We start from the raw sequence: 72,089 nt of genomic DNA on the forward strand, positions 1-72,089 counted from the left end.
GAAATTCATGAAAATCTGCAGTTGGAAATCCATGAAGATCTGCAGTTGGAAATTCATGAAGATCTGCAGTTGGAAATTCATGAAGATCTGCAGTTGGAAAAGCATGAAGATCTACATTTGGAAATCCATGAAGACCTGCATTTGGAGATCCATGAAAATCTGCAGTTGGAGATCCATGAAGATCTGCAATTGGAGATCCATGAAGATCTACAGTTGGAAATCCATGAAGATCTGCATTTGGAGACCCATGAAGATCTGCAGTTGGAGATCCATGAAGATCTGCAATTGGAGATCCAGGAAGATCTACAGTTAGAAATTCATGGCGATCTGCAGTTGGAGATCCATGAAGATTTACAGTTAGAAATGGAGGAGTGCAGAGTCATTCAGCTGGAAGAGCCTGAGGGGCTTAGAGAGTACAATGGACACCCTCTTACTTCCACAAACATACGGGCTAGCCTTGATTTTCACCAAGATGGCGCCGATTGATATGCCACGTATACCACCGAGTTTGTCTCACTGCGACTAAGCGCTATATGAGGCACGCAGCCATTTTTCCTTCACTTTGTTATTTCCCAGCTTGTTTCTTCACCTCACTTAAATGTTATTTTCTCTTTGAGCTTTCTCATTCCACACCTGCTCTTCATTTGCACAGGCCTACGGAAAAGAGGGAATGGTTTTAGAATTGCTATAGTAATATCTGCTTCCTTCAGGAGCAAAATATGATGTCAATACCCTCTTCCTTCGGCAGGGATCAGTGGTTAAACCAGTTGCACAATCACACATGCACAGGTAAAAATTGCAAGTTGTCTCCCCAGATTGGTCCAGCCATTTTCGATTCTGTAATGATCAGGTGTACACACATACCCAGAATTGCCTTAAACACAGCTAGAACAACCCACCCTTCGCAATATGGTGATTTTCATTTGGGGGTCGGAGGGGTGTTTGTGCTTGTGACCTGATCCTGGGTACCCCCAGAAATATGCAAAATCTGGTCTAGTGGAGATCGGATGTACACACGCATACATACAAAATTGCATTATTTCATACAGTAGGATTCCCCTGACATTCTAAGACAAAAGAAGGTAGAGTGACAGTCTTATCTTCTATCTTTCTGTCTCACTGTGAAAACACTAGATCACCTCAAAGCACATTTTAAAAGGTGCTGATAGAAGTAAGGGAAGCAATGGGCAGCAAGGGTTTAAAACACAATTTGTCATCGTCTGTACAGAACAGGTAAATTCCAAGAAGAGAACAACCAAAATATATACAGAATAACTGGACCGAAAGGCACTTGCCCTTCTCCACGATTTTGACAAAGGAGAGATTTTATCAAAGAATAAATATGTGGGAGGGAAGCTTTGCTGTCAAACTCCCAACAAAGAGAAGGAGAGTGCTGCAGCCCACACATCCGTTGTCGGTGACTGTGATTTTCACTTGTGGACTCAACCACACTTGCCTTTCTTGCAAAGTATAATGCTTTCTCTTATCCATTATTTAATCCATCTATTACATCACACACTTTCGCCTCTCTTGTCATTTACACAAACTACATAGACAAGGTGGAAAGCCTCATGGGAAATGTGAGAGGTGGAGAAATGTGGCTTAGAAATGAATATTTGGAAGGGAAGACAAAAGGATCTTTACAAGAACAAACTTCATCCTGCCTGTTATACACTTATACACTTACGGTGAACTTGTACTATGAAATAACTATTATAAAATATTTCCCTTTTACCCCATAAGCCATTACCGTAACAGAATATATATATACTAGTGGGGTCACCCGTGGGAATCCCACGGGCATGGACGTGTGTGACATTTGGACATCTTGATTTAGATGCTGCGCATTAAATTTTACAAAATGGTGACTGGCAATTCATCAGATCCAGAAATGGTGTAATGAACACAATTGATTTATTTCACATGATATGTGACTCTCACTCCTCTCCACCTGACACTCTCCTCTCTCCACCCTCATGCCTCTCCAATCCCACTCCTCCTCACACTCCCCTCCAATACCTCCTCACACTCCCCTCCAATACCTCCTCACACTCCTCTCCAATACTTCCTCACACTCCTCTCCAATACTTCCTCACACTCCTCTCCAATACTTCCTCACACTCCTCTCCAATCCCTCACACTCCTCTCCAATCGCTCCTCACTCTGCCCTCCAATCGCTCCTCTCCAATCACTCCTCACTCTCCGCTCCAATCGGCCCTCAATCTCCAACACCTAGCTCCTCGCTCTCCAACCCCTCACACCTCACTCTCCAACTCCTTGCTCCTCACTCTCCAACCCCTCGCTCCTCACTCTCCAACCCCTAGCTCCTCGCTCTCCAACCCCTAGCTCCTCGTTCTCCAACCCCTCACTCTTCGCTCTCCAACCCCTCGCTCCTCGCTCTCCAACCCCTCGCTCCTTGCTCTCCAACCCCTCGCTCCTCGCTCTCCAACCCCTCGCTCCTCGCTCTCCAACCCCTCGCTCTCCAACCCCTCGCTCCTCACTCTCCAACCCCTAGGTCCTCGCTCTCCAACCCCTCGCTCCTCGCTCTCCAACCCCTCGCTCCTCGCTCTCCAACCCCTCGCTCCTCGCTCTCCAACCCCTCGCTCCTCGCTCTCCAACCCCTCGCTCCTTGCTCTCCCACCCCTCGCTCTCCAACCCCTCGCTCCTCACTCTCCATCTCCTAGCCCCTCACTCTCCAACCCCTCGCCCCTCACTCTCCAACCCCTCGCTCCTCACTCCAACTCCTCGCTCCTCGCTCCTCTCCCGTCTCATTCATTTTGGAAATGGAAGTTTTCACGCAATGCATGAATTGTCACGACCCTCAAGAGGAAGTGTCTCGTAATCATCAAATGGCAAATGGCAAGATTGTGAAAATTAAAGATTTCAAATAAACCTATTTAAAGTGTATGCGCACATAACTAATAAAAAAAAAATGAAGAAATATCTCTCGGTAATTTCCTGAAACATATTTTACTTTTGGATAATAATGTTGAATGAAATAAGAACGAAGAAATATGCGTCGTTTTTGTGACGACTGTCATCAAAAGTAATATATCTTAACAGAAAAGAAAAAGCGAATTTTAAATGTACATCGACATTTTCCCCGACTGTTATTTTAGGCGATGTATTTTCGTGTATCATCTTGGTGCGATTTAAAAATATATATCTCTGCATTTTCCCGTGTGTGCGTGAATGTCCTCAATTATTTCTGCACCGAGTCTAAAACCATCGATAAAAATTAAATCAGATGGTGAATTCGAGATAAAATCGTGAGGGTGACTCAATGAATGGGCTTTATTTTACAGGCGTTTGAGAATTCATTTCGTTCTATAAACGGAAACATTCATGGGATTATCTTCCCGTTTTTTTTCAACCGAGTCTAAAACTATGTTAGCGACTGTTAAAAATGAAATGATATACCGAATTTGAGGTGAAATAAACCTGTGTGAGAGAGAGACAGCACGGGCCTAACTAAACAGGCCTCAAAGCTATTGGAGTTAATAAAATGGTGGATATTTGTTTACATGAAGCCTCTCCAAGAATGGGTGGAGCTACTCTGTAAACGGAGTAAGCCACACCCCCAGACAGACAGACAGACAGAATCAACGTAGCATATATATATATATATATATATATATATATATATATATGTGGGGCAACAAGATGGCTTGAGAGGCCCTGTAGAGAACCAATCGACGCATGGTCGCTCATGAGGTAAGAAGAGATGAGAGGCGGAGGCTGTTCACAGCAGCAGAATTGGTGCAGTTGGTGGGTTGCGTTGGTGAGACAAGTGCATTTGGAACAGTTGAGGGGAATGTGGCAAGAGCAGCAGCTTAGAACGGGCAGAGAGTTAGGTCAAGAGAGTTTGGGATGAGCAGCTGAAGGGAGTAGGACCGAGAGGGTGAGACAGCGTTCAACCATGCTGGACAAACGTGCAGACCGAAGAGACTACGAAGCCGGAAGTGCGTGGCCTGGCAAGCCTTCTCTTCCTGCCAAAACTCTGCCATAGCTCTCCCCCAACCCTTGAACCACAGTGCCGACCACAAAGCATTGAGTGGTGGAAATGTTTCTCTTTTGTGTCATGTGGATCGAGCCCTGTATGAATATCTGTTATATGACAGAGATAAGATGATGCAATAAGTCGTCCACCCAATGGGGTTTTCCCCACCAATTGGGTTGCATGTTGTGTTGAGGTGTATATCCATGATAAGAAAGCTTTATAATGGCGTTTTTCAAAAAAAACCCTTATATTCATATTTATATTCATATATTCTTTATTATGGTCCACGTAAAAATATGGAAATTTTCCTCCCACTGGCAATTCAAAGACAAATTAATTCAAAGAAATTTAAAGACAAAGAGGTCAATTCAATGCAATGCAATTCAAAGAAATGGGTGAGAGGTGCATCCCACTCTTTCCACACTTGGGTTAAACATGTGAATTGAATTTGGTACAAAAGAGTAGAAAGTGACAACGAGAGGTAAGTGGAACACAAAGGTGAATGCCTGAATGATTTTAAAAACAAAAACAACGATGAAGTGTGTGTGATGGATCTTTCATTATTCTGTGGATCTTCAACATGGCGTGCTCTCATACAAGGTACAAATTGATGGAAGATCTGTTCGTATCACACGCTGGGCAATCTTCATGGGTCTTTCCAGTTTCTTCACATTTTCTTTTGACAAATTAACAAATGTACAAATTAAATTTAAACAAAGAATACTTTGTACCAAGAACTGATAAAAAATAATCAAAATGCTATTATCGACATGAAACTCTTTCAGTTTCCTTAAAAAGTACAATCCTTGGTGTGCTTTACCGGCCAACACTTGGGAATTCCTGCTCCACTTCAATTTATTATCAAACTATATTAATACTAATAAAATCCCACCTCCCCAAGGAGTTTTTTCCTCTTTGAACAAACACAGCAAGGCTGGGCCCATTTCGCAATTAAAAGCTGAGCTGAATTATAGTAGTCAATCTTCTATGGCCGCGAGTAAAAGCTGAATTATCGTAGTAAATTCATTCAAAGAACTTGGGCAATGCCGGGTGCATTCGGCTAGTATTTGATAATCTATCTATAATTCCAGTAATCTCTGTGTGTATGTTTGTATGTTTGTATGTTTGTATGTATGTTTGTCTGTGACCGCTGTTTCTCGACAACCACGGGTCCGATATACTTGCAACTTGCCAGGTATATTGCTGGGGACCCGAGGATGTGCCTTTTCAAGGTTTGAAATTAATCGGACAAGTAGTTACCGAGCTATGGCGATTTCTTTACCAAACACCGCAAGCCGTTCGCTTTGGACCAAACCATTGCATGTAAATAGAGGGGGGGGGGTTCTGTGGTCGTTGCGTTTTTTTTTTTTTGGCAAGGAACGGGCACCCACGTACGGGCACGTCCTAGCTTATATATAGTACGGGCATGCCCTAGTAAGGATAATCGAGGGATGCTCAAAACGCACCTCTTCTCATATGGGACGGTTTATCTGGATGCAACTTTAACACAGGGACTGAAAATTCGTTTCTCGGCTTCTACTGGACAAAATCGGCTGCAAATTTCAGAAGTGAATGCTTTGTACGGCGAGATAATACGTTCCAAACTTCAGCAACATTCGTTTCCTCATCATTGAGTTTTATTAACAAAAACCCTCGAATCAACGTTGGTGTCCGTCCGTCCGTCCACCCGAAATGTGTTGGCGCTTATCTCAAAGGCTATACATTGAAACGAGCTGAAAACAAATTCCACCTAAGTGCCACAGTTTTTGCTTCGTTCAGAGGGGCGAACCCCAAAAAGTTGGACATAGGAAAATTTTGACTCCGGTAGTAATCAATATAGAATGGAAGTTGTGTGCCGAGAGAATGAAAAAGGCACAAAAAGAATAGCGGCAAAAATTCTTTGTTCAGTATTGGATTGATACCGTATTTTATGACGAGCAATGGGAGAGATGGTTTACAGTATCAGGCAGGACCCCCATACAAACCGTGGGAAATAGGTTGGTTTTTCATTAGTGTAATTTAATTGATGTATGTGCTGTCTCCATGTATTTTTTTTTCATCCGTCGTCGTCATGGCCACTTTCAGTGGCCATAGAAAATGAGACATTTTTGGAAGAAATGCCAGGGGCATAAAAAAGGCCCTGTTGTGTGGTATGTGCCATGTGACAAACTATAGAAAAGAACGGACATTCCATAGCTTCTGGAAAATAGCAAACAATATAAAAGGAGGGACATTTCATAGCTTGTGGAAAATGCCAAACAATAGAAAATAAGTGACATTCAATATAAAAGGAGGGACATGTCATAGCTTGTGGAAAATTCCAAACAATTGAAATAAGTGACATTCAATATAAAAGGAGGGACATGTCATAGCTTGTGGAAAATTCCAAACAATAAAAATAAGTGACATTCAAACAATGTCGTGTGCATGCTGGGCTGCCCTTGTGTTTTAAGGAGGAACCAAGTAATGCTCTAGAAAAGTTAAGATAAAGCGGTGCCCCACATATTGTTATGTTTGTGGGGGGTAGATGATGGAATCCCATAGTAAAGGCAGGATTGAACAATTATAGCATGGACCGTGGACGCGTAGGAGATATATCGATGTATTTAAGTAAGGAAACTAGAGCTGAAGATTGTTTATGTGTCTTCACACGGGGGGTGAAGCTGTGTTAACTAGATAGGGATTATGGATTATGGTTAGTTTTTTATCCCAGTATGTCATTGCCTCCTGTGGCTTCTCTCTACGTTTTTACAACTACAACCAGTCCAGCCATTAAAATCTACGTATAAACAACAATAGCTGTTCCCTGCAAACCAGCCAGAGCCGTAAACCCCATCCCACTAACCTAATAAGGAAAAAGGCCACACCCCCAGAGTTCTACGAGGGACGTGGAAGAGCAAAGCCGCGTGTGTGTGTGTGTGTGTGTGTGTGTGTGCGTGTGTGTGTGTGTGTGTGAATGAAAGAGGGATAGAATTGTAAGGAACAGAAATGAAAAAACGAGATGTGTGTGTGTGTGTGTGTGTGTGTGTGTGTGTGTGTGTGTAACTATATATACACACACATATATCTATCTTGCATAGTTCATGAATAACATTCAATATATTCTTACGTGTCAGGTTATGGACTTGGTTGTCATCTTACTTCTGCCAAAAGTCACAATACAGGAATCTTGTTGACAGCGACAGTACCAAAAGTACAATGTTGAAACATTGATTGTCAAACTTTCAGATGGTGGATGAAACTTAACACCTGAGCAGAAACAAAACCTCACCTTGATCTCTTATAGGTGTGAACAATAGAGTTTATGCACACAACCAGAAGAACCTACTATATATATATATATATATATATATATATATATATATATATATATATATATATATATATATATATATATATATATATCCACGCAACATTTAAAGAAAGAAAAAAAAAACCCGATGTAAAGCATTGGCAAAGTTTGAGTTGAAGCAAACTCCACCCCCGATTTGTTGCCTGCATATACAAGTTCCAACCACCTGTGAATAATGAACAACACGATTCTTGAGAGCTGGTCTACCCACTGGAATATCTAAATAGCTCCACAGCTTGTTCTTTTCATGTTACAGTAATCCAATCCAAAAATGCATCTTGCCTTGCTCTGCTCTCATGTGCAACTTCACTTTGCAGTCACACCAGTTAGTAGGAACGCAGAAAAAGCTGTTCCAACAGCAAGAAAATGCAAGTTCAAACATAAACACCTGGACCGACGAGGTTTGTGGTTTTACAGTTGAAATAGCATAGTATGTGGCAAAAAAAAACATTCATGTAAGAATTGGAAATTGATCATCTGGACAGGAAGCAATGTTGTCTTAAAAATTAATTAATAAACGGTGCTCTTTGCTGGGATCTGTCCTTTCGGATTGAAAATGAAAAAGTTGCTCCGCCAACTCGCACCTGGCTCCGCGCCGTGTACGTGACTGGCCCCGCATCGTGCGCGCGACTGGCCCCGCTCCCTGCGTCGTGCTCGCGACTGGCCCCTCTCCCCACATCGTGCTTGCGACTGGCCCCGCGTCACGCTTGCAACTGGCCCCGCGCCCTGCATCGCGCTCGCGACTGGCCCCGCATCGTGCGTGCGACTGGCCCCGCGTCATTCGCGCGACTGGACCCGCGCCCAGCATCGCGCTCACGACTGGCCCAGCATAGCACGTCGCGCTCGCGACTGGTCCCGCGCCCCGCATCGTGGGCGCGACTGACCCCGCGTCATGCGCGCGACTGGGCCCGCATCGTGGGCGCGACTGGCCCCACGTCGTGCGCGCGACTGGACCCGCGCCCCGCATCGCGCTCGCAACTGGCCCAGCGTAGCACGTCGAGCTCGCGACTGGTCCCGCACCCTGCGTCGTGGGCGCGACTGGCCCCGCGTCGTGTGCGTGACTGGGCCCTCGTTGTGCGCGCGACTGGGCCAGCATCGTGCGCGCGACTGGCCCCGCGTCGCCCGCGCGACTGGCCCCATGTCACGCACACGACTGGTCCCGCGTCATGTGCGCGACTGACCCCGCGTCGTGCGCGCGACTGGCCCCGCGTCGTGCGTGCGACTGGGCCCGCGTCGTGCTCACAACTGGCCCCGCGCCCCGCGTCATGTTCGCGACTGGCCTCATGCCCCGCATCGTGCTCGCGGCTGGCCCTGCGTCGTGCGCGCGACTGGGCGTGCGTCGTGCGCACGACTGGGCCCGCATCGTGCTCGCGACTGGCCCCGCGTCGTGCTCGCGACTGGCCTCATGCCCCGCGTCGTGCTCGCGGCTGGCCCCGCGTCGTGCGCGCGACTGGGCCCGCGCCGTGCGCGTGACTGGGCCCGCGTCGTGCGCGTGACTGGGCCCGCGTCGTGCGCACGACTGGGCCAGCATCGTGCTCGCGACTGGCCCCACGTCGTGCTCGCGACTGGCCCCGCGTCGTTCCCGCGACTGGCCCCACACCCCGCGTCGTGCTTGCGGCTGGCCCTGCGTCGTGCGCGCGACTGGGCGTGCGTCGTGCGCGCGACTGGGCCCGAGACGTGCGCGCGACTGGGCCCGCGCCATGCGCGTGACTGGGCCCGCGTCCTGTGCACGACTGGGCCCGCATCGTGCTCGCGACTGGCCCCGCGTCGTGCTCGCGACTGGCCTCATGCCCCGCGTCATGCTCGCGGCTGGCCCCGCATCGTGCGCGCGACTGGGCCCGCGCCGTGCGCGTGACTGGGCCCGCGTCGTGTGCGTGACTGGGCCCGCGTCGTGCGCACGACTGGGCCAGCATCGTGCTCGCGACTGGCCCCACGTCGTGCTCGCGACTGGCCCCGCGTCCCGCGTCGTGCTCGCGGCTGGTCCCACGTCGTGCTCGCGACTGGCCCCGCGTGGTGCGCGCGACTGGGCCCGCATCGTGTGCGCGGCTGGTCCCACGCCGTGCGCGCGACTGGGCCCACGCCGTGTGTGTGACTGGGCCTGCGCCATGTGCGCGACTGGGCCCACGTCGTGAGTGCGACTGGGCCCACGTCGTGCGCACGGCTGGTCCCACGCCATGCGTGCGACTGGGCCCACGCCGTGCGCACGACTGGCCCCGCGTCGTGCCCGCGACTGGCCCCGCGTCATGCTCGTGACTGCCCCTGTGTCATGCTTGCGACTGGCCCCGCGCCCCACGTTGTGCTCGCGACTGGTCTCACGCCCACATCGTGCTCGCGGCTGGTCCCTTGTCGTGCTCGCGACTGGCCCCGCGTTGTGCTCGCGACTGGCTCCGCACCCCGATTGCGACTGGCCCCGCGCCCCGAGTCGTGCTTGCGACTGTCCCCGCGTTGTGCTCGCGACAGGCCCCGCGTCGTGCTCGCGACTGGCCCCGCGTCGTGCGCGCGACTGGGCCCGCGCCATGCGCGTGACTGGGCCCACGTCCTGTGCACGACTGGGCCCGCATCGTGCTCGCGACTGGCCCCGCGTCGTGCTCGCGACTGGCCTCATGCCCCGCGTCGTGCTCGCGGCTGGCCCCGCGTCGTGCGCGCGACTGGGCCCGCGCCGTGCGCGTGACTGGGCCCGCGTCGTGTGCGTGACTGGGCCCGCGTCGTGCGCACGACTGGGCCAGCATCGTGCTCGCGACTGGCCCCACGTCGTGCTCGCGACTGGCCCCGCGTCGTTCCCGCGACTGGCCCCACACCCCGCGTCGTGCTCGCGGCTGGTCCCACGTCGTGCTCGCGACTGGCCCCGCGTGGTGCGCGTGACTGGGCCCGCATCGTGTGCGCGGCTGGTCCCACGCCGTGCGCGCGACTGGGCCCACACCGTGTGTGTGACTGGGCCTGCGCCATGTGCGCGACTGGGCCCACGTCGTGAGTGCGACTGGGCCCACGTCGTGCGCACGGCTGGTCCCACGCCATGCGTGCGACTGGGCCCACGCCGTGCGTGTGACTGGGCCCGCGCCGTGCGCACGACTGGCCCCGCGTCATGCCCGTGACTGGCCCCGCGTCGTGCTCGCGACTGCCCCTGTGTCATGCTTGCGACTGGCCCCGCGCCCCACGTTGTGCTCGCGACTGGCCTCACGCCCACATCGTGCTCGCGGCTGGTCCCTTGTCGTGCTCGCGACTGGCCCCGCGTTGTGCTCGCGACTGGCTCCGCACCCCGATTGCGACTGGCCCCGCGCCCCGAGTCGTGCTTGCGACTGTCCCCGTGTTGTGCTCGCGACAGGCCCCGCGTCGTGCTCGCGACTGGCCCCGCGTCATGTTCGCGACTGGCCCCGCGTCGTGCTCGCGACTGGCCTGCGTCATGTTCGCGACTGGCCCCGCGTCGTGCTCGCGACTGGCCCCGTGCCCCGCGTCATGTTTGCGACTGGCCTCATGCCCCGCATCGTGCTCGTGGCTGACCCCGCGTCGTGCGCGCAACTGGGCCCACGTCATGCGCGCGACTGGGCCCGAGTCGTGCACGCGACTGGGCCCGCGCCATGCACGTGACTGGGCCCGCGTCGTGCGTGCGACTGGGCCTGCACCCCGATCGCGACTGGCCCCGCGCCCCGCTCGTGACTGGCCCGGCGCCCCGCGTCATGCTCGCGACTGTCCCCGCGTCGTGCTCGCGACTGGCCCCGAGTCGTGCTCGCGACTGGCCCCGCGTCGTGCTCGAGACTGGCCCCACGTCGTGCTCGCGACTGGCCCCGCGTCGTGCTCGCGACTGGCCCCGCGTCGTGCTCGCGACTGGCCCCGCGTCGTGCTCGCGACTGTACCCGCGTCGTGCTCGCGACTGGCCCCGCGTCATGTTCGCGACTGGCCCCGCGTCGTGCTCTCGACTGGCCCCGCGTTGTGCTCGTGACTGGCCCCGCGTCGTGCTCGCGGCTGGTCCCACGTTGTGCTCGCGACTGGCCCCGCGTCGTGCGCATGGCTGGGCCCGCGCCGTGCGTGTGACTGGGCCCGCGCCGTGCATGCGACTGGGCCCGCGCCGTGCGCACGGCTGGGCCCGCGCCGTGCGCGCAACTGGGCCCGTGCCCTGCTCGCGACTGGGCCCGCGTCGTGCGCGCGACTGGAACCGCGTCGTGCGCGCGACTGGGCCCGTGTCGTGCTCGCAACTGGCCCCGCGCCCCACGTCGTGCTCGTGACTGGCCTCACGCCCCGCATCGTGCTCGCGGCTGGTCCCATGTCATGCTCGCGACTGGCCCCGCGTCGTGCTCGCAACTGGCCCCGCACCCCGATCGCGACTGGCCCCGCGCCCCGCTCGCGACTGGCCCCGCGCCCTGCGTCATGCTCGCAACTGTCCCCACGTCGTGCCCGCGACTGGCCCCTCATCGTGCTCGTGACTGGTCCCACGTCGTGCTCGCGACTGGCCCCACATCATGCTCGCGACTGGCCCCGCGCCCCGCTCGCGACTGGCCCCGCACCCCACTCGCGACTGGCCCGCACCCAAGGTCATGCTTGCGACTGGCCCCGCGTCGTGCTCGCGACTGGCCCCGCGTCGTGCTCGCGACTGGCCCCGCGTCGTGCTCGTGACTGGCCCCGCGTCGTGCTCGCGACTGGCCCCGCGTCGTGCTCGCGACAGGCCCCGCGTCGTGCTCGCGACCGGCCCTGCGTCGTGCTCGTGACCGGCCCCGTGTCGTGCTCGCGACCGGCCCCGTGTCGTGCTCGCGACCGGCCCCGTGTCGTGCTCGCGACCGGCCCCGTGTCGTGCTCGCGACCGGCTCCGCGTCGGGCTGGCGACCGGCCCCGCGTCGTGTTCGCGGCCGGCCCCGCGTCGTGTTCGCGGCCGGCCCCGCGTCGTGCTCGTGGCTGGCCCGGCGTCATGCTCACGGCCGGCCCCGCGTCGTGCTGGCGACCAGCCCTGCGTCGTGCTCGCGGCCGGCCCCGTGTCGTGCTCGTGGCCGGCCCCGCGTCGTGCTCGCGGCCGGACCCACGTCGTGCTCGCGACCGGCCCCGCGTCGTGCTAGCGACCGGCCCCGGGTCGTGCTCGCGAATGGCCCCGCGTCGTGCTCGCGAATGGCCCCGCGTCGTGCTCACGAATGGCCCCGCGTCGTGCTCGCGAATGGCCCCGCGTCGTGCTCGCGAATGGCCCCGTGTCGTGCTCGCGACTGGCCCCGCATCGTGCTCGCGACTGGCCATGCGTCGTGCTCGCGAATGGCCCCGCGTCGTGCTCGTGAATGGCCCCGCGTCGTGCTCGCGACTGGCCCCGTGTCGTGCTCGCGACTGGCCCCGCGTCGTGCTCGCGACTGGCTCTGTGTCGTGCTCGCAACTGTCCCCGCTTCGTGCTCGTGACTGGCCCCGCTTCATGCTCGCGACTGGCCCCGCGTCGTGCTCGCGACTGGCCCCGCGTCGTGCTCGCGACTGTCCCCGCGTCGTGCTCGCGACTGTCCCCGCGTCGTGCTCGTGACTGTCCCCACGTCGTGCTCGCGACTGGCCCCGCGTCGTGCTCGCGACTGGCACCGCATTGCATCATGCTCGCGACTGGCCCCATATCGTGCTTGCGACTGGCACCACATTGCATCATGCTCGCGACTGGCCCCGCATCGTGCTCGCTACTGGCACCGCATTGCATCATGCTCGCGACTGGCCCCGCATCGTGCTCGCGAATGGCCCCGCGTCGTGCTTGCGAATGGCCCCGCGTCGTGCTCGTGACTGCCCACGCATCATGCTCACAACTGGCCACGCGTCGTGCTCACGACTGGCCCCGCGTTGTGCTCACGACTGGCCCCGCGTCGTGCTCGCGACTGGCCCCGCTTCGTGCTCGGGACTGGCCCCGCGTCGTGCTAGCGAATGGCCCCGCGTCATGCTCGCGACTGTCCCCACGTCGTGCTCGTGACTGTCCCCGCGTCGTGCTCGCGGCCATCCCCGCGTCGTGCTCGCGGCTGGCCCTGCATCGTGCTCGCAGCCGGCCCCGCGTCATGCTCGCGACTGTCCCCGCGTCGTGCTCGCGACCGGCCCCGCGTCGTGCTCGCGTCCGGACCCGCGTCGTGGTCACGACCGGCCCCGCGTCTGCTCGCGACTGGCCCCGCGTCGTGCTCGCGAATGGCCCCGCGTCGTGTTCGCGAATGTCCCCACGTCGTGTTCGCGAATGGCCCCGCATCGTGCTCGCGAATGGCCCCGCGTCATGCTCGCGAATGGCCCCGCATCGCGAATGGCCCCGCGTCGTGCTCACGAATGGCCCCGCGTCGTGCTCGCGACTGGCCCCGCGTCGTGCTCGCGACTGGCCCCACGTCGTGCTCGCGACTGGCCCCGCTTCGTGCTCGCGACTGGCCCCGCTTCGTGCTCGCGACTGGCCCCGCGTCGTGCTCGCGACTGGCCCCGCGTCGTGCTCGCGACTGGCACCGCATTGCATCATGCTCGTGACTGGCACCGCGTCAAGCTCGCAACTGGCCCCGCGTCGTGCTCGCGACTGGCCCCGCGTCGTGCTCGCGGAGAACGCGTTCAACCGAATCGAAGTGGTCACACCCCGATGCACATCTCATAGTGAATGGGATATTGATGCTTATGAATTCTACTCTATTAAACATGCAGCCAGAGGCATCGATTTCAAGTATTTAATTACAGCCATAATTAGGTATTCCGTGAGCGCTCTAATAACTGCATGCTAATCGTGCCGCACCCATTAACGTGAAAGTGCATGATAGATGTCCATAAGTGTTGCAATATACAACGGACCCGTTTCCAAAACATTAATTTCAATCAACTCTGCAAATCTGCTTCGTGCGCTCGCTCGGCGAGGTCAGAAAAACAAAGGCATTTTGGAGTAAAACAAACACCGAAAAACTTGCGCTTTTCGAGTCGAGTGCTTTAAATTGAGTGGGAATTGGTGTTGAGTGAGAGCAGGTGTGAAAGCACGCACAGACGGCAGGAATGCCGGAATTCCTACCAAACGGGGATCTATCGTGCCAACTGGGGTAGGTCAATCGTTGATTGCACCATCAGAATATATTTGAACAAATCGCTGGGATTTGGGTCAATCGCTGAGCTTTGAGTCAATCGCTGGGATTTGAGTCAATTACTGGGATTTGAATCAATCACTGGGTTTGAGTCAATCACTGGGTTTGAGTCAATCACTGGGATTTGAGTCAATCACTGAGCTTTGAGTCAATCACTGGGATTTGAGTCAATCACTGAGCTTTGAGTCAATCACTGGGTTTGAGTCAATCACTGGGTTTGAGTCAATCACTGGGATTTGAGTCAATCACTGAGCTTTGAGTCAATCACTGGGATTTGAGTCAATTGCTGGGATTTGAGTCAATCGCTGAGCTTTGAGCCAATCACTGGGATTTGAGTTATTCGCTGGGATTTGAGTCAATCGTTGAACTTTGAGTCAATCGCTGGGATTTGAGTCAATCGCTGAGCTTTGAGCCAATCGTTGGGATTTGAGTCAATCATTGGGATTTGAGTCAATCGTTGGGATTTGAGTCAATCGTTGAGCTTTGAGTCAATCTTTGAGCTTTGGGTCAATCGCTGCATGTGAGTCAATTGCTGGGATTTTAGTTATTCGCTGGGATTTGAGTCAATCATTGGGATTTGAGTCAATCATTGGGATTTGAGTCAATCGTTGAGCTCTCAGTCAATCACTGGGATTTGAGACAATCGCTGAGCTTTGAGTCAATCACTAGGATTTGAATCAATCGCTGGGATTTGAGTCAATTGCTGAGCTTTGAGCCAATCACTGGGTTTGAATCAATCGTTGGGATATGAGTCAATCGTTGGGATTTGAGTCAATCGTTGAGCTCTCAGTCAATCACTGGGATTTGAGTTATTCGCTGGGATTTGAGTCAATCGTTGAACTTTGAGTCAATCGTTGATCTTTGAGCCAATCGTTGGGATTTGAGTCAATCGTTGGGATTTGAGCCAATCACTGGGTTCGAGATAAACCTTCGTTGGGATTTGAGTCAATCGTTGGGATTTGAGTCAATCTTTGAGCTTTCAGTCAGTCGCTGGGATTTGAGTTATTCGTTGGGATTTGAGTCAATTGTTGGGCTTTGAGTCAATCGCTGGTATTTGAGTCAATCATTGAGCTTTGAGTCAATCACTGGGATCTGAGTCAATCACTGGGATTTGAGTCAATTGCTGGGATTTCAGTCAATCACTGGGATTTCAGTCAATCGTTGGGATTTGAGTCTATCGTTGAGCTTTGAGTCAATCACTGGGTCCTTGTCAATCGCTGCAATTTGAGTCAACTGCTGGAATTTGAGTCAATCACTGGGTCTGAGTCAATTGCTGGAATTTAAGTCAATTGCTGGAATTTGAATCAATTGCTGGAAATTGAGTCAATCACTGGGTCTGAGTCAATTGCTGGAATTTGAATCAACTGCTGGGTTTGAGTCGATTGCTGGAATTTGAATCAACTGCTGGGTTTGAGTCGATTGCTGGGATTTGAGTCGATTGCTGGGATTTGAGTCAATCGCTGGGATTTGAGTCAATCACTGGTATTTGAGTCAATCACTGGCATTTGAGGCAATCGCTGGGATTTGAGTCAATCATTGAGCTTTGAATCAATTGCTGGGATTTGAGTCAATCGTTGAACTTTGAGTCAATCGTTGATCTTTGAGCCAATCGTTGGGATTTGAGTCAATCGTTGGGATTTGAGCCAATCACTGGGTTTGAGTGAATCGCTGGGATTTGAGTTATTCACTGGGATTTGAGTCAATTGTTGAGCTTTGAGTCATTCGCTGGGAATTGAGTCAATCATTGAGCTTTGAGTCAATCGTTGAGCTTTGTGTCAATCGCTGAGCTTTGAGCTAATCACTGGGTTCGAGATAAACCTTCGTTGGGATTTGAGTCAATCGTTGGGATTTGAGTCAATCGTTGAGCTCTCAGTCAGTCGCTGGGATTTGAGTTATTCGTTGGGATTTGAGTCAATTGTTGGGCTTTGAGTCAATCGCTGGTATTTGATTCAATCATTGAGCTTTGAGTCAATCACTGGGATCTGAGTCAATCACTGGGATTTGAGTCAATTGCTGGGATTTCAGTCAATCACTGGGATTTCAGTCAATCGTTGGGATTTGAGTCTATCGTTGAGCTTTGAGTCAATCACTGGGTCTGAGTCAATCGCTGCAATTTGAGTCAACTGCTGGAATTTGAGTCAATCACTGGGTCTGAGTCAATTGCTGGAATTTAAGTCAATTGCTGGAATTTGAATCAATTGCTGGAAATTGAGTCAATCGCTGGGTCTGAGTCAATTGCTGGAATTTGAATCAACTGCTGGGTTTGAGTCGATTGCTGGAGTTTGAATCAACTGCTGGGTTTGAGTCGATTGCTGGGATTTGAGTCGATTGCTGGGATTTGAGTCAATCGCTGGGATTTGAGTCAATCGCTGGGATTTGAGTCAATCACTGGGATTTGAGTCAATCACTGGCATTTGAGGCAATCGCTGGGATTTGAGTCAATCATTGAGCTTTGAATCAATCGCTGGGATTTTAGTCAATCGTTGAGCTTTGAGTCAATCACTGGGTTTGGGTCAATCGCTGGAATTTGAGTCAATTATTTAGCTATCAGTTAATAAATGGGTTTGAGTTCATCTGTGGAATTTGAGTCAATAGGTGTATTTGAGTCTATCGCTGGCATTTGGGTCAATCGATGGGATTTGAGTCGGAGTTTGATTCGCGGACCAGACGCAAAACTGTAGGATTGGTGCTCCAACATTGCGTTGCGGCATGACAATCCATTGGATGAACGTTAAGCCGGCTGGGTGTCCCATCCGTTAGTGTTACCTGGTGGAAGATAACGACCCCATGGTGTCATTCGCCAATAGTTGGCGAGTTATCACCGTCATCCTGAACAAACTCCAACTTCCTCCACCCTGACCAAGGTGGTGGTCAATTACCAAGTTTCGTGTGGAGTGCTCGCTAGTTAGCTGCTTGGTTAACTGAACGCAACCTGAGTTTACTCGAACGTCAGCACTGGTCAGGCTGTTCGTGAAACACTTGGTCCAAAAACTTTCCCCTATAGTGACCCCACACGCAGGTGGGAATAATTGGGGCCATTAAATAAGTAAGTACTGGTGGTAGTCTTTTCAGTATTTATTGATTCATAAAGAATAAAATAGAAAAACTGTCTTAGAGTGTGGCAAATGAATATACAATATTATAGAGGTGCATTTCTGTTGTCATGGGGTTCATAATGGGGTGGGTCATCGACTCTTGTATCTAAAAAAAGTGAATTGAGTCATTGGAAGATGAGGGAGGATTTATGAGAGAAAGAATTAGGTATTGGAGTGGAGAGAGAAGGGGGAAAGTTTGGAAGGAGTTTGTGGTAAAGGAGAGTCAGAGAAAAAGGTGGGAATAGGAAGGAGGGCTTGGGTGGTCAAAATTCCACAATATTTGCGTGTTTAATAAATACTTGAATATAACACCTGTCGGACGCTGGCACAGACACAGGTACGGACGTTAGCACACTGAGACCGAGCTCCTTTTAGACATTAGACATGGCCCTTCGACTTTTCAGACATTTCCCAAGTTTTCTAAAACGAGTTAATTATATCGACATCGATTTAAAAAATAACTTTTTCCCACTTTAACTATTGAATTAAAAACCGCGCATTTAATTTCTCCACTTCAAATGCTGGACTTTCAATGTAATATTTCTCGGTACGAGATACTCAATAGTATAATTAATCAAATGGAAGACCAAATAACCCATTGGAGTCAACAAAAGGAATCCGAATTAGCGAAGAGCAAAGATGGAGTCATCATGAGGAACCTGCAAAGAACCTTTGGTGGAATGTTTCAGCTACTACTCCACCCTCAAACCGATCCAGGTGCAGCCAAGTGAACCTTACAGAAAATTTCCTCCAAGAATTAACTTTTCCTTTGATAGACATTTGAAGAAAGAGAGAAATAAATAAAAAGCACGAATTAGAATGAATAAAGAGAAATGTGAAAAAGTAGAAAGAAGTGTGAAAGAAAGGAAAGAACCCGGATCGACAGATTTCAGTAGTTACTCCCCAGCCTCAAATGCAGCAGTTGGTACAAGTTACAGCAACAGGTACAAGTTACAGCAACAACATTTTCAATATATCAGTACTAACACTATATTAATTAGTAAGGATTTTTTTTTCTTAGTAACTACATATCTGGGTGTTGCTTGGATTATTGTATCTCGTTGTGAGAATTATTACCTTGTGCTTGTGAAGCGAAAACAGGGTTAGGCATTCGGGTGCGTACATGTGCCGTACGTGTCTGCATTTTAAAAATTCATTCTCTCAGCAACCGTTGGTCCGATTGACGCGAAATTTTACCATAGGAGCGCCTCCGCCTGTATAATTCTTTTTATTCATAATTATGACGTCATATGTCACGTGGTACAAACGCCATCTTGGAAAAACGTTAAACCTCTATATCTCCCAAACCGCTCAATGGAAAAAGTTGAAACAAGGTTCATTGTCAAGTACTCCCCATGGGGAATAAGATATGTTAATGATTATGCCATCGGTACCTTAATTATGATGTCATAATTCGACAAGTACAACGCTTGATTTGATCAATATGAATTTTTTTTTCTCTTCAATTATTGGTCCTATTGATACGACATTTTCACCATAGGAGCGCCTCCTCCTGTAGAATATTTTAATCATAATTGTGACGTCATAAGTCACGTAGTACTGGCGCCATCCTGGAAAAACCGAAAAACGTTGCACCTCTATATCTCCAAAACTGCTCTCTGGAAAAAATTGAAACGTGGCTCATTGTAAAGACCTCCGCATGGGGAAAGGTGTTGTTAATGATGACGTCATTGGTGCTGTAATTATGACGTTATAATTAGACAGGGACAACGCTTAGTCTGATCAGTTTGAAATTTATTGAGCTTGATCTACACAGCAATTATATTAGAGAATATAAATTTATGATGTGATTGCTCACGTGGTCTGGCAGCCATATTGGATCAAAGAAAAAAAACGTTCAAAAACAGAAGAGTTGGCTCGCACCCAGTTGACTGCGCAGGATAAGTATTCTATGAAAACCATCTAGTTTTTGAAGGATGCATGTATATGCTCGACCACGATGCTATTGATCAAATCAGTTTTCGGCAGCGTAAGGTCGAAAATTCGAGATGCCAGTCTCATTAATTGCTCCTGAAGTTGTAGTGCCTTATCCGATTAGTCGTTGTCCCAATGTTACTGATCTAAAGTGGGCAGCTGATGAACAAAACCCCTTTCCTATGTCTATATTTATAGTAATGCACTTTATGCCAAATTTATATACATTATGCCAAAGCCCATAATATATTGAGTTTGTTACAATTGCAATTGCGCTGTAAAGCTTAACCGAACGGGATACCGTAATCATTACCAGTCCCTTATAAAATCGGTAACTTGTTATTGGGGCGTATTGCAACAGCAGCAAGCGGACATTTGTATGTTCACATGTTGCCCAACCTCTGGGAAGAGCACTGCTGGAGCTTTATTACATAAGAGATGATGGCAACCTGCATAATTATCTGGCACGATTATCAAACCCTGCATCATATTATAACATCGTTCTGTCTCTGCATTAATCCTCTCGCATTTTGCCAAAATGGAGGCCCACTGTGGTGGTCTGGCTATATTCCACGTTCCAGCCTCCATCTCTGTCGTGTTACTCACCACTGTCTGTTCTACCAGAATGTAGCAGCAGAGCAGATCGGTGACCTGAAGCTGCAGGGTCACAAATCTTTTCATACTGAGGTTAAATTGGTATCCCACCACAAATATTTGTCTGTGGATTTCAGAAAGAAGAGGGGCTACAGGACAAATATTTGTCTGTAGATTTCAGAAAGAAGAGGGGCTGCAGGACAAATATTTGTCTGTAGATTTCAGAAAGAAGAGGGGCTGCAGGACAAATATTTGTCTGTAGATTTCAGAAAGAAGAGGGGCTACAGGACAAATATTTGTCTGTAGATTTCAGAAAGAAGAGGGGCTACAGGACAAATATTTGTGTATCTTCCGCACCCTCTGAGACATCCAAATTGATCTTCGCAATATTCTGTTGTGCTTCTGCTATGAATATTGTCCAGGTCTTTGAATAAGGAGGCCACGGGCTCTCCCCCACCCTGCTCCATCTATTAGCATGGACTAACAGCCAGATTTTTGGAAACATCAACACTGAAGGATAGAGGAAAAGAATGAGGAGGAAAAAAAACTGAGAGATTATAAGAAATGGAATGATTGATTGTTTGACAACTTTAACAGGAGAAAGAGTTTGGATTAGGTATCTGATGATGTGATCATAATCATAATCATCATCATCATCAGTCTTCCCTGGTGCAGGTTTTGCTTCAACTCCTCCTTCTCCAAGACACTTAGCCTTGTGTTTTTCACATCAGTTCTCCATTTGACTTCCATTTCTTCAGATGGTCCAGATGCATTCTTCTTTTTCTTCCCACTCAATCTGTTTACTATTCAGCTTCTCTACTATGTACTAGGTCCTCTTTCAACATCCTCTCAAAACTTGCCCCATCCAATTATTTTGTCTTTTTATGGCATAAGGCAAACTTACATTCTTTTTATATCATTGCTAACAATTCCTCAACTTTGATTTGTCCAACCACTACATTTTCTCTATGCGTCTCCAAAACCACAAATCAAAGCTCTCTAAACACCTGACATCTTCTTTCCTCAGCATCCATCTTTCAGCACCACATAACACCACACTCCATTTCAAGCTCTTTTGTAATCTTTCCTTCAGCTCTTTTTTCACTTGTTCAGTCATTTACAGCCTTCTGTTAGCCTTCTGTTAAATTTACAGCCTTCTGCCATTTATTTAAAGCCTTCTGTTAAACACAACTTTTCCCATTGTGATTGTAATGCTCATCTCCTTGGCACATTCATCCTTAGTTATTATACTTCACAGATATTTGAATGGTCTCATCTGATCAACCAGTTTATCTATATATATAAAACACAGTTTGTGTGTGTGTGTGTGTAATGTTACCGATAGACTCCTAAACGGAGAGGCTTACGTGCTTGATTTTTGGCATAGACATGGCCATTGAGCCTGGGACGAACATGGCCGAACTCAAAATATTTGACGATCCATATTTTTTATTCATATTTACCTCAGCGCATTTCAGCACATGGAATCAACGGAATCAGCGCAGGTGGGCGCTGATTCGCTCAGAGCGATCACGTGATGATGCTATGACGCTATGAACGCTATGACGCTATGAACGATATGACGCTATGAACGCTATGACGCTATGACGCTATGAAACGTTATGAACGCTATGAACGCTATGACGCTATGAACGATATGACGATATGACGCTATGAACGCTATGACGCTATGAACGCTATGACGCTATGACGCTATGAAAACAAAAAAATCGCTATGACGCTATGAAACGCTATGAAACGCTATGAACGCTATGACGCTATGAACGCTATGACGCTATGATGCTATGGAAAAAAAAATCGCTCGCTTTGCCAAGGAGCTCGCTCCCCCCCCCGTTCCCCTCCCCTCCCCTTCCCCCTCCCCCTCCCCTCCCCCGCCCGGCAATGCCGGGTACTTCTGGTAGGGGGGGCCCGGCTCCCGGGAGGGGCCGGCCGGGCCCCTCCCATCCCGGGAGCGAGCCCCTCCCCCCATCCCCCCTCCCCCTCCCATCCCTCACCCTCCCCCCTCCCCTCCCCCCTCCCCCTCCCCATCCCCCTCCCCCCTCCCCTCCCCCTCCCCCTCCCCCCTCCCCCCTCCCCTCCCCATCCCCCCGTTCCCATCCCCTCCCCCCTCCCCTCCCCCGCCCGGCAATGCCGGGTACTTCTGCTAGTCATTTTATAAATGCTCACTTTTCCACCTGCTTTCCGAGAAATCTTCAAAATTCTGGTCTTTCCCACATTGATCTTCATTTCATAATACATTGCTGCAGCATTTGGACTACTAGTACTTGCTAGTAAGGCTTAATGGTCAGCAAATCTGGCTGGATTCTATAGCTCACCCCCAACTTTCACTATTTCCTCTACTTCATGAAGCTTTTCTTTTAACACTACTAAAAAGGCCGTCAAAATGATGGGTTGGAACAGTTTATTTGATGGTGCGGCCACGTGAGCATGCCAAAGTCTGAAGCCTGGGCCTAATGTCAAGTGTACTTGTGTCTTCTTTATTTATGAACACTCGGCTTACTCTGCGTGTGTTGCACACCGCGTGCCGCGAATTTCACATCCCTGCGCCTTGTATTTATTGTTATTAAAAAACAAGACCAAAAGTCTAACAGCGGCGTAGCCGGGCTTGTAAAATATTATAAACCACAAACACATATTATTAACTTTTTTAAACAGTCACTAATGCTGTTTATAACATTAAACAAAGAAATTTGGAGGAATTTCGACATCCATTAGGTAAGTTTTACTTGCAGAAGGTTTGGAGATGTGCACATTTACCAAGCAGCTAGCTAGCGCTCACCAAGACAGCCGTTCCTTAACGGTTTTGAATGGAGTGCTTGGTCGAATACTTAAAACACTTGACGATCTCTCCACAATAAACTTGGTAAATGAACACACACCCAATGTTCTTGAGACCCGACCATAGATCGACTGTAATCTATATACCCCAAAGAGGTTTGACCCATTCTGCAGCTCCTGGAGTGAGTGGATATAGGCCGACTTGTAAATTAAAATGTCGTTCAGTGGAGCAGCCGTCGTAATGACATCATAGACAATAACGTAACGGACACAAAACTGTCGCTTCTTTAATATGTAGAACATGATATATATATTTAACTTCCAGTAAGATTGCAGTCACTACGAAGGGATTAGTGTTATGATTAGATTTCCTATAATATTAACCTTAAGTTGTCATTATTTCGACCTTTGTGGTCTTTGGGGTATTTTGGGTCTTTGGGATCTTTTGGGTCGTTGGGGCCCACTGGGTCCTCAGGATCTTTAAGGGTCTTTTTGGTCTTTGGGGTATTTCAGGTCTTCAGGGTCTTTTTGATCTTCTGGGTCTTTTTGATCTCTTTCATCTTAGGGGTTTTGTGGGAGTCTTCGGGGTCTTTGGGATATTTTGGGTATTTTTGATGTTCAGGGTCTTTTCGGTCTTTTGTGTCTTTTCAGTCTTCTGGGTCTTTTCGATCTTTTCGGTCTTTGGGTTTTTTGGGGTCTTTGGGGTCTTTAAGGGTCTTCTGGGTCTTCAGGTTATTTTCAGTCTTCAGGATATTTTGTGTATTTGGGGGTATTTAAAGGTCTTTGGGGTATTTTGTGTCTATGGGATATTTTTGGTCTGCAGTGTCTTTAAGGGTCTTTTGGGTCTTTGGGGCACAGTGGGTCCTCAGGATCTTTAAGGGTCTTCAGGGTATTTTGGTCTTTTGGATTGTTTGGGTTTATGTGGTACTTTGGGTCTTTATGGGTCTTTGGGGTCTTTTCAGTATTTGGGGTATTTTGGGCCTTCAGGGTTCAGGGTATTTTCGTTCTTCTGGGTCTTTTTGATCTTTTGGGTCTTCGGGGTATTTTGGGTCTTCAGAGTCTTTGGGGTATTTGCGGTCCAATGGGTCCTCAGGATCTTTAAGGGTCGTCGGGGTCTTTACGATCTTTTGGATTGTTTACGTCTTTTGGGGTCTTTTCGGTCTTTAAGGGTATTTTGGGTCTTCAGGTCTTTTCGATCTTTCCGTTCTTCGGGTTTTTTGGGGGGTGTTTGGTGTCTTTAAGGGTCTTTGGGATATTTTCGGTCTTCAGGGTCTTTAAGGGTCTTTTATGTCTTTTGGGTCTTCAGGGTCTTTTCAGTCTTCAGGGTATTTTGGATCTTCGGGGGTATTTAAAGGTCTTTGGGGTATTTTGTGTCATTGGGGTATTTTTGGTCTTCAGGGTCTTTAAGGGTCTTTGGGGTATTTTGGGCCTTCAGGGTCTTTTGGGTCTTCAGGATTATTTTGGTCTTTAACAGTCTTCAGGGTATTTTGGGTCTTTTATGTTTTTGGTATATTTTGGGTTTTTAATGTATTCAGGATCTGTTGGGTCTTTGGCGTCTTTTTGGTCTTTGGTGTATTTTGGGTGTTTTGGGTCCATTGGGTCTTCATTGTCTTTTCAGTCTTTTGTATAATCGGGGTTGTCTGGGGTCTTTTGAATCCTTGGGGTCTTTTGGGTCTTCTTGGTCCTTGGAGCGTTTTGGGTCTTTGGGTCTTCAGGACTTTCAGGATATTTTGGGTATTTTGGGCCATTTGGGTCTTTTGGATGCTTGGGGTCTTTTGGGTCTTCTGTGTCCTTGGGGTCTTCTGTGTCCTTGGGGTCTTCTGGGTCCTCGGAGTATTTTGGGTCCTCGAAATCTTTTAGGTCTTTTAACCGCTGGGCACACAGTCGTGTTCAAAGATTGCCCATTAAAACCCAACTCAAATCCCTCCGAAAGCACTTCTGAAAGCCTTTAAAACCTACCCTTATGAAGGGGACTGACGCAAATACACAAACAAACATTGTGTTTTATGTGGTACATTGATTTTTTTAGATGTATTGAATAGCACAGGTGACAGTCAACAACCTTGTCACACTCCTATTCCTATCAATCCTGATTCAGATTTGTCCCCATATAAGTCTTTATCAGGCATCTTTCCATCCAATGTTGTGCTCTTTACATTATGCCAAAATATCGATATCGATAAAATGTAATAATAAAAAGTGCTACTGTATTTAAAAAGTGGTGCCATTTGAAGTGATTGGAGGAATGAATGGGGAGCATACACCAGAAACAGACTTAACAAGGCGCCACCAGGTCTTTGAAGAAGGAGACAAGTTTGAGAGTTAATTCTGAGGTTGGCCAGATGTTTTTTCTGTCTTCCTGAAAAAGAACACACGTGTTGAATTATTCTTATAGTTGAACTGTGCACCACAAAATAATGGCAGGATACCTTAATAATGCAATTTGATAGGGTGTGCAATCATACTGTCTGTCTGACGGTTATACATTGAGTTCAGTCGTTACGTATCCAATCTCAACCAAACTTACCAAGGGGACTAACGGTTAGTCATACGACAAGAGTGTAGCGATTTAATTTCCTCCCCCCCCCTCCCCTTTGCGTTTTCCCACACCCCCGACCCCATTATTTTGCATTCCCCCCCCCCTGCGTTTTTCCGCTTTGGACAAATGTCTTGTTAAGGTGTATAGATAGCAGCTTATCATGGCGTTTTTCCAAGGACGCTTCTAAAAACAAAAGTAATACCAACAAAAACAGTAGCATAATAATATTTACATTATTACCAAACAATATTAATACCAATAATTTACGGAAATAATTTGCTATCCTCTAAATCAAGGATTTCCAAATCCGAACCCAAACTTGAAAAGTCCCCCTCAAAATTCCAGATATCCCAGTTGAAATGGGATAAAATGTGCCACAGAGCATTCACGTAGGTATGTAGGCATTGGAAATTAATCACTGGGACAGGACAGGTCACAATCTTGTCTGAACAAAAAATAGGGTCAATACCCCTGGGCGTTCACCTGGTAGAATAAAGCAGTGTACTATACTGACTAAAGGTATTTTAAACAGTTTCACGTTATTTTAAACCAATTTCAATGGTTGCTCGGAGACAGGGCAGCATGTTGAATCATACTAACATAATCATAAGACTATAAATAAACAAACAAACAAAATACCTATTTTGGGGGGCCACCCCCCACCTGTAGACCTCCTCAGACCCCAATTTTTAGCTCACCTGGAACTGATGTCGTCAGTCCGTCAGTCCGTCCGTAAACACTTGCAACTTCTTCTCCGAAACCACTGAAGGGATTGCGACCACATTTGGCACAAATGATATTTGTTGTGTTGTGACTAAAGTTTGTTCACGGAATTTTAAAAAGTCGGGGTCTAAGGGGGTTTACCAGGGTCAAAGTGGATTCAGGTTTGACCCCCAAAATAGGAATTTCCTTTTTCCTCTGAAACTACACACAATATTTCGATGAGACTTTACCACAACCTTCATCACCTGTGATGTACCAACGTTTGTTCACAGCACGAAGAAAATGGAAGTCTAAGGGAGTCTACAGGGGGTCAAAGTGGGTCCAGGTTTGACCCCTCAAAATAGGTATTTGCTTTCTTTTCTAAAACTACACAAACTATTTTGATGAAACTTCACCACAACATTCCCCACCCGTGATGTACCAAAGTTTGTTTACGGCATTAAAAAATCTGCCCATTTGGGCGTCTACGGGGTTTGCCCCCCAAAATAGGTATTTGCTTTCTTCTCTGAAACTACACACACGATTTTGATGAAACTTGACCACAACCTTCACCACCCGTGATATATCAAAGTATGTTCACGGCATTAAAAAATCTGCCTCTATGGGGATATACGGGGGGGAGGGGGGTTGCCCCCCAAAATAGGTGTTGTTTTCTTCTCTGAAACTACACACTCAATTTCGATGAAACTTCACCACAACCTTAATCGCCCATGATGTACCAATGTTTGTTCAAGGCGTTAGAAAAATTGGGGTCTTAGGAGGTATACTGTATGGGGTTGGGGAAGGGGAGTTTCCCCCCAAAATAGGTATTTTATCTTTCTTTGTTTAAAATCTTATGATTATGTTTGTATGATTCTACATCCTGCCCTGTCTTCAATTAACCATTGAAATTGGTTTAAAATACCCTTAGTCGGTGCAGTATACAGTTTATTCTACCAGGTGAGCACCAGGGTATTGCCCCTATGTTTTTTTTATGCCGTGAACAAACTTTAGTCACAACATAACAAATATCATTTGTGCCAAATTTGGTCACAATCACATCAGCGGTTTCAGAGAAGAAGTGTTTACGGACTGACGGACAGATGATGCGCCTTGGCATAAGCTCCCTGGAACTGAGTTCCAGGTGAGCTAAATAATTATTAAACCATGATATTTGTTGAGAATCTATCGTTTCAGATTGAAAACTGCAAAGGTGCTGCGCCAACAGGTGAGCGGCCCTTTGTGCTCGTGAATTCCAACTGGCCCCACATTGCGCTCGCGGAGAACGCGTTCAGCCGAACCGAAGTGGTCACACCCCGATGCTCATTGGATAGTGAATGGGATATTGCTGCTTATGAATTCTACTCCATTAAGCATGCAGCGAGAGGCATCGATTTCAAGTATATTTTCTGAAGGTACGGTAATCTTGTCCTTTTGCCTGGTTCGCAAATTTGGCCACGGATCCGATATACTCCCTCTTCCAGGACACACTGTTTGTTTGCATTTAGCTCATTTCTCCCTCTCGAGCCATGTTTGTGGAACTAGTTGTCATAACATTAGTGAGTACTGCAGTGTATTATTGCTTGAGTGAGATGTTTCCTATTGACTACCAACGGTACCCGCCCTATGGGCGGGGCTTCAATTGGAAGGCCCAAATGAAAAGGCAAAATATCAGAAATTGAAGGCTTTTATTTTATTTTAAACGATTCATATAAACATCCGTTAAATCATATCACACGCAAATCCTCAAAATCTAAAGAGTATTTGTAGAATTTCAATAAAAGCCACATCACTGTTCATATCGGTAAATATTATTCCATCGTGTTTGGAAAAACTGGAAAATTGGGGGGAAAAAAATGGAAAAACAATATAGCCTATTTTACTCCAGGGGGTCACAGGAATACCCACCCAAAATTTCGTGGCGATCGGTTCAGCTGTTTTTGCGATACCTGGGAACAGACGGACGGACAGACAGACATTTGGTGAATTATAGTAAGATGTTAATTTGCACATAAATGTATGTACACCCTGATAAACAAGAAGGCCATGGTCTTGTTTTTTCTCCTCTAGCTACTAAAAACTCTACAATGCATTGAACTCTCTGGAGTTTAGACTCCTGCTGTTCTCCTAGGGAAATATCTCCCAAACTCTTCAACAGAGAGAGACCGGATATAGGGTGCTCAAGACTTCACACTGCAAACATTCCATATCTTCGTGATAATTTCAGCCAGCTCAGGTAAATACCAGTATTTCCATCCGAATTTATTGATGACTACCTCGGACACACAGCATTTGGTAGACAACTAATGAGGTGGTGATGTCATACGATTGTCTACCAAACCTTGCACCAAAGCAAGTTTGCAAAAACAAATTGAGTTTACTAAACCCGATCGGTCACTATACCAACGTTATTGTTTGGCTTTTTGTGGATAGGTAGTCGATGCTCATGGAAGTGCTAGTACTAGCACACTGAACAGATCAGGACACAACAGGACAAAAGGAACAGTTGAGAGAGGGGAAACACCAACAGCAGAGTTGAAGGCCAAGGTAGATGGAGACTTGGACAAACAATGGGTGAGGGCAGGAGAGGATGCAAAGGGTGAACAAGTGTTACGTGCTCCTCCCCAAACCCCGGCCACGGTGTACCTCCGAGCCTCGAAAGAAGTCACGGCAAAAAGATATGCTATTATGTGTGTGTCGCAATGACCAATGGTAGAACAACACCAAGCAATTGATACAAAACCAATTATTGCATTCAAACTCACACAATAATAACACTTAACACAAGTACAAGGAAACTCTCACTTGCACATCATAAACCACACAATTCCTATGATGGTACCACCAATATTTCCTTAATCAATAACACACAGTACTCCAACGTGAGTGAACTGTAACATTCCCCAAAGTCATGGTGTCACGACACAAGGCCAAAGTCGATCCCCGCTCTGGCGATCACACGAAAAGGTCGTACTGAGACCTGAACACAGGTTGGTCGACAGTCAAAGCTGCAGAAGAGCCGCTTGGTGAGAGGTCGGGCCGAAGTCGGTCCGGTAATGGTTCACCCAAAATGTGAGTGGAAACTCACACCTTCTGTTCGCCCGACAATGAAGCCGACATGAACAATCGGGGGTTCCCACGCTGAGATCGCTCCGGGAAAACCCACGACACACGTGGAACAGGGTGAATGGCTTGTGCGAGGTTAAATGGTGGACCGGCCAATAATGGAGGCATCAGCTTTGCTCTCCATCGATGATTCACTCTCGAAACCAAAACCCGTCACACAGGTTTAATTGCAACGGCAATAACGACACTGTCACGGAATCCCTTTCCGGGGGAAAACAACATTCGGTCGTGACCAATGTCCAAAAGGTCCGCTTACCGCCACAAAGCAGATCAGCCTTTCTTATCCGATCTCTCTCGATCCTATCGCCCGCCTCCTTTTCCTCTTCTTCCGGTTTCTTCCTCACCCATTTTGTTTTCTTCTGAAACACTATTTTTACCTTTGAAGACAGTTATCTCCATTTCACACCGAAACCGTAACAATAATAGTGCCTGAAACTAAAAATGCTTCAAGTAGATGAAAACCACAAAGACGGAAGTGACGAATTCGTAACACTCCCCACCCTCAAGAAAGAAAGTTTGAACATAGTGGAAACTTTCTTTTCATGCAAAAACACTGTTCAACAAACAAAAGTAAAACTCACACCCAAAAAGATACCAATCAACCTATGGCTGATCACCTCACGTAAGCAACAATAACTAATATTCCCCAGAAGAAAGCAACAAAACTTCCAAACAACCAATAGGAATTTTCAAAGTTAGTTCACTCTGGATAAAGCATCGACAACGACATTGTCCCTGCCCTTTACATGCCTAATTTCCAAGTTGAACTCCTGCAAAGACAAACTCCATCTCATCAACCACTGATTTTTATTTTTCATTTTTTGAATGAAGGTTAAGGGGTTGTGATCAGTGAAGACTTTTATAGGAAAGGTAGTAGTTCCCAGATACACTTCATAATGTTGAAGTGCTAACAGGAGAGCAAGGGTCTCTTTTTCCACAGTGGCATAATTTGCCTGATGTTTGTTAAACTTTTTCGAATAGTAGCACACCAGGTGATCCACGCCATCCTCATCTTCCTGTAATAGAACTGCCCCAGCCCCCACATCACTTGCATCAATGGCCAACTTGAATGGTTCTTGAAAATCCGGGGCTGGTAGGACAGGAGAGCTCATTAATATCACCTTGACGTGGGCAAAGGCAGCCTGGTATTTGTCATCCCAAATAAACTTGGTCTCTTTCCTCAGCAAATTCGTTAAAGGGGCTACCACATCAGAAAAATTCCTGCAGAACCGCCGGTACCAACCAGCCATACCCAAGAATCTCAAAAGCTCCTTCTTCCCTTTTGGAACTTGGAAGCGATCAATGGCTTCTATCTTGGCTGTCACTGGTTGCACCTGACCCTGACCGACTACATGGCCTAGGAACACCACCTGTGCTTTTACAAACTCACTCTTAGATAAGTTGATGGTCAACCTTGCCTCGGTCAGTTTCTTGAAAAATGCATGAATTTGTTTAATATGATCTTCCATGGTCATGGTGTGGATGATGACATCATCCAGATAAACCTCCACCCCCTCAAGGTCTGCAATAAGCTTATTAATCAGCCGCTGAAATGTAGCAGGCCCGTTTTTCAATCCAAAGGGAAGAACCTTGTACTGATACAACCCCTTTGGCATGACTATAGCCGACATTTCCTTGGCTCGATCAGTAAGAGGAATCTGCCAATACCCTTTCAGCAAGTCAAACTTAGTTACAAATTTAGCTGGGCCTATTCTATCAATACAGTCATCAATCCTCGGGATGGGATATGAGTCAGTCTTGGTCACTGCATTAACCCATTTTAAATCCGTACAACAGCGAAAACTGCCATCGGGTTTTGGAACCAACACACATGGTGAGCTCCATTCGCTGCTGCTTGGGCTGATGATGTTGTTCTCCAACATATACTGAACCTCCTTCTGAAGATACTCCATCTTAACAGGGTTCATCCGATAGGGGTGTTGTTTCACAGGAGTGGCTTCCCCCACCTCAATATCATGATATACCAAGTCAGTACGACCAGGTACATCTGTGAACAAATGTGCAAACTCAAAAATTAGGTTGGATAGTTGTCCTTGTTGTTCCCTCGTCAAATGACCTAATTTCTTGTCTAAATTACTCAACACTTCCGTGTTCGTCAATCTGGGACAATCCTGGTCATCAATGTTATCAAACTTCACACCGGCCTCAACCTCTGGATTCTCTTGCACCCCGACTACAGGCATGACAGGTGAGACAGGAACCATTTTTTCCACAGGCTTCCTCTCATAATATTTCTTCAGTCGGTTGACATGACACAGCTGCTGCTTTTTCCGTCGGTCTGGATTTGTCACCACATCATCTGTTTCATTAACCCTCCTTTCGATTGCATAGGGACCAATATACCTAGCCTGTAGTGGCTGACCTGGAACAGGAAGCAACACTAACACCCGGTCCTCAGGACTGAAATTTATTGTCTGAGAATTATTGTCATGTCTCACTTTCAGTTTACCCTGTACCACTTTCAAGTTTCCTCTCGCAACTTCACAAGCCTTAGCCAATCTGTGCCTAACCGTTGACACATACTCTACCACTGTTGACTGTGACTCCTCCTGCAGCCACTGTTCTTTCACCAATTTCAATGGTCCTCGAACTGCGTGTCCACACACAAGTTCAAAAGGACTGAATCCAAATGACTCCTGAACAGATTCCCTCGTAGCAAACAGTAATTAGGGTATTCCCTCGTCCCAATCATATTCTTCAATGTCTGGTGAAACCTTTCCAAGGCCCCTTGGCTCTCGGGATGGTAAGTACTTGACCTTACTTGCTCCACTCCCAACAGGTGTACCACTTGCTGAAAAAGCGTTGACATGAAATTGGAACCCTGATCAGACTGGATGACCTTAGGTAGGCCAACCAGAGTGAAAAATTTAATCAAGGCCTTCGCAATAACTGCCGCAGTAATTTTCCTAAGAGGCACCGCTTCTGGGAACGCAGTGGAAGCGCACATGATGGTCAGCAGATACTGATGTCCAGCCTTAATTTTAGGTAAAGGGCCTACACAGTCAATAATGACTCGGCTGAATGGCTCTTCAAAAGCTGGAATTGGTTTTAAAGGTGCAGAAGGGACTTTCTGATTAGGTTTGGCCACCAGCTGTCAAGAATGACAAGATTTACAGAACTCCGCCACATCACGTCGCAATCCTGGCCAGAAAAAATGTAACAAAATTCTGTCACATGTCTTGTTCACTCCAAGGTGCCCGGCCAAAGGTGTCTCATGTGCCAAACTCAATATCTCCTTCCGGTATGGCTGTGGCACCACAATTTGTTAATGAACTTTCCACTCGTCATTTGCTGGCACCTACGGTGGTCTCCATTTTCTCATGAGTATTTCCCCTTTCATGAAGTAACCAACATGTACCTTCATAGCCTCTTCCTCGGTAATGGCTTTACCAATTAAACTCCGGAGCTCCGAATCTCTGTGTTGCTCTTTAACAAGTCTCTTTAGGACAAGCACCGTTTGTTCCGCCTCATTCCCAGATGTCTCCAACAGACACTCCATTTTCTCTTTTCCTCCAGATGCCATCTTTTCCTGAGGTTCCTTGATGTCACTCCCTTTCCTATCGTCTCTTCCCGACTTTTCCTTCAATCTCTCTATGGAAACCAAATCAATCCACATCACCTTCCTTCCCCTTCTCTTCAGAGCACTTCCTACCCATAGCACGAGTCACTGCACAGGATGGAAAGATACCCGGAATCTCCTGCTCTAACTGGGCTGTGTTATTTTTCATACTGGGCTATTCAACCAACATCGGATTAACGGAAACTCGACCACCAGCCAAATCGTTCCCGATAATAAAAGAAATTTCCTCTACAGGAAGAGTGGCTTGTAACCCCACAGTAACCGGTGCTGACACCAACTCAGACTTTAAATGGATTACATGAAGAGGAGCTTCAACATAGCCACCAACCCCCTGTAAGAGAACACTAACCCCAGTTGCCGTCTTCTTCGACAATGGCAAAATGCCCTCAAGCATCAAAGATTGATGTGCTCCTATGTCCCTCAATGCCTTACGAGGTCTCTGGTTAGTCAAGTCCACATCCAGTGACACAGACCCCTTGGAAATAAAAGGTTTGTAACCCTCTTGGACAAGGTCGTTCTGTGATGCCGTAAATTTGGCACGGGAACCTTCCCCATTCTCTGTCCTCCAAGGATGATTTCTCGCATTGGCCAATGCCTCTGTGTTTGCATCTAAATCTTGTGTCCCAAACCCATCCCTCTCTGTACCCACCGTACCCAGTCATACCCAGCTGCTCATGGACTCTGTGTCCTTTCCTCCTGACAAGGTGGAAAAGTTTCTGTCAACCCTCGACTCGGATTCTGCAACTGGACCTGACGGCATCAGCCTACGGGTCCTAAAATCCTGCAACTGGACCTGACGGCATCAGCCCACGGGTCCCAAAATCCTGTTCTTCCGCTCTTTCACTCCCTCTCTCTGTTCTCTTCACCCTCTCTTTTGCTCAAGGTCATCTTTCATCTGCTTGGAAATCTGCCAACATCACCGCTTTGCACAAAAAAGGTGCAAAAACAGATCCCAGCAACTACAGACCAATCAGCCTTCTCCCAATTATCAGCAAAGTCATGGAATCCATCATTGCTTCAGATATGAAATCTTTCCTCTTCTCCAATGGCTTGATCTCTGATCATCAATTTGGTTTCAGACCTGGACACTCTACTCTGGACATGCTGCTTCTGCTTTCTCGACAATGGATGGAGGTCCTCAAGGCCAAACAGGAAATTAGAGCTGTCTCCCTTGACATATCACATGCCTTCGATACAGTCTGGCACCCCGCTCTGCTCACCAAACTCTCCTCTTTTGGTATCAATGGAAATCTCAACGCATGGCTGGCGGACTTCCTCTCTAGTCGTAGTCACCGTGTGGCCCTGAATGGGTTTCTCTCATCTCCTCTTCCTGTTCAGGCTGGAGTTCCACAAGGCAGTGTTCTGGGCCCTATGCTTTTTCTGGTCTTCATCAATGATCTCTCTGACTCTCTTGAAAATCCTCTGTATCTCTTTGCTGATGACTCTACTCTCTGTCGCTCCATTCTTCATCCCTCAGATCGGCAGTCTGCAGCCTCCTCACTCTCTGCAGACCTGGACAAAATCACAGACTGGGCAAACAAGTGGAACATGTCTTTCAATCCTGACAAATCTCACACTCTTACGATGTCTCTCCGAAAAGACCGACTGGACAACCCTCCCATCCACTTTCTGAATAATCCTCTCCAAGAAGTTCTGTCACTCAAGCTTTTGGGTCTCACTATCTGCCATGATCTTTCCTGGGAAAACCACATTTCAAATCTGGCCTCCAAAGCCAGTCGCCGACTGGGCATCCTCCGTCGTGCGAAGTCCTTCCTTGGCACACCTGAGCTCCTCACCGCATACAAGGCTTTTATCCGCAGCTCAATGGAATACTGCTCTCCCCTCTGGGCTGGTGCTCCTGCCTCACACCAAGCTCGTCTTCACGCTGTTGAAACAAAGCATTCAGAATCATTGGAATCTCCCGCGATGAAGCTAACTCCAAGGGCCTCTCACTCACTCACCGCAGGCAGGTTGGTGGTCTTTCCGTCTTCTACCGACTCCTCTCTGGCCTTGCCCCCCCAGCTCTCTCTGGGCTCTGTCCTGCAAATATTCCTACAGGTCGCACAAGATCTGCCTGCAACCCTCTTATGGTCAAACTGCCAAAATCAAGACTCTCTGCTCACCTTCACTCCTTCATTCCTCTTTTCTCCCGCCTCTGGAACAAAGTCCCTCACTCTCTTCAATCCCACTCCACCCTCCAGGTCTTTAAAACAGCTGTTCACCACCATCTCTTATCATCCCCCATCCAAAACCGTGAGCTTTTCTACCCCCGCTAATTTCACCCCAATTCCACCTTTTTGAAATACCAACTTCTGTCCTGGAACTCCTTGGTGTCCTTGTGTTTTATACTTCTTCCTCCCCCCCCCCCCCTCCTTCCCACGCCTCCTCCCCCCAAGCCCTCTCCCTTCCACACATCTCCCTGTTCTCAAATGTTGTGTTTGTGTGCTTCCCCCCCTTTTTTTTTTTTTTTTTTTTGTATACAAGATCGAGGATCGTGAAAGAGCTAACATTAATCACACAAAAAGACAAACCGACACACAAAACACAAAAAACAAGGGGAGCGGCAGACAAGATGGGGAGAGAGGGGGAAGGACACAAACACAACATTTGAGAGCAGGGACATCGGGAGGACTTGGGGGGGAGGTGGGAGAAGAATAAAACATAGGAACACTGCAAGGACTCTGGGGTGAATTACCGGGGGTAGAAAAGATCAAGGTTTTCGATGGGGGAAGATAAGAGATGGTGGTGAACAGCTGTTTTAAAGACCTGGAGGGAGGAGTGGGATTGAAGGGAGTGGGGGAGTTTGTTCCAGAGGCCGGAGAAAAGGGGAATGAAAGAGTGAAGGTGAGCAGAGAGCCTTGACTTTGGCAGTTTAACCATAAGAGGGTTGTAGGCAGATCTTGTGCGACCTGAAGGAATATTTGCGGGACAGAGCCCAGAGAGAGCTGGGGGAGTAAGGCCGGAGAGGAGTCGGTAGAAGACAGAAAGACCACCAACCTGCCTGCGGTGAGTGAGTGAAAGGCCCTCGGAGTTGACTACATAGCAGGAGATTCCAATGATTCTGAAAGCTTTGGCCTCAACAGCCATTTGATCCTCAACTTCTCTCCCCATCTTGTCTTCCGCTCCCTCTTTTTATATATTTTGTTTGTCTGTTTGATTTGTTTGTGAAGTAAATGTTAGCTCTTTCACGAGCCTCGATTCAGTATACAAAAAAAAAAAAAAAAAACGCATTCGGAGTTGCACTAGCCTGACTCCGATCCTGATTTTTCCTTTTCAGGGCATAACATCGGGACATCAAATGCCCAGGTTTCTTGCAAAAAGCGCAAGTATGCCCGGAGGAAAAACCCGTGGTCTGCCTCGGGCCCCCCGGAAGATAGCGGAAGATAGGTCTGCCTTGGAACTGCAGTCTTCTGATCCCTAAAGGTTGCGGTATCAGATTTTTCCCCATAGTCCTCTCTCGGCCGCCTCCATGAAAATTTGTTTTCCGAACCTGATTTTATGTACTTCCCCTGGCTAACTATAGGCGGGAAGTTAGGTTTGTGGAACCCCATCCTGTGTGTCAAGGCATAGTCATCTGCCACTGTTGCTTGTTGCTGCTTCATACAACTCCGGTACCTTATTTTCATCCAGATGCACTCTAATGTCCGCGTGGACACTCTGTTTAAATTCCTCCACCAATATCCATTGTCATAAACGGTGGAGTCTTCCGCAATCTCCTTCGAGTCACACCACCTATCAAACATGGTTTCCTTCACTCTGGCAAACTCCACATGGGTCTCACGCTCCCTCTTCCTGGAATTCCTAAATTGTTGTCGGTAAGCTTCAGGGACCAATTCATAGGCTTTGAGAATGGCTTTCTTCACTATCTCATACTCTGCACATTGGTCAATCGGTAAAGCCGAATTAATAGATATCTTGAGCTTTACCCTCCAGAACACTTTGCACTAACATAGTCCATGACCCCACAGGCCATTTTAGCATTTTAGCCACCTTCTCAAAATGTAACAAGAACTTGGCTACCTCCTTTTCATTGAAGGGTGGATCCAGCCTCACATGCCTCCCAACATCCCAAGAGTTCTGACTAGTTGTCGAACTAGCCGGCATGGATACTACTTCTCTCCATTCTCCCAGAAATTCAAGCTCCTTGAGTTTAAGTTCCCTCTGATACTCCATGTCCCGATCCTTTAACTCCCTTTCTGCTCTCCTCTTCAGCTCTCCTTTCTGCTGCTCTTTTTTCCTTGAATTCTCGTTCCTGTTCTGCTCTTTCCTTTTGTACTTTCCATTCCAACTCTTTTAATCTTTCCTGGCTCTGCAGTTGCATCTCCATTTTCCAGAGCTCCATATTTCCTTTTTCCGTTGGTATCCAATCCAAGGCTACCTCCTCCCATGTTCCTGTCCCAACACAGATTCTACCACCAATGTCTGAATCTCTGCTTTCTTCATACTAACGCGGACCTCCAAGTTATAGTATTTGACCAATATCATAAGTTCCGATCTTTTTAACGCCTGGAACTGTGCCTCGTTAGGGGACGTCACAAACTTTTCCACTTCAAACAATATTGTGACTATTAATTAGCACCTGTTAACCCTCACACAAAAAATTCCAAATTTTCAGAAATGCTAATTTGGGAATTTAGGGAATTTAAGGGAATTCTGTCCCGGCAAGTCCCCAATTTCTGTTACGTGCTCCACCCCAAACCCTGGCCACGGTGTACCTCCGAGCCTCGAAGGAAGTCACGGCAGAAAGATGTGCTATTATGTGTGTGTCCCAATGACCAATGGTAGAACCACACCAAGCAATTGATACAAAAGCAATTATTGGTTCACAAGTTATCAAGTGACCACTATATTCGTCATGTGTGTGTCTGTCTGTCTGTGTGTGTGTCTGTCTGTCAGCAGCATAACTACCCGATGATATCATCCAATCTTAATGAAACTTGGGTGGGAGGTTGATATCATGATCTGGTTGTGTCCTGCCTAGAGTGGGCGTATTGCGCCCATTGTGGGCGGAGCCACGCCCGAAAAAGATGTCTTTTTAGGGGGTAATCGAGTTCAAGCTACATCTTCTCCCAGGGGTTTGGTGGAATCTGACAAGAGTTTCGATATTTGGTTAGGCCAATGTCATGTGTCTAGCCCCACGGAGCTCGATTTTTCATTTTCGCCGCAAGGTCAAGGTCACAAGGTCACGAAATTTAGAAAACTCGATTTTTTGATGGTTTTATTACATTGTTCGCTTCCTGATAGGGTGAAATGTCGTACATGATCTTATATTATCACATACATCATGAAATTTCCAACTTTTCCAAAATTTCCAAGTTTTCCAACAAATTTCAGAATCTTCGACCTTTGACCTTTTAAGGTCACAAAGGTCAAAGTTTCAAAGTTGTCGGAATCGAACCAAATGTTCGGTATTGTGTAGCTAACTAGTCTCATAATAGATAATACATTCCTATTTATATATTTTCAATGTCGGTTTTGACTTTTAAAGGTCACAAAGGATGGCCATTTCAAAGTAATCCGTCCTTTGTCATTGAATACCGCTCGCTCGTGAACTATCGTCGTCTCCTGACTTGTTGTATTCAAACTCACACAATAATAACACTTCATGCAAGTACAAGGAAACTCTCACTTGCACATCATAAACCATACAATTCCTATGATGGTTCCACCAATCTATCTATAATTCCAGTAATCTCTGTGTGTTTGTTTGTACGTTTGTACGTTTGTACGTTTGTACGTTTGTTTGTCTGTGACCGCTGTTTCTCGACAACCACGGGTCCGATATACTTTAAACTTGCCAGGTATATTGCTGGGGACCCGAGGATGTGCCTTTTCAAGGTTTCATATTAATCGGACAATTACTTACCGAGCTATGTCCAAAAAACGATTCAACCAATCAGAGAGCAGTGAGCTATCGCGTGTGCCGAACGTGGCGGACACACTCTGCCTCGGATGGCACATTTGAGAGCGTATTCATTTATTTCACGTTTGCAAACTATGATGGCGCTATGTTGGCGTTAAACTATGTTTTAAAACTAATAAAAACCATTTCATCTAAATAGAGGGGGGGGGGGGGGGGGGATTGTCACTGTACTCGCACGAGCAGATGGCGGAAGTGCCTGACCGCCAAGTGAAGTCCGAGCAACTCGCGGTCGAAGGTACTGTAACGGCGTTCGGGCGGGCGAAGCTGCCGGCTAAAGAACGCCAGCGGTTGCCAAGCTCCGTTTTAAAACTAATTAAAACCCCGGGGGGATTGTCACTGTACTCGCAAGCCGTTCGCCGTTCGCTTTGGCGTTGCGAATGAACCAAAACATTTCATGGACGAAACCATTTCATGTAAAGCGTTCGCCGTTCGCTTTGGCGTTGCGAATGGACCAAAACATTTCATAGACCAAACCATTTCATGTAAATAGAGGGGGGGATATAATTTTAGATATAGATATAGTACGGGCATGCCCTAGTATTTCCAAAACCAATAACTCACAGTACTCCAACGTGAGTGAACTGTAACATTCCCCAAAGTCACGGTGTCTTGACACAAGGCCAAAGTCGATCCCCGCTCTCGTGATCACACGAAAAGGTCGTACTGAGACCTGAACACAGGCCGGTCGACAGTCAAAGCTGCAGAAGAGCCGCTTGGTGAGAGGTCGGGCCGAAGTCGGTCCGGTAATGGTTCACCCAAAAGGTGAGTGGAAACTCACACCTTCCGTTCGCCCGACAATGAAGCCGACACGAACAATCGGGGGTTCCCACGCTGAGGTCGCTCTGGGAAAACCCACGACACACACGTGGAACAGGGCGAATGGCTTGTGCGAGGTTAAATGGCGAACCGTCCGATAATGGAGGCGTCAGCTTGCTCTCCAACGATGATTCACTCTCGAAACCAAAACCCGTCACGCAGGTTTAATTGCAATGGCAATAACAACACTGTCACAAGAATCCCTTTCCCGGGGAAAACAACATTCGTTCGTGACCAATGTCCAAAAGGTCCGCTCACCGCCATGAAGCAGATAAGCCTTTCTTCTCCGATCTCTCTCGAGCCTATCGCCCGCCTCCTCTTCCTCTTCTTCCAGTTTCTTCCTCACCCATTTTGTTTTTCTTCTGAAACACTATTTTCACCTTTGAAGACAGTTACCTCCATTTCACACCAAAACCATAACAATAATAGTACCTGAAACTAAAAATGCTTCAAGTAGATGAAAACCACAAAGACGGAAGTGACGAATCCATAACACATGGTGGATACAAAAGGAAACTTTCAAGAAGAAAAACTGGAAATTTGGAAGGAGGAGGGATTGGGGTGCGTTAATGAGGGTAGAAGAATCATGGTTTTAGATTGGGGCTGATCTTAGATGGTGGTGAACAGCTGTCTTGAAGACCTGGAGGGAAGAATGAGTTTGAAGAGAATGTGGAAGTTGGTTCCACAGGTGGGAGAAAGGAAGAACAACTTAGTTGAGGTGAGCAGTGATCCTGGATTTAGTAGTTTCATCCAAAGGGGGTTTATGTTGGGCCGTGTGTGCCCTGCAGAAACCAGGGGGTGGGCGGGAGCGGGTATGAGAAAGCACGGAAAGAGCAGAGGGTGCAAGACCACAAAGGTGGAAGTAGAAGACAGAGAGACCAATGACCTGCTTACAATGGTGTAGTGATAGATCCATAGACTCAGCTTCGTCGTGGGAGATTCCAATTGGAGTGGAGAGCAGTACTCCATCAAGCTGCGGAGGAAGGCCTTGGATAGGAGTTCAGGTGTGCCAAGGAAGGACTTTGTACAACGGAGGATGCCCAGTCTGTGACTGGCTTTGCAGGCCAACTTTGAAATGTTCCTTGTTGTGTACATTTACTGACTGACAAAATAGATTGAAGAAAAACATCGGTATTCATTTTTCAATGTATGAACAACATGTAGAGAGGCCAAAACGGAATGAATCAATAATCCCAAAAAAATAAAAAAAATTGGGCTTTTGTCCATGGTCAAAGCTTTTGTCAATGGTCATATGGAGGTAATTATTGGTAAAATATGAATACTACTATCACAACTACTATCACTCGGTAAAATATGAGTAATCCTCCCCTTATTTTAACACAAATGAATAGATGTTTACCATACAGGAATGTATAATGCACACCTACTCCACGTCGCTGTCATTTGTGTCTCCAACCACAACTCCCTCTGGCTGAAATTGCTGACTCTCTCAATGTCTGTTCACTCCTTCTGACTCCCTTGTACACACTCTGTTTCTACAGCTGCCAACTCTAGTTCAACTCAGACTGCCTGAGCATCCGTGGGCACCCCTTTTCACCCCTCAGACCAATGGGCTAAGGGGTATTGTCGTCCGGGCGGGCGGGCGTCCGGGCGTCCGTCAACTTTTGGTTTCTGTCAATTTCAAGGAGAACGGCTTGTCCGATTGAATCCATTTTTACAGTGTGTTTTGGGGTCGAGAAGAGGAAGGTTCCTTTCGAAAATGGGTGCGCTGCGATTTTCAATATGGCCGCCACGGTGACCATCTTGAAATTGGTTTCTGTCAATTTCAAGCAGAAAGGCTGGTCTGATTAAATCCATGTTTGCAGTGTGTGTTGGGGTTGAGTAGGGGAAGGTTCCTTTCAAAAATGGGCGCGCAGCGATTTTCAATATGGCCGCCACGGTAGCCATCTTGAAATTGGTTTCCGTCAATTTCGAGCAGAACGGCTTGTCCGATTAAATCCATGTTTGCATTGTGTGTTGGGGGTTGAGTAGAGGAAGGTTCCTTTCGAAAATGGGCGCGCTGTGATTTTCAATATGGCCGCCACGGCCGCCATCTTGAAATTGGTTTCTGTCAATTTCTAGAAGAACGGCTTGTCCGATTAAATTCATTTTTGCCGTGTGTGTTGGGGTTGAGCAGAGGAAGGTTTCTTTCGAAAATGGGTGCGCTGCAATTTTCAATATGGCCGCCACGGTAGCCAACTTGAAATTGGTTTGTGTCAATTTCGAGCAGAACAGCTTGTCCAATTGAATCCATTTTTACAGTGTGTGTTGGGGTTGAGTAGAGGAATGTGCCTTTCGAAAAGGGGCACGCTGTGATTTTCAATATGGCCGCCACGGCAGCCATCTTGAAATTGGTTTCCATCCATTTCTAGCAGAACGGCATGTCCGATTAAATTCATTTTTGCAGTGTGTGTTGGCGTTGAGTAGAGGAAGGTTCCCTTCGAAAATGGGTGCACTGCGATTTTCAATGTGGCCGCCAAGGTAGCCATCTTGAAATTGGTTTACGTCAATTTCGAGCAGAACGGCCTGTCCGATTAAATCTATGTTTGCAGTGTTTGTTGGGGTTGAGTAGAGGAAGGTGCCTTTCGAAAATGGGTGCGCTGTGGTTTTTAATATGGCCGCCTCGGCTTCCTTTCTCCATGCATGGGCTGAGGGGTTATGCCCGCTTTGCGGTGCTATTTATAATAACTGCACGTAGGGCCAGTGGTTTATACCCCTTAATGCAATGTGATCGTCCATATCAAAAACCTAGTCCTTCAGGTCCCAGTGTAATGGAGAGACAGGGCCCATCTATCACAGTGGTTATGGGCAAAGGGAGCGACGGAGACAGAAAACCGAAAACAGTTTTTTAAAATATCATTTTATATATGTAGGCTATACACAATCTAGGAATCTTAATTTTGTATAGAAAAAAATCCATGCCATTTTTAGCTCATCTGGAACAAAAAAAATTCATGGGGAGTATTAGCATCTCGTGGTGTCCTTCAGTCAGCGACTCAGGCAGTCAGGCTGTATGTAAACACTCAGATAGACTAAAGTTTATCCGCGGCATTAAAAACTAGAACGACACCCTTCGACCGATATGCCTCCGCCCACATTATTACATAATTATACATATTTGTACCAAGTTTGATTTAAATCCATTCAGCTGGTGTCAAGTATCACATTTTTACTTGACATGACCTCTAGCCTTTTACCTCTTGATGCCATAATCCAATCAGTTCGTCTTCGCATCATATATATCATATACCTGTACCAAATTTGTTCAAAATCCTATCACTTGTTCACAAGTTGGCATGGCAACATAAATGTTACTTAACATGACCTCTGACCTTTGACCTATTGACCCCAAAACATAATCAGTTAATTTCTACATCATTATACATACCTGTACCAAGTTTGAATTAGACCCCTTCATCCGTTCTCAATTTATAGACCTATTAAAGACATTGACCTTTGACCTCTTCACCCCAAAATATAATCATTTAATCTCTACATCATTATACATACCTGTACCAAGTTTGAATTAGACCCCTTCAGCCGTTCTCAAGTTATAGACCTATTACAGACTTTGACCTTTAACCTTATCACCCCCAAAATCAAATAAGTTCATCTTTGCATCATAATACATATACAGTCGTGGCCAAAAATATTGGCACACTTAAACTTTTTTCGAATAATGCACACAGCACAAGCAAAATAAAAGGGGAGGTCCTCCCACCCCTCTCCTTCCCGTCCCTTCTCAGGGGCATATACAATTATTACTTTGCGAATAATGCTGTAGTATAGTGCAGTATTGAGGCTTTATAAGCACCCCCTTTTTTGTAATGGTACAATCAACAACTCCCCCTTTTTTGTAATGGTACAATCCACACTTTGAATCGGCAAAGGGGTAAAGTGAAATACACCCCAACTTAACGGACGTAAGAATAGCACTCAATGTTGAACATCAAAGGCATGTATAGTATGTACCAAATTTGGCCAGAATCCCATCACTAGTTCACCAGTTATCGCAGTAACAGGATTTTTACCTGACATGACCTCTGACCTTTGACCTCGTGACACCAAAATCTAATCAGTTCATCTTTATCTCATTATACATACCTGCACCAAGTTTGACTAAGATCCCTTTAGCCGTTCTTAAGTTACCGTGGTAACGAAAACCTATCACAGACGGAAGGACAACCGGACGGACAACCAGAAAACACAATTCCTCCGGCGACTTCGTTGGTGGAGGCATAAAAATAGGGGCAATACCCCTTGGCGCTCACCTGGTAGAATAAAGCAGTATGATGGTGTGAGTCGTCCTTTTGGACAAATCTCTTCCCGTCGTTGGCATGCTCACTCGGCATTGTGTGTTGTGCGATGGCTGTGCAGTCCAATGTGGGACCCACAGCGTCTACCACAAACATCGCAGGCATAGACTGATCCTTGATGGTCATTGGCGGGTTTTCCTTTCTTGCCTCCGCTGTCTCTCGATAGCAAGTCTCCCACATTCAAAGTGGTCCAGGCCTTTGCAGCAAATATTACGCCAAGCTGACCTGTTCTGTGGCTTGATGTTCCCAGGTGAAAACTGAGATGGCACAAGACTTGAGTGTAGACTTAGGATGTCCTTATAATGTTTTATTTTTCCACCACGTGACCGTTTTACCAATTTTAAGTTGTTAATAGAAAAGCGCACTTGGGATTCTATGGTCTTCCATGCGTGTGAGATGTCCTGACCACCGAAGCTGGGCTTGAATCAGGAAATAATACCTTGGACACGACAGCGGTCTAGGATTGAGGTGTTAGGTATTCTGTCTCTCCAGGTGATGCCAATAATCTTGCGAAGGCATCGCACATGGAATTTATCAATGCGTTTGATATGGCGACGATAGGGTGTCCAAGATCCGCTCCCATACAGGAGTGTCGATAAGACAACGGCACGATAGACACTGATATTTTCAGATTGGACATTTCCAAGGTAGCATAACTTATCTACAACCTTGAGTGGTGTGTCATCGATGGTAATGGATGGGATGGTATATGCATCTTCTGGTCTCGGCTGAAACATAGCCTCGGTCTTCATGAGGCTAATCATAAGGCCAAAGCGATGACGAGCAGATTGCGCAAAGGAGTTGACAATAAATTGCATATCTTGGCAAAAAGTAGATCTAGTGGGGCGGCTTAGCCCAAATATTCAAAAGAATTGTGCATTTTGTGAAACAAGCACCAAATTTGGCACAAATGTACATTAATATGTTGCGAACATTGTCAGATATTGGGCCAATTGAAATTCCGTAATTTTTTTTTTCAAATTTTTTCAAATTTCGTAATTTCAAATTTTTCGGGTGACACCGTCACAATTTCGGTCTTCGAGGCCGGCCGATAGGCAAAGTGTGACCGGAAGGGACGAGGTTCTCCTGACCACGTGGCCCTCGATCTGGGAAGCGAGAGGCGTTCCATTAGTGGACGCGCCCCTCACGCCCGACTTTTGGGCGGCCCCGGCAGGCCGTTTGTTTTGACGTTCCGTGACAGGCCCCGCACCCCCACCTCCGGGCCGACCGGAAGCTTGTGCTGAGTACATCATACCTGAACAACTCAGTGAGGCAGAACACAGCAGTGCACACCAGGGTGACCCCTTCAGTGCATAAACCAATTAACCTGTCCACTGCAGGGCATATAGAAATGAAGTTATTTTCTGCATATAATAATAATATAAGTTCAGTTCTATATAACAATTTCTGTTATCACCACTACCACTACAACTACCACTACTACAAGCTTTGTCTGGAATTTTGTGGACTAACAGACAAACAGACATACAGACAAGCTGGGATCAAAACATTACCTCCTTCCACCATTGAGTGTAGAGGTAAACATCATGGAAATTATATCATGCCCTAGATTTAATTCATGCTTACCCGTGTATTTGCTTCACTGGTTCACAAGGTCTTTTGCATACATGTAATTCAGACTCTCGTCTTCATTGCTGACCACACAATGTTCGCAACATATTAATGTACATTTGTGCCAAATTTGGTGCTTGTATCACAAAATGCACAATTCTTTTGAATATTTGGGCTAAGCCGCCCCACTATATCGGCCGGCCTCGAAGACCGAAATTGTGACGGTGTCACCCGAAAAATTTGAAATTACGAAATTTGAAAAAATTTGAAAAAAAAAATTACGGAATTTCAAGTGGCCCAATATCTGAAAATGTTCGCAACATATTAATGTACATTTGTGCCAAATTTGGTGCTTGTATCACAAAATGCACAACAGGTTTGCTATGCTGCTACACTAATCACGGGGCAACATTTCCGTGATTCTGGACTTGGCCTTCAGACGTTGCAAATTAAAGACACTACAGTCGTTGTGAAACTGGATCATCACTCCCTGTAGTCAGGTTCACTATGTTAACAAATATAATTTCGTTCAAAATTTTGGTAGATTAGCAAAACTATACATTTTTGGAATATTCAGAGCAGGGAGAATCTGAAAATCAATGTTGGCATTTGCACAGACACCTGCATGGCCGCCATTTTGGATTTTGAAAATGGCCGCCATAAAATACATATTTTGCGCTATCTCGGCTTCGAGTCAACCTAGAAACTTAATTAAATATGCTAATCCTATGTTTTCTGGGTCAAGGAATCCAATAAAGGCCTCAAAATAGTGCTCAGGATTATAGAAAAGCAACAAACAAAGGTAATTGAAAACCATTGTCTTTATATTTGTGATATAACTGTATTACATAATACATGATATTGCAAGTCCTTTGAAGTTATAGGTTGTTATAGGAAGTTATAGGTAGTATCAGATTGAACTATAAGTCCTATACACAGGATCTACGAGGTCTATACCGTTCAGGAATATGCTTTTACACATCTTCATCACTGTCCTGAGTGTCATTTTCGCAAAGGTGTCCACGCAAATGTAAACATTAATTTTTGGATTCCTCATGTTCTGAATATTCCAAAAATGTATAGTTTTGCTAATCTACCAAAATTTTGAACGAAAAAACATAGTGAACCTGACTACTGGGTGCAATCTTCAAAAGCATCATGAAGGATAGAAGAAAACACAATGCTAAACAAGAAAGAGCAATCAGAGATTGCAGACCCTCGCCAGGATGTGATTTCAGTGGTTTTTAAGGCTTTTGTGATAAAAACAAATATGGTGGCCGAACCACGTGACCGATGACGTCATCATTATTCGTTTTTCTCCACCAATTTATCCATAGATGATGCTCAATAAATTTCATCTTGATCGGATGAAGTTTTGTACTTGTCGAATTATGACGTCATAATGGAGGCACCTATGACATCATCATTAGCATGTTTTATTCCCCATGGAGAGTTCTTTACAATGAGCCATGTCTCAATTTTTTTTCTGTGCAGCACTTTCAGAGATATAGAGGTGCAACATTTTTCGGTTTTTCCAATATGGCGGCCGAACCATGTGACCTATGACGTCATAAAAATTTCTCCACTAATTTATCCCTAGATGACGCTCAAGAAATTTCATCTTGATCGGATGAAGTTTTGTACTTGTCGAATTATGACATCATAATGGAGGCACCTATGACATCATCATTAACATCTTTTATTCCCCATGGAGAGTTCTTTACAATGAGCCATGTCTCAATTTTGTCCATGCAGCGCTTTCGGAGATATGGAGGTGCAAAGTTTTTCGGTTTTTCCAAGATGGCGCCCATACCACGTGACCTATGACGTCATAATTATCACAAAAAATTATACAGGTGGAGTTGAACCTATGATGGAAATTTCCTGTCAATCGGACCAACGGTCGCAGAGAAAATCATATTTATTCTGTGTGAACAAACAGACAAACAAACAGACAGACAAACAAATGGACCCAAATGCAATACCCTCTCCTTCTGCGAGGGTAATAATAGGGGAGCTAGGACACAGACTTGCTTTGTGCCGATGGTAACAGGAAATGACTCATAAGTGCATCCAATGTTGAGGCACACGAGCAACCATGCCATCGTGGAAGGATCTGATGATGTTGACTCACTTAGTGGGACAGCCGACTTTGTACAGTAGCTTCCACAGGCCTTCTCTACTGACCAGATCAAATGCTTTTGTAAGGTCGACAAAGACCGTGTATAGATCACAATGTTGTTCTCTGCTCTTTTCCTGAAGCTGACGAGCAGAGAACATCACATCGGTTGTGCCACGTCCAGCACGAAAGCCGCATTGGCTTTCTGGGGTGATGCTGTTGACAATTATTGGTGACATGTGATTGAGAATGATGCGGGCAAGTATTTTCCCAGCATGAGGGAGTAGGGCCACACCACAGTAGTTGGCGACACACGATACATATTTTGGTGGTGTTGAACCTGGACCCACGTTAGACCCCTTAGATACCGATTTTTTTTTCATGCCATGAACAAACTTGAGTTGCAACATACCAAGTATCGTTTTAGCTAAGTTTGGACACAACTCCATCTGCAGTTTCGGAGAAGTTGCAAGTGTTTACGGATTGACAGACTGACGATGCACCATCCCATAAACTCCCCGGAACTATGTTCCAGGTGAGCTAAAATCAGGATATATGGGGGTGTCTTGAACCCTCCCCCCCCCCCAAATATTTGGACCATCCCACTCTTGAAAAATTCGAGCTCAGTCCTCTTGACCATATGATATCCAAGATCCCTATTCCTTCGTTTAGCCTTATTTCGATTACTACATGAAGCAAAAGCCCAGAACATGTAGCTTCATTAATACTCCTGCGAATCAGCAACACTTGCAGCGCTTGCACCTGACTTGCAACAACAATAATGGAGGCCCATACTCTTGGCAGAGCATCAAGGCACTCAGAACAAATCGTGGTCGTTTCTATGGCTAGGAACCTATACTGGATCGACACACAGACACAATTAGTACTGGACACACAAGAACCATCCTTAGCAGCCATAGTAATCGAGCCCACACCAGTGAAGACAATGCAATGAGAAACTAGAACGACACTTAGTATGAGCGCATACCACCGCCAGGCTAACAGTTTACTTGTATCCCACTAAGAGGCCCGATCTGGATCCGGAGCTCCAAATACTAATCGGCTTGTTCTTGTAACCTAACCAACTCATCCACCTACTTTTTTTTATAACTCGTCCACAACTATTTGAGATATCGTGTTATATATAGTTTTTGGCCCTATCTCTCAATGGTGAAGAATCACTTGAAACATCAAAAAACTAGAGCAATGTGACTGTGTCCGAATATGCCTCTGCATAGTCCCTGCCCGTGACATTGGGTATATGCCCTAATTTACTGTCCTAAAAATAAACAAGTTTGGTTTAAATCACTCACTTCAGCTGTTTTTAAGTATCACATTTTTACCACAGGACAGGTTTCGCATCGATCGGTGAAGCGTTTTTGGAGAAGGGATTTCTTAAAATATTGGCTTTCAAGCTAATATGGCTGCCAAACCATGTGACCTACGACATCATCATTTTCAAACTATATGCAACCATGGTGTTAGATGACAGTTATGTTTGTAGGGGGTAGTGATAACTTAGAACCAGGTAGATTTGCATAAATTAGCATGCACCGTATGTTGCGATGAAGAAGAAGAACCACCATGTAATAAGTACCTGTTTAGCCGAGATGTCGTGTAAGGTGTATTTTCGTTCCCATCATGAGGGATGGGGTCATGTTAATTAGTTTAGGAATTATGTTAATTAATCCCCTGTGTGTCGATGCCGATGTAATTTATACCTTTCTTCGTTATGACACCGCACTAGACTCTAGCCAAAATCGCCCATTAAACTACACTAATTAATAATAGAACTAACCGGAAACAGGCAGGAAACAATTAATAATAAAACAGGTAGGCTGAGAACCACGCCCAGAAGAGCGGTGATTGGGCGGGGGGAGTTGATTGGGACAAGCCCGGGTAAGATGGGACTTGCTGATAGGAGCAGAGATGGACTACAAAGAGGTGGCACACGCTGATTGGTGAAGCAGGCACGGATGATGTCAGAGTGCGTGTACAAGATAGTTAGAGCGGTGGACATTTCCCCTTCTCGTTCTGGATGTCATAGTGAATGGTTGTGCATCTCCCCTTCTCTGTTTTGGTCTGGAAGTGAACGGTTGTGCATCTCCCCATCTCTGTTTTGGATGTCATAGTGAACGGTTGTGCATCTCCTCTTCTCGTTCTGAATATATCATCGTGAATGGTTGTGCATTTCTCCCCTTCTCGTTCTGGATGTCATAGTGTGGTTGTGCATCTCCCCTTTTTGGTTTTGGCCTTGAAGTGAATGGTTGTGCATCTCCCCTTCTCTGTTTTGGTCTGGAAGTGAATGGTTGTGCATCTCCCCTTCTCGTTCTGGATGTCATAGTGAACGGTTGTGCATCTCCTCTTCTCGTTCTGAATATATCATCGTGAACGGTTGTGCATCTCCCCTGCTGGTACTGGATGTCATAGTGAACGGTTGTGCATCTCCCCTTCTCGTTCTGGATGTCATCGTGAACGGTTGTGCATCTCCCCTTCTCGGTTTTGGTCTGGAGGTGAGCGGTTGTGCATCTCCCCTTCTGGTACTGGATGTCAAAGTGGAGGGTTGTGCATCTCCCCTTTTTGTACTGGATGTCAAAGTGGAGGGTTGTGCATCTTCCCTTCTTGTACTGGATGTCATAGTGAACGGTTGTGCATCTCCCCTTCTCGTTCTGGATGTCATAGTGAACGGTTGTGCATCTCCCCTCCTGGTGCTGGATGTCAAGGTGGAGGGTTGTGCATCTCCCCTTCTTGTACTGGATGTCATAGTGAACGGTTGTGCATCTCCCAATCTTGTACTGGATGTCATAGTAAATGGTTGTGCATCTCCCCTTCTCGTTCTGGATGTCATAGTGAACGGTTGTGCATCTCCCCTTCTCGGTTTTGGTATGAAAGTGGACGGTTGTGCATCTCCCCTTCTTGTACTGGATGTCAAAGTGGATGGTTGTGCTTGCTCTCTATACGGGGAAGCTTCATTGTGAACGGCCGCATCCCAAGACTTGCTGGTGGTCGTGAAGAGGCGGAAGAGCCACGGACGGAGAGCTGCAGTTTTCCAGGCAAGAACGACGAGTGGATGAGCGCTGCTTGCTGCTGCAGCGTGACGAGGCCAGGGGTTAGCGAGATGCCCAGTGAGGCTTGCATTGTGCCAACGAGCACGTTTCGCGTGCAACGACGCCAAGGCCTCGGACGGTCTTTGGGGGTTCCTGGCGGGACGCACCAATCTAGTTGAGCTAAGTACCATAAAATTACACCTTTTATTTTTACATCATTATTTTTATCCTTCGTCTGTTTTCGAGTCTTTTGAGGGGACGTCCCAATTTAGGAATTTAGTTTTATCATGCCTTTCCTTTGTACCGGCATTTCTTTCATTAAACCTGTTATTTTTTTGTACATTTTAAACCCGTTTTCGTTTGAATTTATTTATTGCAGGTTTGAAGACTGCCAGTGGGATCGTGAAGGCAAGCTCCAGTTTCCCCCTCCCTCTTGCCCCCCACCTCCCCCACACAAGTATTCTCCGCTCTATTTTTTATTGAACGCCTCGGAGTAACAGCTTGTTCGGCTATTCGTTCCTTGGAAAGATTTTAATTACCAGGAACACGACAATACTTTCCTTCAATCCAATATGGCTGCCAAACCATGTGAAGTATGATGTCATAAATTTAATATTTCAATACAAATGGATCATTGATCATGTGCAAGCAATTTCAGATTTTTAGGATAAGGCATTCACTTCAAACATTTATGGCTGGTATACAACTTCACTGATGATGTCATCATTATCATGCTTTTGTTCCCCATTCGGAGTACTTAACAAATATGGCAAGTGTGAAACTTTTTCAAAAAGCGGTTTCCGAGAAAAATATTTTTAATTATTTGAGTTTAATCAAATATGGCTGCCATACCACATGACCTATGACATCACAATTATCATAAAAACATTCTACATTGGTGTCGATCCTACCCTCAAAGTTTTGTCTCAATCGGACATGTGGTTGCTGAGAAAAACGAGGTTTAGCCCATACGACGGACAACCTGAAAACATGTCTCCGGCCACCTTCGGAGGCGGAGGCATAAAAACCGTATCCGGATTCGGCCGGATACAAATCTTCACCAAAATCAAATCGATTCATCCTTGTCACACACCTAACCTGTCCCCCAAGTTTCGTCCGAATCAGTCCACAACTTTTTGAGATATCTTGTTTACAGACAGACAGACAGATAGGGTTCAAAACATAGACACCTTTGGTGAGGGAGGTAATTTGTCACTCTACCCCTAAGCTTCTCAACAACTACAGTTGAAAGTAAAGATGAAGATCACATTTTCTAGGAGCAAAGCAACAAGCACACAATTGTGCTGTCCAACTGTGAGCAATTCAAACACTAATCCGAGACATTTAATGGAACAGGTATTCCACATCATCTTCAAATTATCTGATTTGAATTGCATCACTCTGGCGCCATCGCTTAACCACCAATTAGGTTAGGTATGAGGCCCCGTGGAGTAAAACCTTCACCACGCACAGCATTAGCAGAGGTTCTGTGCCCACGGTAACTGCTAGCCCATCACTGCAGACCTGAATGTGGACGCGACCCGACCTCGATCCCAACGCCGAGCGAACGCTCGCCAGGCTCCTCTAATTGCCCGTAAGCACAGACCTGCAGTGCCTATAACCTCTCATTATCCACATTAGTTGTACAATAATTGTTTGATTGTTAATGCAAGAAAGAATTAATATGCGAGTTTTTAGTATGTGCCATCCATTAGTGAAAGAATTGGCAATTGGTTTTGCAATCATGAGCAAAATGTTGCAATAATAGGAAACAATACATTAAACTTACCAAGCTTGTTGTTTACTGGAGGTCATTTTGTTACGTTTGGATGAGCAAAAGCACCATTTAAAAGGCTGTCTTCATAATTTCACTTGTCTGGGTTATGAAAGGCTTTAGATGTTTTCCTATGACGCTCCAGCTAAGTCATGGTCGATGGTGCTAATTTTATGTCCTATAAATATGTTGAAGGTAAACTGTATCAATCCATAAGGCTGATTTATTGAATTGCTTGTTAGCATCAAGCCCAATTATGATTTGGGGCAAATTATTTATTAGGAATGGCAGATGGCTTCACCCACCCACACTACCACCCCATCCACACCCCCTGGAGGTCTGGTGATGTCCCCGACTCAGTCAACGATTGTAACTATTAGCTGTCACTCTTCTAGTCTTTCTCTACTTCTTCTTCTTCTTACTCATTGTTTATACTGGCACCAATGGCCAACCTTTTCTAACCCAGCCCCATGGGATGGAGTTTCACACAATGCGTGACAGTATTGTCCCTGCACTATACAAAATATCCCCACCAATTCTACATCAGATAACCAGGTACAACTGGCTTGGAAGGGATGGAGAGCGGAGTTTGAATTGGGGTAAGGGGAAAGGGGGAGTTAAAATCATAAAAAGGAGGGGATCTGTGGGTATACAGGCTTATGATACCTCATATCTCCAGTTTGACTAACAGATGGCATCACATATATGGTTACAAAACCCCACCCTGCCAAGACGAAGCTGACACAAAAAACGAATAGTGGTGTTTTCTATAACACTTATAGACCACCATAAGCTCTCACACTTTCTCATCCATGTACCACTGGCTAGTGGCCTAGGGAACTAGGGATGAACATCAGCCTAGGGATGCGCAGAACAGACCTCCATGGAAACCCTCCCTTTTTGGGCGGTGCATATGCAACAAAGCGCTGCCTTGCATGCTCCCGGAAGTTTATGTTTAGCAATGTAAAGGTAGGTCATGGCGATTATGACAGGTTCGACGATGTGTTCGGCCTGAACTGCATGAAAATCAAAATGTCAGTAGGTAGTCAGCCTTCCTACTAATGACGTAGTTGTGGGTGGAGTCAGGCCAGTTGTCCAACCAATGGGCGGAAAGAGAGAAACAGACGGACAGAAAACTGACGCTACTTTATTAGATAAATTATATAACTTTATCTTAACCTTATTTAACAAAATGCTTAACTCTACTAATTAACTTAACTCTACTAGCGGCAGGCTAACAAATCACAGCGGACTCTCAAATATGCTCCTTGTCGTATATTCAGTGAACCACACAGTACCAGTCTCTGAAAAATGTCACTATATTGTGGCAGTGGAAGTGTAATTTATCTCTGGCTGGTGGCCAAATCAGAAGAGTGAGCTGCTGTGATGCTAGATCCACACCGACAGCATGACAAAGATGATGCGGACAAGTGAACCTGGACACACCGTGCTCCGGAACCGTGCTCTGGTGGTAGCAGTTTCACAACCACTTGTGGCTAGAAGACAGGAGCATATCTTGGGCCAAAAGGATTTGAAAGACAAGATGGCATCAACTTAATAATCTTTGCATAGAGACAAAGCCAATGGATGTAGGTATGCTGTGGAAGCTTGCTTTCAAACAAAGAAGCCCATGGTGCACAACAGAGCTGGAGATGGAGCAATCCAGATGAGATGGATTATGATATCTCATTTTACTTGGGTAGTTTCAAATTCTGTGACAGGATCCTCCACAAGTACATCCTTACTAGTTCAGAGGCCCTCTCTCTACTGGCTACATCAACTCTGGCCCAGCTGGATTGGGTCTTTATGGATATCCAAAAGATTTATATTTACCAATCTTCTTCCAGCATGCCAATTTCAACCAATATTCACCAATATTCAACCGTTTATTTTGGAGCTCTACATCTCACCGGATTGCAAAACGATCTCTCAACTTACTTACTCCAAATCTACCAACTCTAAGCTATGCACGCCCACCAGGTTAATTTGCCACGAATCGGTGTTTCCGAACGCAACAACTGCAGCGGAATTGCTGACAGGAGTAGCCGAGTGAAGCTCATCGAGGTTCCGCACTCATGGCGCCTTACAGCGGACCTAATCTGCCCGTATAATGGATTTATTCAGCCATTTCTCTAAGTCTAAGCGATATGGAGCCTGTTTTAGATGACCACACAAGTGTTCATAAAAACAGGGATATTTATTAACAGAAAAAGTAGTTGGGGTCCTGTCTGGGCATGCGGCGGTTGGGTGCGGGTCTTGGCTCATGGCTGTGACCTCTCTCCAGAAGACCATCCAGAAGACCATGCACACACAGCAGCAGCAGCTGAAGATGAAAGTGGGAAGACTGGCAGCAGGCACTGAAGAAACGAACGCAGACCCTGGAGACTGGACATCAGGTACCAACACTGGCCACTGCATGCAATAACACCAGCACTTTTATAATAACCACGGGGCTCATTTAAATGCCCGTGTTGAAGGTAAATGACCACACAAAATCCGTTTCTCCCAGAGCCCATTGGCCAAAGCAGCCAGACAGAAGTCCTTTTCCGGGCATGTCCTTGTCCCGTCTGGTGGCCTTGCGTGGACTCGGTGATCACTGCCGTGGGTCATCTTCCGTTCGTTGGTAATTGCTGGGAGGAAATACCATAAGAGAACAAACATATGACAGGGAAGATTAAATAATGTAGGGATGGGGGGAATGTTAGGCCTTAGATTATAGACACATGGCCGGGAAGTGGGGGGGGGGGGGGGGGGAGGGGGGCAGAGTGTGGGAGGGGGAGGGAGGTCTAGATATCTTCTGAAAATGTGATCGACAACTTCTATTACTTACAGGAATTGCACCACATTTATGCTAACACGTACAATGAAATCAAGGGATGCACAAAGCACCCTTCCATTTATATGGGATCGTTTCTCTGTATACAACTTTAACATTGGGACTGAAAATTTGTTTCTCGGCTTTTTACTGGAAAAAATCGACTGCAAATTTAAGAGGTAAATGACTTGTATGTCGAGGTAATATGTTTCAAATTTCAGCAACGTCCGTTTCTGCATTCTTGAGTTTTATTTAGAAAACCCTCGAATTCATGTTGGTGTCTGTCCGTCCATCCACCCAAAATGTGTTGGTGCTCATATCTAAAGGGCTATACATTGAAACTAGCTGAAACTTGGAATAATAGGTCTAGTTAATGGTTTTCAAAACAAATTCCACCTAAGTGCCATAGTTTTTACTTTAAAATTATATATATATATATATATATATATATATATATATATATATATATATATATACATATATATAATTATATATATATATATATATATATATATATATACATAAATAAATATTATATATATTCTTGGGGAAATTGCCAGGGGCATAGAAGGCCCCTTTATATTATACTAGCAACGGTACCCGCCCTGCGGGTGGGGCTTCAATTGGGAGGCCCAAATGAAAAGGCAAAATATCAGAAATTGAAGGATTTTTTAAATTTTAAACGATTCATATAAACATCCGTTAAATCATATCACACGCAAATCATCAAAATCTAAAAAGTACCTAGCGCCCATTTTGAAAAAAGATTGAAATCTGCAAAACGGAAGCGGCCGCGACACCTGTTTCTCAGTCGCTTTGTACACGTTGCCGTGTTACTTCAGAGCCGCACGTTTATATAGGAGGAGTTCGTCAGGAGTCAATCTACTCTCTTCTGGTACGTAGAATTTCAACAAAAGCCACATCACTGTTCATATCCGTAAATATTATTCCATCATGTTTGGAAAAACTGGAAAATTGGAAAATTGGAAAACTTGGAAAAATTGGAAAAACAATATAGCCTATTTTACTCCCAGGGTCCTAGGATTACCCATCCAAAATATCGTTGCGATCGGTTCAGCCGTTTTTGCGGTACCTTAGAACGGACAGACAGACAGATGGACGGACAGACATTTACTGAATTATAGTAAGATTATAAAAGGAGCCGTGTCTGTCTGTCTGTCTGTCTGTCTGTATGTCGTAACTTGAGAACGGATTAACGGATTTCAATAAATCCAACTATGGTGGATTCGGGTAACTCCCGGGAGTGTTTGTGATCTAAAAAAAAATATCCTGCTTTGTATAGATTCTGGCCATATCTTCCAATGGTGAAGAATCACTTTAAAAATTCCATTAGCCGGATTAGAACCTGGATCTTCACCAAAATCTAATCATTTCGTCCTTGTCACATACGCTACATCTCTACCAAATTTCGTCCGAATCCGTCAACACAACTTCTTGAGATATTTTGTTCACAAACAAACAAACAAACAAGAAGACGTCATGCAGAGCACGATAATTGCAAAATCCACCCCCCCTCCCGAAAAAAAGGTTGCAATTGATCCAGCAAATTGTCCATTTCATCAAGATCAAAATTGACGATCTTGATGAAAGCTCGGGCAATAGGCTGAAAAGTGATGATTTTTAGATGAAAATTGATGATTTTAGAAGTTTGACCTATAGTTGACCTTTGACAATTTGACCTCAAAATAGTTGGTTTCCCAATTCATTGAGGCACTATGCAAATGCTGTTCTATTTTCAAGTCAATCAGATTTAAAATGGCGTTTTAAGAAATTTGACCTCCACATGAACTTTGACCTTTGACCTCAAAATCGATAGGCTTCTCAATGTGACGACCTCTACAACTTGGTGAAGTTTCATGACGATCGGTTAAGAATTGTGACCTGTAGGCCGGTGACAAACAAACAGACAGAATAACAAACGCAACCGACCAATATACTTGAAAAATCTTCGATTTTGCAAGTAACAAACGGACAAACAGACAAGGGTGAAACATAACCCCAATCACCCACCCTTGGTGGCGGAGGTAATAAATATATCCCGATTTTACCCACCAGAGCAGACCTGTAACAAGTATCATGCTGTTCAGTATACTGGACATTTTCATTTGAAATTGCCCACTGTACTGTTAGACAGAGAATCTCTGACGTTGTGATTCTGGATACTGAATATTTATCCAGGACAGAGGAGGTTATTGCGGAGACCGAGATGGGATGAGGGTCCCACCGTACATCAAAACTAATTTGCTATCGATAAGCAAACGTTAACGTGCACTATGTATTCCGAAGGGTAAATATACTATACGATTCACCATAATATGCTTTTGGGAGAGTGAGCCCTTCATAATGTACACAAATGATTCCAGTGCAATTTAACTTTATGTAAAAACTGGTACAGGGCTATGTAAAAACAATATCACATGGGTCTTTTTCTAAAGTAGAAGAAAAAGGTAAATTGGCATTCATGGTCATTAACGAGGTACACCTCAAGGTCTCATATCAACCTACACCTCAAGGTCTCATATCAACCTCGACGCTCTGTCAGCCAGGAATGAAAAGTTCCCTGGGGGCAGAGACACGACGCCGGGGAGAGTTGGGGCCCCGGAGGCAAGGGTGGTGGGTGGATGGGGTGGTCGGGCGGTGGAGGGACCCTATTGAGTGGCAGGCCGCAGAATGCGCGTTATTGGGGATGACAGCACTAATGACAGCTCTGTCTGCTGGAAAGGGTGAGGTGAGATCTTTGGAGGCGAGGCGACGCAACAGTGAAGCACTTTGCAGCTGCCTCTGGAGCAGTGTAATCGGTCTCGCTCAGGTTAAGTGATTTGATTTCCTCTGGGTTATTTTTTTTAGCAAGAAGTTGGCAGCCCCTGAAAAAAAAAAGGAGCTTTAAAAAAATCTATTACGATTCGGTCAATAATGCTTGAAAGTGCAATTATAAACAGTCTCTTTGAGCCGTGATTAACTCGTTTAATATCTCGTCATTTGGAAAAGGTTTTTACACCTTTATTCATGTGCGACATAAAATATAAACTTTGGATTTTTAAAAATTGATTGGTGACACGACTCATCATCAACAGCTATTGCATAAACCTCCCATTTCTACAACTATCGAGGACGCCTCGTCGTGGTGGTTGTACCCCCCAATGCAAGTCGGGGGCCAAATCTTCCCCATTCTTCCCTGCTACCCGGATTCGTCAGGGCAGCACGATCACGGTCAGAGTGCCCATCGGTCCCCATGGATCAGCCCTTTCCATCTTCTTTCTCTCTCTTTCTCGGTGTGTTTGGGCGTAGCAATATGGCGGCTGTGCATGTGTGGTGAGGTACGAGCTGCTCTGGCCTTAGAGATTTCTACCCTTTCTTTTCAATTTTTGTTTATCTTCACATAGTGTCATAGTCTATTCTCCATTTGTCCTCACCACTCCATTTTCATCAAACCCGATACCACAACCCTCATCCTCCCCTCCCATTTTCCTCCCCCCACCTCCCAGTTCCCCACCCGGTCTCCCCTTCCTCCAACTGCCCCCCCTGCACTCGTCCCCCCCACACTCATCCCTCCCCTACTAGTCCCCCCCCACTCACCCCCCACAAGTCCCCCCCCACTCGCCCCCACCCCCACTTATCCCCCCCCCCACTCATTCCCTCCCCACTCATTCCACCCCCCACTCATTCCCCCCCCACTCATTCACCCCCACTCATCCCCCCCACCCGTTTCTCCCCCCCCCACTCATTTCTCCCCCCCCCCACTCATTCCCCACTCATTCCCCCCTCATCCTCACCTCCTCATTCCCTCCTCATTCCCCTCCTCATTCCCTTCCTCATTCCCTCCTGCCACTCATTCCCCCCCCACTCATTTCCTCCCCCCTCACTCATTCCCACCCTCCACTCATTCCCCCCCTCTCATTCCCCCCCCCACTCATTCCCCCACATGCATCCCCCCACTCATTCCCCCCACACTCATTCCCCCCCCCACTCATTCCCCCCCACTCATTCCCCCCCACTCACCCCCCCCCACTTATCCCCCCCCACTCACCCCCCCCACTCACCCCCCCCCACTCACCCCCCCACTCATTCCCCCCCCCACTCATTCCCCCCCCACTCATTCCCCCCAATCATTCCCCCCCCACTCATTCCCCCCCCACTCACCCCCCCACTCATTCCCCCCCCACTCATTCCCCCCCCACTCATTCCCCCCCCCACTCATTCCCCCCCCCCACTCATTCCCCCCCCCCACTCATTCCCCCCCCACTCATTCCCCCCCCCACTCATCCCCCCCCACTCATTCCCCCCCACTCATTCCCCCCCCCCACTCATCCCCCCCCCACTCATTCCCCCCCCCCCACTCATTCCCCCCCCCACTCATTCCCCCCCCCACTCATTCCCCCCCCCACTCATTCCCCCCCCCCACTCATTCCCCCCCCCACTCATCCCCCCCCCCCACTCATTCCCCCCCCCACTCATTCCCCCCCCCCACTCATTCCCCCCCCCCCACTCATTCCCCCCCCCCCCCACTCATTCCCCCCCCCCCCCACTCATTCCCCCCCCCCACTCATCCCCCCCCCCACTCATCCCCCCCCCCACTCATCCCCCCCATTCCCCCCCATTCCCCCCCCACTCATTCCCCCCCCTCATTCCCCCCACTCATTCCTCCCCGCCCCAATAATTCCCCTCCTCCCCCCATTGCACTCCTCGCTTGTGTTGATATCTATATTTCATTTTTCTCCACTTTCGTTTTTCTTCCTCTGAGAGAGAGGCCACGCCTTTCGGTGAGATCGAGGGGTGAGTGTTATGTTATTCCATCGGCACTCTGACGGGTTTTCGTGGTTTCTCGCTCTTCTCCTCATTGAGAGGTGTGTTTCCTCGCGATAGTTTCGCTCTTGCTGGTGTACGCTGAGTAGCGCGTTTTCCTTTTTCCCCTGCTTGTACAGAAAGCTGTTCCCTCTCCACCCTCTCCGAATCCAACTTGGCTTAGGCCGAGGATTTTTCGATCGTCGTAATGTCGGCAAGGTCCCGCTACGCGGCCTTTGATGCCTTAACGCGGCAACATGGCGTGGTTTGCGTTCCCCTAACGAGGTCAGCGTGGAAGAAGACATCGTTATTGCGGTGGGTAATATAATCGGGCTTGAGAAAATCCGTGCAGCTTCACAGATGAATAAACATGTGGTTATATTCGTGGCTGAAGAGCAGCTTTTACATGGAATTGTGCCGATCAGTTTGTCTACCGAGAATTGACATTTTGTCCTGGTCTCCCCACTGGACACCCCAGCCCTGAAAGTTTTGATATCGAATTGTCCCCCATTCCTGAAAAACGATTTAATTTTAAAAGAGCTTTCTCGGTATGGTACAGTGGTGTCGGAGATCACGATGTTATCTCTGGGGTGTCGGAGATCACGATGTTATCTCTGGGGTGTCGGAGATCACGATGTTATCTCTGGGGTGTCGGAGATCACGATGTTATCTCTGGGGTGTCGCAACGAGCAGGCTAAACACATCATGTCCTTCCGGCGACAGGTGTACATCGTGTTTCCTGCATCCAATGTGGACAAGGTGCTCAACGCGGTATTTACGTTTCGTGTGGATAATCACGAGTACCAGGTACATGCGTCCACGGAAACGTTAAAATGTTTCGGCTGTGGGAACTTTATGCATCTAAAACGGTTTTGTCCACAAATTGCCCCCGCAGTAGCCAAGCAGACAACACCCTCTGATACTGTGACAGAAAACGTACCATCGACATCGAAATCCTCCGAAAAAGAAAACGTTTGGGATGGTTTTACACTCGTCTCCTCGTTGAGAAAGAGGAAAACACCTCAGAATGTCCCTCCGCCCAGTAAGGAAAATAAGGTGGTGTTGGACTCCGATGCATTGGACTCAATGATAAAACATCGATGAATAATCGATATGAAGTATTGGTAAATGTGAATGCAGATCCTCTGCCTGCTGTCGATATGGACCCTCAGCCTAATGTGGACGAGTTGCATGCGCTACCTCCAGATGAGGTTGGAGTGCAAACTACGATAAATCCTTGTGCGGATTATGACAAGTCGGGTCGAGACTCGACTGGGGGGCAAAAATATCAAAATTCGACCCCTCAGTGTTCCAACGCACCTGACGGCGACTTTTCAAACCAAATAGTCGTCGTGCCGGCCATTTTAGAGAATGTACCTGAACACAATGATTGTCCCGAGGAAGAACCTCAAATTGTGCAACATGTTACGGAATCGCCCCTCCCCCCTCCCCCCGCCTCCCCACATTACCCGGGGTCCTGGTAGAACCTCCTACAGAAACAGGGCCGGATGACACCTGCACACCACAGAGTATTCTGGTGTCTCAAGCGCCAGGGTTGTAAGTGTCCCGGATAGTACTTCTGACATGTCTGAGGAAGAATCCTATGACATTGAGGAATTCCCAAATACAGTGATTCCAACGTCTTACCATCGCAAATACTCAAGTTTCTGAACCAGACTTTTAGAAAAAGATATATTGAAATAAAAGATCATTTTTCTGATCTGCATGGGTTTATTGAAACGGCAAGGTGAATTATTCGCCGACCCAGTGACCGCAATTTCACGAAACCCCAATGCAGTAGGCTTAAGAAACACATTGTTAAGGCAAAAAACGAACTCAAAGGATGATGCACATATTTTCCTTTCCTTACCTCTTTTACATCTTTTGGTAGCCTCAATATAAATGGTGGTGCGAGCCAGTCTAGGATGCTCCAAGTGGTCAACCTTGTAAGGCAACGGAAACTAGATGTGGCTTTCTTACAAGAAACCCACTTTACTCCATCGTCTCACGCTATATGGAATCGAATGATGAAAAAGGCCGGCTACGTTAGCGATTCAACCTCTCGTACAGCAGGAGTTGCCTTTCTAATTAATCCCCATTTTTGCCCGCTCCAACTCTCATTTCAGGAAATAATCCCAGGTCACTTAGCTTCAGTGGATTTTGTTGACGGAGACATAAATTTTACTTTAATAAATGTCTATGCCTCTTCAAAGGGCACAGACCGACGAACCTTCTATGACAGGTTACGACTCCACATGATGCAGTTAGACTTGCAGAAGTGCATTATAATAGGGGGTGATTTTAATTGCACCCTGCAACCTGAGTACGATCGGAATGGCGCAGAACCTCACCCCGGACCAGCCAGACTGTTATCTAAAATAATAAGAGATTTTGGTTTTCAAGATATCTGGTGGATACAAAATCCAGGCACCCATCAATTTACCTGGTGTAAGTTTGCTAATAATGAAGTGGCCCTCGCTAGGCTTGATTGATTTTATATAAATTTGCCATTTGCCAACCTCTCCCCCACCACTGAAATTCCCCGTCTGGTTTCTCCGACCATCACCTCATTACCATGAGTTACCGTGTCGGGTTATCTCCAAATCGCTACTCTTTTTGGAAACGAAACATTTCCATATTAGAAAACCCCTCTTTTAGGAATGCTTTTGAGAGGGTGTGGTCCAATCTGAGAGGCTCCAAATCCAGTTTTAAGGGCCAGCGATTGTGGTGGGACAACACAAAGGTCCAAATTCGAAGTTTCTGTCAGCAATTCTGTTTTCTAAACATGCAAGTACAACACAGGATTAAAGTGGAGCTGGAGATTCAGGAAATTCTCAAGATTCAAACCAATTCAAAAACCCATCCTATCCCGCCTCTCCCCCCCCCCCCCCCCCCAACAGAAACTAAGACTATGTGAGAAGAAGTCTCTTCTTAATAATATAATTGCTAATCAAATCCAAGGATTACGCTTTTGAGATTACGCTTTCAGCACCTTTACCTCCTGGATTCCCCGACCCGGTATTTCTTTGATTTTGAATCAAAATCTCCTCATTCCCTAATTACTGCCTTGAAACGTCCTGATAATTCGATCACGACTAAACCTGTAGAAATTAAGAAGGATGCAAGACTCTTCTTCTCTACACTTTACCAGGCAACAGATGTCGATGCAGAACTTGTTCCCATTTTGTTTGATGGTGTCGGTATGCTAACCCCAAAGCAAAGAACAGATTTGGAGTCACCGCTCATGCTTCAGGAACTTTCTGTTGCCCTTAAAAGCCTGGACAGAGAGAAATCACCTGGCTTGGATGGTCTGCCAGTGGAATTCTTCGAAAAATTTTGGGACTTGATTGGACCTGAATTGCTTCTGGTTTTCCTGGAGAGCATGAAGAAGGGTGAACTTCCACTGAGTTGCAGGAGAGCCGTGCTTACTTTGCTTCCTAAAAAAGGAAATTCATTGCTCATCTCACAGTGGAGGCCAGTGTCCTTGTTGTGTACAGACTATAAAATTTTCTCAAAGGCTTTGGCCTTGTGTCTATCACCCCTATTAGAAGACATTATACACATGGACCAAACTTATTGTGTTCCTGGTTGCAATATTCAGGATAATATCTCTGTTGTTCGAGATGTAATTGAAATCTGTGAGATTAACTATGAAAGTTGTGGCTTGATCTTCCTAGACCAGGAAAAGCTTTTGACTGTGTTTCTCATAAATACACTTTTTAAAGTGCTAAAATGTTTTGGTTTTTGGACCTCTTTTTCTATCCCATATACAGTTATGTTACTCAAACATATTGGCTATTTTAAAGATAAATAATGAACTTGTACCTCCCTTTTGAGTTGGGAGAGAGGTAAGGCAGGGCTGCCCTCTTTCAGGAATTTGGTATGCTTTATCCCTTGAGCCCCTCTTAAATACCTTTCGTAAGTCCTTGTCTGGTGTTGCTATTGGAACCCACCCCTTAAAAATCATTGCTTATGCAGATGACATCTGTGTCTGCATCAGACATTCATAAGGGGTTGTTTTGATGATGGGTACCTTGGATCTCTTCAGCAGGGCATCATCAGCCAAGATCAATTGGACAAAAACAGAAGCGCTGTGCCTTCAACCCTCTATCTATCCCCTACTTGCCTCCCTATTCCCTCTCCCCCTCCTCTCCCTGCCAATCTTTCTTGAAGAAAAGATGGGAATACGTTCCTGGGGGTGTTCCTTGGCCCCGGAAATTTTGTGAGGCATAACTGGGAAGGCTTGTTGTCACACATTGAAGTACGTTTACTGAATTGGAAAAACTTGCTCTGCCAACTGTCCTACCAAGGTAGGGTACTAGTCATCAACAGTCTAGTCATCTCTACGTTATGGTGCAAGGTTCGTTCCCTACAGCCGCCCAAAACTCTGGTGGAGGAAATACAAAAAAGCATCACCCATTTCTTCTGGTCTGGAAAGCATTGGCTGAGACCAAATATCCTAAACTTACCAACTGCAGAGGGTGGCCAAGAGCTTGTCAATGTCAAGTGCCGCATCATGGCTTTCCGCCTACGAACAGCATGGCGCTTCTTGTTTGAACCATGTTTGGCCTGGAGACAGCTTACCAGTTGCATCTTACGTCAAGCGGTTAAGTTGGACCTTGCACAGCAGCTGTTCCTGATGGATTCGACCAAGATAGACCTATCGATGCTACCTGCCTTTCACCAAAGCCTACTGAATTGTGGCAAGGCTTTTACCTGTCTCCGTGACCCCTCGACTTATGTTCGATCCATGTTCTTCAAAGAACCATTATTTCACAACTCTTTATTTGGTGAGTGTGTGAATGAAAGCACCTTCATTCAACAATTTATAAATGCCTCAGTAACAAAAGTGTGTCATTTGAGAAACGCCACCAATGACAGGTTGATAAGTGCTACCGCTCTGGCTTCGACTGTTGGCATTAGAACATGTCGCAGAGTAGACACCTTTTTGAAATCGGTACTTCACATCTACTGTGCCTCACAAGGTTGGGCAAACAACCCTCCCGTACCCACCCCTGAATCTTCTCCACCATTCCCCAATCTTTGTCTATCTGGTTCTCTTAGTTTGGAACTGATTAGGTTTGGCCGCTCTATTCTTTTCTGGGAGCAATCGAAAGACCCTGTATGTGCTTAAAAGTCCTTTTTCCTTCGTTGTCCTCCCCTGTACCCTGTAGATGGCCTGCAGTCCTGCCGATTTGGGGTTGGTACTATAAACAGCCTGTGCCGAAACGTGTTGGGGATCTTCAATGGAGAATTGCTCATTGGATCCTACTTACAAATTCCTTAATTCACCGCTTCTCGCCAGCGATAAGTGAGCAATGTCCATTTTGTGGACAAAGTGAAACCTTGCCCCATGCGTATGTTTGCTGTGACTGTTTAACTCCTTTATTTGTTTTCTTTAAAATGTTACTTGCACTGTTTTCCTTTGTTTTTGACTTTCCTGCCTTTATTTTTGGCCCTTGTGGGCGTTTCAATTCCCCAACAACAATTTTAATTCATTTCTTTCTTTCGCAAGCCGAGTTGGCGATAAATAAGACCAGAAAATCAAAGATATGCAATGATTCTTATAGTACAGATGTTTTGGAAATGTTTAAAGCTCTGTGTTCCAGAATCAAGCTGGAATTTTATTGTTGTTCTGAGGTACAACTCTTTGAGAAGCATTGGTGTGTGAGAGATGCATTTTGTAAAAGAGCAAAGGGTCAGTTAATATTTACTATGTAGTTGATTTCCTTAATACTCTCTTGTTTGTTTGCTTATATTTTGTTTATTTATCATGTAAAGGGTTGTGCAACTGTTGTGATCGTTTCCTTTGAATCATCATTTATTGGTTTTTATAAATTTTGTAATAAAAGGACATAAAAAGTGAAAGTCTCTATCTCTTTCTCTCACTTTTTCTCTCACTTTTTCGCTCACTTTTGCCTCCCTTTTTCTTTCTCTAACTCTGTTGTGGCTCTGACTTGGTGAAAGCAGGGGTACACCATGCTGGATGTGGGGGATCTCTGTGTCACTCCTGCGGGATTGATCGGCTGTCTCTGGCACCGGCATAGTCGTGTGAACTGTCCGGGGATATACAGCAACAACAACAACCTCCCAATTCTGGTGAAAATTGTATAAGAGCCAAATCTTCCTCCAACGTCATGTTTTACACCTACCTCTCCTATTTTTGGTTTCCAATACGTTTGATGAGAAAAATGACAATTGGACAATCATATTTTGAAATCATTAATGCTGCATACACTCAAGGTCCTTACCTTCCCAAACAATCACATATCATGAACGCAAGTCCCATACGCAGCGCTCCTAAATCCCAACCTTCCCCAAAAAGTGTCAACGACCAATCTCTCTATATTATAAAAGAAAGTTTTTGTTTGTTTGTCTGCGCCAGCTAATCTCCTGAATGGTGAAAGATAGGAGGAAACCTCTAATACAAAAAATATCGGGATGGGCTCCGGGAAGGTTATAGGCTAGGTGGCGAGGCCGGTCGAGGCCCACCTCGGCCGGGCTGGGCCCATTTCACAATTAAAAGCTGAGCTGAATTATGGTAGTCAATTTTCTACGGCCGCGAGTAAAAGCTGAATTATAGTAGTAAATTCATTCAAAAAGAACCTGGGCAACGCCGGGTGCTTTCGGCTAGTCATAAATAAATAAAAATCACCATATTAAATGGGCGAATGCCACGACATAAGGGTGAGTGCCTTCATAGACATGAAATAACGTCATCGCACAGTCTACTGCAATAACCACATCACAATGAGCGCAGTTGGTGCTTAACAATTGAAAATATAGAAATAACAATTGAAAATATAGAAATAACAATTGAAAAAATAGAAATAGCAATTGCAAAGAGAATTACACAAGGCATTACCATGGAACACCACCCAAAATGTAATTAAATCAGTAGTCAAATAGATTTTCATTGATTCACATAAACACCAGTTTTTTCCCCAATATAATATTGAGATCAAAGGTGAACTCTGTCAAACACTCTCACTGTGCACAGTAGGTTCACACCTATTATACACTAAGGGATGCAGCATCATAAAGTTTTTATATTATGTTTGCCAAACAAGACTTGAGGATTTATTTTTAATTTAAATGACTACATGTTATTACAGTGTTGCAGTCTCATGCATCTGTGTCAAACACTGCACACAGTCTCATGCGTCTGTCTTTATCATCTTGCCAATCAAATCCCTCTATGGTGCAATCATGCCATTATTATGGACACAATATATGATCCAATTTGCAAAGGACAACTGGATTACTGTAGATGTTTAAATCCAGACTCTTGGGTGCCAAGTGAGCCAGTGCAATGATAAACCCCGCACAGGTTTAAGACGTATTAAGTGGCTTGGATTTGAAAGAGGGTGCCAATTCTCAAAGCCTCTGTTCCTCCACCTCCACCTGGAAGACAGGGCGCCAAGTTAGGATACTCAGACAATGGGATAATCATTACACAATTTGTGTTGCGCACGCATAGAAACGGGCCACGCCAAAAGATAAAGCCAATTGTCTAGGTTACAATGGCAAAATGGACAATGCCACTAGTGGCCTGTGCAGGATGAGTTGATGGACAGTCGTACTTGTTGGCTTAGAGTTACAGAAATCTCATTGAGAGGAATCGGGTCCAAACAAAAGGTGACAATGAAACAGTTCTAGGAGATGTACACAGCTGATTGAACTTTGAGCTCAAAGTAGAGCCTGGATGTGATGTGCTTGTGACACTTGCTGAGTGGATCACTGCTGGAGCTCAACTTTTAAGAGTCTGAGCATTAATCGAGCTCACCTGTACCCCTCAGGTCACCATCGGTTATATGTATTCAGCCATGTTTGTTTGTTACTTGACGAAATAATTTTGCCAAGTATGTTGGTCTGTGGCGTATGTTTATGTCTGTATGTCCACATGCTTTTCGTCCACAATTTTGAAGCAATCGTTCTGAATTTTTTTTTGTGGTAGGTAGGTGACAGCAACGCACATTTTTTGGCAGCGTCTAGATGCGGATCCAAATCATAAAATGTTTTTTATTATCCTTTAACATTGAAAGATAGGGTGAATTAAAATTGTTGAATTTAAGTTCTACACAGCATACGAAATTCTTATTTATTTATTCAAATAATTATTTAAATATTAATTTATTTAATTTGTTATGTAATTAAATACTTTATTTAAATTATTTACTTATTTATTAACTCAATTATTTAATTAATTAATTAATTAGTTGAAAATTTTCCTCCCCAACAGAAAATTGTATTGGAGATACGAAATGAAAATACCCTTCTTCGCAAAACTGAGGATGAAATCATCAATTTGTTTGAGGACCTTTTGGATTCGGATCTGAATTCTGGAATGTTTTTAATGATAAATTTTCATTGGGAGATTGGGCACAAATTCATACTTTTGGCAATTTCTCAAAAAACACATTATCGCCATAATAAACATATAAATAGATTAAAAAGCAAAAAAACAAATATGACTGCAACACAACACCAAGATTTATCACAGTAGGCTTAACAACAAAACTACAGTATATCAAGTGCAATATAAATTAGAGATCTGAACCAAAGATTCAGATCTGAACCAAAATGTAATCGCTTGTTATTGTCGCCTAACCAACTGAACCAGGTAGTTTTTGTCATAAGTCGTCCACAACTTTCGGAGATATCCTGCTATATATCAGTTTTGGCCTTATCATTCAATAGTGAAGAATACAACAACAACAACAACAACATGCATTTTAAGGCCATTTTCCCTGCTAGAGCAGGGGTTAGACTTGTGGTCCCCATGACGATCTTCTCCATTTTGCCCTCTTTTCTGCATCTCTCCTTGTTAAACCCCTTGCCTGCATTTCTTCTTCCACCATCTTTAGCCAAGTCTTTCTCGGTCTTCCCCGTCCTCTACTTCCTTCTACATTCATTTCCATCACTCTTCTCAACCAGTCACTTTCATCCTTCCTCAACACATGACCAAACCATCTCAACCTGTTCCTCTTCAGAGCATCAATCACAGGCTCTATTCCCATCATCTTTCGCAATTCATCATTTTTCTTCCTCTCTCTCAACGATACTCCGCACATCCACCGAACCATTCGCATTTCCACCCTTTCCAGCCTTCGTTGCTGCTCTACATTCATGACCTATGTCTCGCTCCCATAAATCATAACACTTCTCACACAATCATAACACCTTTCCTTTCAGCTTCAACGACACTCCCCTCCTCATCAGCACGCCACTCAGTTCCCGAAACGTCTTCCATGCACATCTCACTCTAGCAACCGTTGCCGAGTCTGATCCACATTCTCCATTCAGCATGTCTCCGAGGTAGCAAAATGTTTTCACACCTTCCAGCTTCATGCCGTCTCCAAGATCCAACTCAACATTTCCTCCATCTGCAGCTCCCTCTGTGCACACCTTACATTTGAATGTAGCTGCCGCACTGGTTAATGACCCTCTCAGACCACTACATTTTTGATGAACCCACTCAGCGCACATTGTACATTGAATGGAGTTCACTCCGACACCCTTCCTGCACACAGCACATGGCCACTTCCCAGTTCTTTCCACCTCACCACATGCTTTACCACTTGCCATCACCTTCGTCTTTCCTATATTCACCTTCAGACCTTTTGTCTCCATACATTCCTTCCACTTGTTCATCTTTTCCTTCAGTCCATCCATACTTTCCACAATCAACACCAGATCATCTGCATACAACAACTCCCACGGTAAACCCTCCTTTACGTTCTGAGCCAGCACCTCCATCACAGCTACAAATAGACCTCAAACTCACCACTGTTCCCGTCCTTCATCCTTACAGCTGTGCGTGCTCTTTTGTACATTGCCATCACGACTCTGATCAACCATTCCTCCACTTCTAACTTCCTCAATGCCCATGTCAATACTTCGTGTGGAACCCTATCGAATGCTTTCTCCAGATCAACAAACCCAAGAAACAACTTCTTCCTCTTCTCCATGTACTTCTCCTGCAACTGCCTCACAATAAAGAGCACGTCTGTTGTTCCTCTTCATGGCATAAATCCAAACTGCATTTCGTCGATCTTCACCTTCTTCCTTATCCTCCTCTCCAACACCCTTTCCAATACCTTCATTCCATGCTCCAATAACTTTATCGCTCGGTACGAGCCACACTCCAGAGGGTCACCTTTCCCCTTGTCTAGAGGGACGAGGGTACTCAGTTCCCAATCCACTGGAATGCGGCCTTCTTTCACCACCAGAGTACAGATCTCTGTCATTCTCTTCACACCCCAACATCTTGCTGCCTTCAACATATCTCCCACAACTCCCGTCGGCCCTCCCGCTTTTCTACTCTTCATTGCTTTTATCACTTCCTCAACTTCCTTCTCAGTTATCTTCTCTGCCGGTCCTAAAACTGGGTTACTCTCTATGTTGCCATCCCATTCATTCTCTGTATTCAACAGCATTTCCACATATCTTTTCCATCTTCCTTTAATTCCATCTGGGTCCACAACGATTTGTCCCACTTCATCCTTCAAGCAACTCACCCCCACCACATCACACCTCTCTTTCGCTATCTGCTTTTCAATCCTGAATACTGCTCTCTGACCCTCTTCTAAATCCAAGCGTTCTCCGAACATTTTCCTGCATGCCCCCTGCGCCTTTGCTACCTCTTTCTTTGCAGCCTTCTTGGCTGCCTTATAACTTTCATGCTCTGCTTTTTCTGCTCCCGTACCCTTCGCCTTCTGCCAATCCTTGAACTTCTTCCTCTTCTCGTCAATCGTCTTTCCAACTTCATCATCCCACCACCATGTTTCCGAGTGCCTCGGTGGTCCTTTTGTCCATCCACATACCTCACCAACGGCTCCCAACAGACTAGCTTTGATTGACATCCAACCACGTTCAAGCTCAACCACATCAACCTCTACCCTACTCAGCCTCCCTTTTAATGCCTCCCTGACTGTTACCTCTTTCAACCTCCACACCTTCATTCTCGGTTGGTACTTCACCCGCCGAGCTCTCCTCGCACCTTTCACCCTTATGTCGCAGACAACCAAGTGGTGCTGTGAAACAGCCTCCTCCCCGGGATCACCTTTGTGTCCCAGAGGTGCCCCCTATCTCGCCTACGCACCATCAGGTAGTCAACGGTTGTCGTCGACCCACCTGACGTGTATGTAACAAGCTTATTATCCCCTTTCTGTAACTGAGTATTACAAATCAACAAATCAGCTCCATCAGCAAACTCCAAAATCCTTTCACCTTCTCCATTTCTCACACCATATCCGTAACCCCCATGAACTCCTTCAAAACCGTCCATACTCCTTCCCACATGTCCATTTAGGTCTCCTCCTACCACAACAACTTCCTCATCTTTCACGTTTTCCATCAGCTTCTCTATCGGATACCAGAACTTGTCCTTTTCTTCATCGCTCCGACCAACCTGCGGAGCATATCCCGAGATGACGTTCACCAAGAGCTTTCCAATCATCATTTTCACCATCATCAACCTATCACTCACTCTAGTCACACTCACCACACTGTCCACAAACCCCTCAGAAAACAGGACACCAACACCATTCACGCCCTCCGGGCACCCTTGCCACACAAACTTGTATTTCTGTCCCTGCCTACCCTTCACCATTCTCACACCATTCTTCAATGGTGAAGAATCACATAAGAAATTCTCTCATCTGGATCCAGATTAGAATCTTCATCAAAATTGAATCGATCCTTCCTTGTCACACACCGAACCTCTCCATCAAGTTTCATCCGAATCTGTCCACAACTTTTAAAGATATCTTGCTTTTTCTTTTCTTTCTTTTTTTTTGATATATCTTTTCAAAAATCTATCGATTTTGCCCTATCTCTCAATGGTGATGAATCACTTAAATAATTCTCAGGTCCAGATTTAGATCGGATCTTCCGTAATAATTTCGTCCGTGTCACATACCCAATCTTTCCACCAAATTTTGTCCGAATCCATCTACAACTTTTTGAGATATCCTGTTCGCAAACAGACAAATAGACAGACAGGGGTGAAAACTTAACATCTGTCCACATTAGGTGGTAGAGGTAATTTACAGCAATATATTTTTCATTTTCACTGCAGCCTGGGGAACGAAGGACCATTTTCGTCTGATTTTGTTCAACAGGCAAT

This window comes from Myxine glutinosa, chromosome 1, assembly GCF_964187855.1.
Source record: "Myxine glutinosa chromosome 1, kmMyxGlut1.1, whole genome shotgun sequence".
NCBI lineage: Eukaryota > Metazoa > Chordata > Myxini > Myxiniformes > Myxinidae > Myxine > Myxine glutinosa.